Raw genomic sequence first — 72089 nt, 5'->3', positions numbered from 1 at the left:
CATTATCAAATCACCATCAAATCAATTTTCTAATAAAAATGTTCGAAACAGCCCCAAGCATCTAAACAAATAACAAGGTTGTGCCATTCCCGATCGTTTAGTTATATGGATATAGGATATAGTCGGCAGATCCTTATTAATTTTGGAAGAACGGATTATGTTGCCCAAAGTGGAACGTATACCAAGTCCCATATTTATAACTTAAACACACCAAAGTGATGCCAATTCCAATCGTTCTATGACAGTTATAGTATGTCGGCCAATCCTTATGAAATTTTGTAGATAAGATATATTGGCCAAATATAACATGTGTGGAAAGTCCCAGCCCTATAACTTAAAAAACACTAAAGTTATGGCATATCAATCAGTTATAAGGCAGCAATAGGATATAGTCGACCGTTCCGGCTTTGTTTTTAATTCGGGTGGGTTTTTCGGGACTAACCAAAATGGTGCATTATAGGGTGACCGTGGGGTCAATATATAATCATATAACAAACTGAAACATATTTCGTGACATCCAAAGTGGTAGCGTTGCACTCCTACCCACAACCATTTACCAACCAAAGAGCGGCCAAAAAACTCACATAAACAACCATAAAAGCCTTCAATAAAAACAAAATCGAACACTTGACAAGGACTAACAAGCTGAAAGCTTTTACCCTGGCGGACCTCTTTCAAACAATATTTTTAAGCAGGAAGCTAACTTCGGGCTGAGCCAATGTTGATATATCCTTGCAGTTAAGTAGCATTTTATATTATTAGATATGTCGGAGAGGAAGCAGTGCAGTATCTCAATAGGCATGAGACTTTTAGGTGTCCATGGGTTGTGCTGGTAGATACTAGTGCTAGTAGAATCGAACACGCCAAAAGTGTTATTTACATACATCTATAGGATTAGGCGATCTATAGGATTAGTTATTAATCATAAGAAACATAATTCAAAAATATTTAATTAAAATTCAAATCTTAAATTAACAAAACGTAAAGAATATTAACTTAAAAGAATATTAACTTAATGAAAACAGCAAGGGACAATCTTCGTTGCAAGTGTACAAATGCCGTTCTTAAAACGCTAAAACATACTCCAAGAGGGAATTGTTCCTAGTGGATTCAGGCTCAAAATGGAATCAGCCGAACCTATCGTCACGATAGCATGCCGATATGGTTTTATGTAAGCTAGTTTATAAATATGAAAAAAATAAACATTTGTAAGAAAACAAATAACATAAGACAAATTTATAAGAAACTTCGATCCTAAAACACGATCTAAAAATTAATTGCCTGAACTCAAATTATGAGGAATCTTATCAAGATAAAATTTTCAAGAATATAGAATTTTAAGGAATAAAAAGCAGCTTTATTTTTTATCTTAATAATAATTTGGAAGAAGTCTCAAACAAACATGAAAGGAAAGCTACCCCTACAGTTAGGTAGCAGCTTATATTATTATTATATATCGGATCGTATGTATTCTGCCGAACCCTTTGAAATTTGACAGATCGGATTAAATGGCCCAACATGAAATTTGTACCAACTCCTTTGCAGAGGGTATAATAATTTTGATCAAAACTGTGCAATGCAGTGAACTCGGACTCTATAAAGTATATACATATATTCTTGATCAGGATCATCTCTTCTCCTGTAAGGAGAAGACTAAACTTTAAACTGAAAAAAAGTGCAGGAAAAAATAAGGAACATACTTGATGAGAACTTAGCTAGATTAGTTAAGGAAATCTTTAATTCAAACAAGGACTATTTAAACTTTTTCAGTCCAAATAGCTATCAACAGCCTATCCAGGCATCCGTTCCATCTTTCCATGTTATTGTTGTGCCAAATCCCGCGAGGAAATCCCATCCTAGCACCCCGCTGCCTCCCATGCCTGGCAACACTAACATGTTTAAATTTTTTTCCTTGTTGCCAAAGCTTACCGTCGCCTGGAGTACCATTCGAGTTTCCGTGTGGCTCCCATTAGTCAACTTTACCAGTCTCCTTGTTGATGTTCGCTCTCCGGCGATTTCCGGGTTCTCTGTTAACATTTCAGAAATGAAGCTAGCCGTTGCCCCAGTGTCTATCATGGCCTTAATTTCTGCTCCTCCGACCTTGACGACCGCCGACAACTGCTGATCGTCTCCTGAATACCCTCCAACTAGTTTTGAGATGCCTCGCGATCTCTGCCTCTTACGGCTCAGCCTCTCTACGGCTGAGATCGCTGCGCGTTTCCCGCTCGTTGGCAGCACTTTTTGCTCGTTACCCCTATTGCCCCGCACATCCTGCAGAACTAAGTTCTGGGGTTCCTGCACCCACTTGCCCTATGGCCCATGCCTCCGCACCTGTTGCATGCCTGGGCTTGCTGCCCATTGCTGACTCGCCTGCTGTTGGCTTGGGTCTACCTTCCAATGTTGGTTCGGCTGTTGCTGCCTCATTTGGCGTCGATCCTCAGGCTGCCATCGCTGCATCCATCCTTGTCCTGGAGGGGCTCTGGTGGGTTCTGGCGTGGTTCCTTCTTCTGCCACCTCCTGTCTACCGCCGACTGATCCCAGCGTGGTTCTGCGGAGGCTTGCCTATTAAAAGACTCTTCTTCCAAGGCAAACTCCTCAAACTCCTCTGTAAACTCATCACTTATTCGAACAACGCGCTTGCATATGGCCTCATTATCATTTTCATGCGCGACATGCAGTTCTCCACCAGCCTTTCTATCACGTGGATTTCCCTAGTGGCTTCATTAGAGTCTGAAGCTCCACCATATATTCCTTGAAAGGTTCTCCTCGTTGCTGCTTCCGCTGCCGAACCTGGTCCGCCAATTTTTCGAAATACCCTTTGATTTCTTTCCAAGTTGGCCACTCCTCATTGTTAATTATGAACCATCTCTGCGCTCTGCCCTAGAGTAATTCCGGCATCGCCTGCGGGATCGTGTTTATGTCTAAACCGTAAGTTTTAGCGGACCATGCGACTCGGTCCACGAATTCCACGCGTGACCGCCAACACCTTGTCGTCCTTTGTCTCGTCGACCCACTTTGCAACAAGTGCCCTCATGTTTTCTACCGTTCCCTTTGCTGGGAGACCGAGCTCTCTACACACTTCGATCTACCGTCTTGAGAAGCGCGTACATCCAGTTTTTCTCTCCATCTAGAAGCTGCGTTACTTCTAGACTCGAAAGCGATCACGTAGTTTGGGCGCCAGATGTTTTTGCTGGTTGGTGCTCGCAACAAATGCCGTGGCTAGCTCACAGAGTTTATGGATCGTTCCACCGAATTTATAGATTCGACGTGATTGCCCGAGCCCAGAAATAACACGGGGTGCTTCGTTTCACACATATCCCTTATGTTCTTATAATGTTTACAAAGGGTGAATCTCTCCGGCTGCTCGGCTCAGCCGATCTACCGCTCGTCCTCCCGTCGTGCCCCGTCGCCGCTGCTCCTGTCGCCGTTGAACCTCTCCTCGTTGTCGCTGCTTTTCTTCTTGGCTCACTTGGCGCGCCCTTTCGCACTAAGAGCCTACCTACCCCACAGGACACGCCCCCGGTTGCGGTTGTCACTTGCCTCCAAACACCTGCGTGCCTACACTCCGCAGGATCTATGGCTGACCAAAGGTTTAGAGTCGCATCTCCTTTAACTCCAGATGATACGCGGCGTACGCACAGAGCCGGACACCAGAATACCTATCGTGTCCGGGAATAAACCAACCCGACTCGATTTACCCTTGGGCTTCCGCTGCGGATCCTTGACCCCTTTCCCACTTGCTCCTTGACTTATCCTTTTTCGATGACTCGAGTACAGCCGTCGGACTTACCCACAGGGGGTCCTTGAGCCACGGATCACAGATCATTGCGCACTCGCTCTAAATCCCGCACTTGAGACTATCGGACTTACCCACGGGGGGTCCTTCACTCAACTCTTCCAGCTTCTCTAAAAGACTCGGTCTCGATTCGCTCCAGTGCACTGGCTGCCGTTAATCCTTCGTTCCTCTCTTCTCGCCGTTAATCCTTTCTCCAACTCCCGTCGCATTTCCATTGGCGGGATCTCTTTATTGCCCCCATTTGCCCCGCTTGGGCCTCCGATTCATATTGTTATTATGCAGGTCACCGGACTATGTCCAGATACCCCCGAGCTCCCCCTTTAGGCATTCCAAATGCATTTCTGCGTTTCTGCATTTTCTAAACACAGCTGCGCTGTCGTGGGCCGCTTCGTTCCCCGCCGTCCCCGCTCTCTGCTAAGACTTTTAAGCGCGGCCGCGACGGCCCACCCGGGACCGTTAGGTTCCCCGGTGATTCCTCTTTCTCCTTCTTCCGTGGCCGCTGCCGTGCTAGTTCTTCTAAATTTGAAGGAATCCTTCATTATTCCGCTGCATAAAAAGTAATTCATTATTTCGCTTCTTATAAGTAAACTCAGTCTTTTGTATCCCAACTGATCTTCTTATCTGGATTTCGAGCTACTTATCTGGGAGAACCGAACGTGTTTCCTTTAAAGATGTTATCTCGCGTTTAGTCCGCGCCACATCTGGGATGCCCCAAGGAAGCCATCTTGGACCCCTACTTTTTACACTGTTTATTAACGACTTGCCCCTTGCCTTAACTTGTACTTATGTACGCTGATGACGTTAAGCTATGTCTGCAGTATAAATTCACTAGCGCCCAGTCTAGACTTCAATCCGATTTTGATAAACTTCAAAATTGGTGTTTAGCAAACAACCTAAAGCTTTTTACCGATCTAGTCCTCACCAGGCTATGTACTTTCTCTATGGGAACGCCTTAGAACGATTAACTCAGGTTAACGATCTAGGTGTCCTATTAGATTTGAAACTTAAATTTACCGACCATATATCTACCATGGTTAATAAAGCTATGGGTGTGCTTGGTTTTATTAAAAGATGATCAAAACACTTTAATGACCATTACGTAACTAAAACGTTATATACATCACTGGTCCGTCCGACTCTTGCGTATGGATCGTGTGTCTGGAGTCCTCAATATGGAGTACACCAAGATCACATTGAATCTGTACAAAAAAACTTCCTTACTTTTGCGCTTAGGGGACTTAATTGGGATGCAAATCTTTCAGCCATTGTAGTTTGACATATGCCCAACACGATCCATTCAGGGTATTATGTTCGGACAACAATGGTCTCTACCACATCTTGTCACTTAGCTCTACTAACAATCTTAAACTGCTTATATTAACCGCCTTATCTGTGCAACACTCTTCCTCGTGATATCTTTCTCCTACTTTTCGCTTAAGTATCTCAGATATATTCCCACGATTCGAGCCGTACGCCACGTGGCAGCGTCCCCAGCGTCGGTTGAACGGGAGGTGGGCTGTACGTATGCAGTGGGAACCGCGCAAAAAAAAAAAAAAAAACAGATGCGTGGCGCCACCTAGCGGACTGCGACTCAACTGCAAGGGTATATAAACTTCGGCTCCGCCTGAAGTTAGCTTTCCTTTCTTGTTTTAATTTATTATATATAGACTCTCATAAAGATCGGTATCTCATCTGTTTATTTATTTGAACAATTTCAACTAATTTTAAATTTTTATTTGTATTTTGGACAAATTTTTAACTAAAATTTTTAAAGGAACGTTCCAAATTCCAAAACCTTTGTAAATTAAAAAAACTTCAGTACCACTGAAGCTATCGAAACATACTTTACATCTTTCGAAAAGTTTTTAATTATTGCACTTTCTTTAATGCCAAAATCTATGGAGTTAGAGTTTTGGTGATTATCCTTACATATAAAGTGTTGCTAACTGTGTGAATCTCCTATCCAGAGGAGCGTTACTTTAATATTCTATATATTTTGTGTCCCTTTTAAAATAATTTAAGATCTATTGTTGCCGCCGTAATAGATTTTTTGCGTAAATTTGAATTATTAGAATAAGTGTGGCTAAATGTTAGAATAAGCATATATAAACTTATCGATAGCTTTGTGACGGCCGAGAAGCCATTGCTGGGCAGAAAGGAAAACACGGTGAAGCTAACGAGTGGAAGAAACACGAAGTTTTTTAGCATACCACATACCACACACCACACGCAACACACACTCTCAGATATTGAAACGAATAAAGATTATAAAAAAGAAGAATTGGTGTTCGCTAAAGTAACGTGGGAGCCACATTGTCCCGGCAATAACATCTATATATACATACAAAAATACAACTGATATTATATAAAAAAAACCTCTTGACGAGGGAAAATACCGGTGACAAACCTGCCCAAAATATCTGATATCAATTTTGGTGACAAAAAATGTTATATAGGTAAACAAAATTGCACATAAAAAACATTGTTATATGGCACGTGCAAGAATAACGAAAAAAATCACGCACGTGCCGGGTAAGAATATTTTTTTTAATTCGATTCGAACAAAACTTTCGAAGATACAGCCCTAAAAAGGTGGACGCTCGAGGTCAGGTATAGGCAGAGCTCAAACTTTAAGCGCGTTATTCTCAAAACTGAGTTTTCGAAGTCGGTTCTCAAGATTTCTCGGAAACTGCTCAACCGATCTTGATAAAATTTTGCACAGGCCTTCGAGATACGATTATCTAGAACTTGAATGAAGGATTTTATTTTTCGTTGATTACTATTTAAAAAAAAACTATTAAAAAAGAAAATGTTCGACAAATTTCACCAAAATTTGAATTATTTAATGAATTTTACATGGATTCTAACAATTTTGCTACCACTCATATAAAATTATACACAGTTTCAAGCCCTATAAAACGACAGGTCCCTCTGGAACGCCTTTCTAGACATAGAAGGAGCCTTTAACAACGTTCTCTCGAACACCATAACCAGCACCCTGAGGACTTTTGTGGTAGATGACCCTCTGATGGGGCTCATTGATCAGCTGCTAACCTGCAGAACAGTGACGTCCTCTTTAGGCACATCTTTTTTAACAAGGGCCGTCAGAAGAGGCAAGGCGGAGTCCTCTCCCCTTTCCTATGGAACATAGGTGATAACTCGATACTATGCACGATACTAAGGGAGGCTGTAGGATAGGGGCATACGCGGACGACCTCGCAATCCTTTTCACAGTCAAAATCGTGTGAAGAGTAAATGCGCAGAAAACAGAGTTGGTTTTTTCAGCAGGAAATACAAATTCCCTCGCCCCTCGTCCCCAAAAACTAAACAACCAAAGGCTCACTTTCAGCAATAGTGCCCAATGCCTGGGGCCAATATTGGATTGGAAGCTAAACTAGAACTCCAAAATTGCAGAAAGGTCAAAAAAGCGTGCTGTAGCCCTCTTGTAAGATGGATCTGCACCGCCATAGTCGGACCCATATTTTAGCATGGGGTGCTGGTATAGTGGCCAGCCCTCAAAAAGAAGAACGTCCTTAAAAGCTGAAAAAACCCAGCGAGCGGCAGCACTATGCATCAGTGGTGTACTACGATCCACCCCAAACGAAGCCCTACATGCCATTCTCAGCATACCAAATTCAGACCTAGCTGAAATAGAACAAGCGAAAGTAATTTCAATCAGGCTATGGGAAACCACCTCAACAAGGACCACCCCACCATTTTACAAAACGACCTTTCATTGCCAGCAGTACAGACTACTTCACTCCCATGGAGTATCCCCAAACACCTTTCCGGACCCTCATTCCTAATAGAGAGGAATGGGCAACCAAATCCCAGACCCAGAGAATGCACTAATCTACTATTCTGATGGCTTCAAACTAAACAATAAAGTAGGAGTAGGATATTCCGAACAACTAGGCATCAGAGCCTCGTTCAGGGTACCCAACCACTGCAGCGCATTTCAAGCCGATGTGATAGCCATAAGGGAAGCACTAAAATACCTTAACATATACAACTCCACACAAAGAGTAGTCAAAATATACAGTGATAGCCAAACGGCTATAAAATCGATCAGATCGGTCACCAGTAACTCCAAAACAGTCTCAGACTGCAAATCATCTTTCCACGAGTTGGCTAACCAGTATGACATAAGCCTCATCTGGGTCCCAGGTCATTGGCACATCACAGGCAACTGCATAGCAGACGAATTGGCGCGCATGGGCACCACCATACCGCTTCAGGGAGAACTGGACGGTAACGGTGTACCAATAGCCTCATACAAGCTCCAACTTAGGCAACAAGAAAGAAAACCAGCTCAGCTGGGGCACCGTCCCCAACTTCCGGTTGGCCCGCCAACTCCTGCCCAAAATCTCAAAGAAAAGAATATCCCTATTACTTAGGATGGACAGAGCCTGTATCAGCACGGCTATAAGAATCATCACGGGGCACTGGCTTAACACGAGCCCACAAGAAACTGTCGAGCATCTTCTATGGCACTGCCCAGCTCTGCAATCTCTCAGACTTCAGCACACCGAGGAAAAATGTAATAACCTTCTAAACGAACTTAAAATAAATATATATTTCAACAGGATAAAAGAATTTAAATCAAATTCAGTCAGTGTTGAAATAAGCGATTACATTTTAAAATCTGAGCCATCCAATGATAATGATTCTATCACATCTTATCAATATACTACTGAAGATTTGAGTTCAATTAACTCACAAACCTTAGCCATTAAAAGATTTAAAAAAATTTTAATTTTAGCATAAATAATATCCAATCAAAATCGCAAAACCAATTGAAAGAATTAGTACAAAGTAGTCTTATAGAAGAATAACATTCAAAAATAAACATGCAAATTCCTTTTCGATTAGATATCAGAGGGGACATAAATTTAAAACATGATAGACCAATATAGAGTTAACAATACCCGTATGCCCAATCAGTTGCAGAATTTAATAAAAAAATTAAAAGAATGTTAAACGAAAAAATAATTCAACCATGCAGAAGTCCATATAACTCCCCAGTCCTTGTAGTTCCAACAAAATGTTTAACGAAGATGGCAGTCAAAAATTAAGATTCGTCATTGACTTTAAAAAATTAAGGGAAGGGTTTCCTCATTGAGGATGAAAATAAGGCAACATTTATATTTTTGTTGTTTTTGGCGGCAAAATGGCGGCTACAAGATGCACATTTCCGTGGGCCCCTGCGCGTGAAACATGGTGTCCTAACTAAAATTCTGCCGTTTCTTGTAGTGGGCTGAAATCAAAAATCGTTGTTATCACTTAAAGATAATGATTTTTTCTATGAGTGGTATTGTTTAATGAAATTCATTGAAAAATTGGAACTAAAAGTTTAAAATATGCTTGTTTTTTTTTCATTTCAACGACTTTACAAAAATATTAATAAACAATTTTTATACATGATGTTGCTAGAGGGCGTACAAAAAAGCATGCGCTTCTTAGATGAAGAGAATTGGATCAATAGATCACGCCTGAGAGTTTTAGTTTGATCGGAAAACGTGGTTTCAAAATAAACACGCAAGGCAAAATAAACAGGCAAGTCCTACTGGCGGTCCGTTTTATGGGAGCAACACTCAGCGGTGTTTACGTATCGGTCCTACTGGCGGTCCGTTTCACGAGAGCATTGCACGACGTAGGTTAGGTATAAATGCCACGAATTGGTACTGAAATTACGACTTCGTATAGTTCCTACTGGCGGTCCGTTTCACGGGAGCATCACTCTAAGTAGTTTAGTTTTAAGTACCATGAGATGGTACTGTGTATCGAACCGATTTACTCTGTATTCGCAACTGTCTTTATTATGGACCAGGTGATCTTTTACAAAATCAGAGAATTACATATTTTTATACCCTTGCAGAGGGTATTATAATTGTTGGGCCAAGCAGCCACCAAAAAGTGCATTTAAAATAATTATAAAATGCTTAGCTGCAGCTGTTGTTGTCAGCGTGTATTCTTCTCTGTTTTGTCTCCCAGTTTCGCATGCGCTTTATTGGTATTTGTAGCGCATGCACTTTGGGAGCTTTGGTGGAGCTTCTGCGCAAGCTCTCAGGCTTTAGGCACTAGTAATTCGGCATTGTTTTGTTTCGGCCGCGGAGTTTGTTTTGGGGTTAAATTGACCCACAATAAATTGAATTATAACATTGAACCTTGTCTATTGATTCGGCCGCTATCAAAACGCTGATAGCTCAACAATAATTTTGGTCAAAAGTTTGCAACGCAGTGAAGGAGACATCTCCGACCCTATAAAGTATATATATTCTTGATCAGGATCACCTTCTGAGTCGATATAAGCATGTCCGTCTGTCCGTCTGTCTGTCGGTTTCTACGCAAACTAGTCTCTCAGTTTTAAAGCTATCGAGTTGAAACTTTGCACACATCCTTCTTCTCTTTGCAGGTAATAGATAAGTCGGAACGGCTGGGATCGGCCGTCTATATCCTATAGCTGCCATATACCTGATTGATTGGAAATGCCATAACTTGGTTGTTTTTCAAGTTAGAAGGATGGGAATTTCAATGGATTCCTCTTTGGGCAAAATAATTCGATATGCCAAATTTCATAAGGATCGGCCAACTATATACGATCCGCTATTTATCTAATAATATAAGATGTGTGGCGCCACCTAGCGGGCTGCATCTCAACTGCAAGGGTATATTAACTTCGGCTCCGCCCGAAGTTAGCTTACCTTTCTTGTTATTTCCCAGATCTCTTCGGAAGGGCCTAATTGGAAAAAACTTCCGCAGAGTGGCTCAAAAAGGTGGAATGGGCCAAAGGAGTCCGTCAGCAATTTGGCAAGACGCCAAGACCCCCCGTTGCGCCACATTCACATCACAAAAGGGAGCGATCCCAGAATGTGCCGGGAGGACCAATGGCAAAGCGGTTGCGCACACAGCCAAAGCGATCCTTCGCAGAGATTGCAAAAATCCGGGGTTGTCAACAGGGGCAACTCCGATGTCAAAGTCCCAAGGACTTTGAGAGGAGTAGAAGCAGCCCTAGCAGCAAAATGTTTTCAGCTCATGGCCAAGGAACCAGAACTCCCTCCTGTCTAATTATAATTTGTTACGCCCTTGAGTTCCAATTTGAGGTAGTGGCAGCATAACGCTCCACGGACGAACACTAACGGTAACACTCGGAAGCTATTTCAGACTCAAAATGGATATATGAACACCGCTCTTTTTTTCGATGAGCTTGTACAATGTTAGGTGGCGATCAGCTAGAGTTAAGAGAAGTTAAAAGAAGTTAAAAGATTTGATTTTTATGTGATCAAACATATATGGACAACTATTTATCATCCTATTAACTATTTTTTTATCATCGATACATCAAAAGTTGCGTTATCTCAAGGGCTATCTCCACGTGCAATATGAATAGAATCGTTAGAGCCAATTTTGAAAAAAATTTGTTTTGAAAGGGGCGCCTGCCGCATAACGTACGGCTCGAATCGCGGGAATAAATTCGGGTTAGTATAATTAGTATAGTATATAAGTTTAAATAGAAGGATTATAAAGAAAACGAGGAAGAATTAGTATGCTCTTGTAGGTAATTTAAAATGGAGGTTTTCAAATTTGACAGGGAAGAAAGAGAAATAATATTATACAGACCATTCTAGTTCGAACATAAAATCCTAAGGGGATCATGTTGTGCATATGTCGATCTACAATGGCTTAAGAATAAAGGACTAAAGTTTCTGGTCCTTCTATTCGGAACGTTAAACTGTAAGCGTGTTAGTAAATGCTGGCTATCTACATCACCATTAATAAGGTTGTGTAGGAAAACGACACCCAGCATTGTTCTACGATTTTTTAAGGAGGGTAAGTTTATTAGTAGGAGTCTACTATTATACGAAGGTAGGTGAAGATTTGCGTCCCAGTTAAGTCCCCTAACAGCAAATAATAAGAAGTTCTTTTGTACGGATTCTATGCGGTCTTGATGAACACCGTATAGGGGACACCAGACACATGAACCGTACTCCAGTATCGGGCGGACCAAGGATATAAATAAGCTTTTAGTAATATAAGGGTCGTTAAATTCTTTAGCCCATCTTTTAATAAAACCGACAACACCTTTATCCTTATTAACCATTGAAGAAATATGGTCGGAAAATTTAAGTTTTATGTCTAAAAGGACACCAAGATCATTACCCTGAGTTAATTTTTCTAAGGCAATCCCAGAGAGATAGTACGAAGCCTGGTGAGGACTAGTACGATAAAAAGACATAAGTTTGCATTTTGATCCGTTAAGTATTTAGTCATTAGCTAAACACCATTTTTGAAAATTTTTTTGTTTTTTTTTTTTTTAATTAAACTTTGCTTTTATTTATTGGATCTTCTCTTAATTTTGAGACTAACAATAAGTTTTCAAATCTTAACATTAACATTTAACTAACAGTAGACGAAGACTGCATTCTGGTTGCGCGTTCCTCAAGACGGTCGCTGGGTGGGTAGGTCATTGCGACAAGGTCGTGATTGGTTGCTCAACCTTGTTAGACCTCTCGCCAGGTGGTTAGGGTGCGACAATAGCTTGCTAAAGTACTTTTCCTTCTGTTCTGCGATCATATCTTTGACTGGAAGAATGTTTAAGTCGCGATGTATGTTTTCGTTGCGAACGTACCACGGTGCCCCGGTGATTGTTCTCAAGATCTTCGACTGAGCTCGCTGGACTATGTCAATATTGCTATTGCTGGCATTCCCCCATAACTGGGAGCCGTACATCCATATAGGTTTAAGTACCGAGTTATACAGCAGGACTTTATATTCAAGGCAAAGGGGAGACCGAGCGTTGATAAGCCAATGAAGGCTGCTGGCTTTTAGCTTTAGGTGGGTTCTTTTAGCTTCTATGTGCCGACGCCATGTGAGTCTTCTATCGAGGTGTACTCCTAGATATGTTACCTCGTTTGCTTGCGGGAGTAGGGTGTTGTTTAGCGTAAGGGGCGGGCAGTTTTGAATATTCAAGGTGAACGTAACGTGCTTGCATTTTTGTTCGTTTACTTTAATTCGCCAGTCTGATAGCCATTTTTCAACATCCACCAGATGAAGAGCTAGCTGCGCAGTTGCTTGCATCGGGCATTTTGAGCGGCTAAGAATAGCTGTATCATCAGCAAACGTAGATGTTGTTAGTCGTGTGCTTGTCGGGATGTCTGCTGTGTAGAGAACATATAATTTTGGTCCGAGTACACTTCCTTGAGGAACTCCGGCTCCAACAGTGAATTCGTCAGATATGTCTGTGTTGCACCTCACAGAAAATTTTCTGTCGTAAAGGTAAGACTCTAAAAGCTTGTGGGTATTACAAGGGAGCATTGTCTTGATCTTGTACATTAGACCTTCTAGCCAGACTCTATCAAATGCTTGAGAGACATCTAGAAATATTGCGGTACAGTACTCGCGTTTTTCGAATGCATTCCGAATTTCTGCTGTTATCCGGTTGACCTGCTCAAGCACGGAACTTTTCGCGAAACCCAAACTAATGTGACGGGATTCCTTCCTGGATCCTTAGGTATGTGTTTATTCGAGTCAGAATGCATTTCTCAAAGAGTTTAGATAAGCATGAAAGTAGGCTTATAGGTCTATACGACGTGGGAATTGTGTGGTCTTTTCCCGGCTTTGTTATCATTATTATAATTGACTTTTTCCATCTCGCTGGAAAGTGGCCAAGTTTTGCGATGGCATTGAAGAGCTGGGTGATAGTGCAGACGGCGCAATATGGAAGCTCAATGATCATTTTGGGAGTTATGAGGTCGCAGCCTGGTGATTTTTTCGGATTTAGTTGGTTTTTGATGATATTAGCGATTTCGTTTGGGCGAAACTCGATTGGTTCATGTTGAAGCTGAGGCTCATATGGTAAAGTCGGCAAAGTAAAGGCACTAGTGGCCGGATTTGGTTGGAAGATATTTTTAAGGTGATTGGCAAACGTGCTGGCTCTGTCTGCATCGCTGCGCGCCCAGCCGCCTGTGGGATTTCTAATAGGCATCACGGTTTCTTTCGGTGAGCTTAGAGTTGGGTGATCTCTCCATAGTGAGTGTTTTGTACTAGAAATTGACAATTGCTCTATATAGCGGCGGTGGACACAATCTTCTTCTTGCTGTAGGGCTTTAGTAAGTTGACGTGAGACATGTCTAAAGCTTTGCTTAGCAGATGGCGATCTGTGGAATTGCCACTCGCGACGTAAACGCCGCTTTTCGAGGACGAGCTGTTCGATTTGTAGATTTGTCTCTTTATTGCTTTGTGTATTTATAGTTTGCGATGTTGAGGCTCGAGCTGCAGAGACGAGTACAGACTCAAGTGAATTAACAAAGCTGTCTACGTTGGCTTCATCGTGGAGATGAGGACTTAGCTCAATGTGTGAGCTGATATATTTTCTGTACTTAACCCAATTGGTTTTCTGTGAGGTCAATTTTAATGGTTGTTCCAATGTTCCTGGATGTCGCAGTAGAATAAACAGGACAGGCGAGTGATCAGATGAAAGATCCGATAGGCAATTGGCGCTTATCAGATTTTTAGGGATGTTTTTGGTAATCGCAAAGTCTATTAAATCTGGTAGTTTCCTTGGGTCTGCCGGCCAGTATGTTGGTGTGCCAGAAGAAACATAGTCGAGCTTGTTCTTGGCTTTGATAATTGCATTATAGAGCTGCTTCCCTTTTGGAGTCACGAGACGGGATCCCCAGTGTGTGTGCTTGGCATTTTAGTCTCCTGCTGCTATGAAGTGGTCTCCAAGTGTGTTGAAAAACTGCATAAACTCATCTTCAGCTATATTGAAGCGAGGGGGGCAGTATACGGCGGCTAGTGTAAGTTGGTTGCCAGTATTTAGTTGTATATTTATAGATGTGGCCTGTAGGTAGTTTTTAGCAAATTTGTTTTGATAATGGTGCTTTATGCGGCTTCTGATTAGAATTCCAGTCCCACCATGTGCTTTACCATCTGGATGATTTGTTCCGTAGAATGAATATCCTCGTAGTTGAAAATTGTATTTGTTTGTGAGGTGTGTTTCCGAAAGCAGCATTACATCGATGTGATTGTCGAGTAGGAATTGAGCTAACTCAAGTTTATGTTGCGAAACGCCGTTAGCGTTCCACGTAGATATCCGTAGGAAAGCCATTATTTGGATTGTTGTGAAACCAGCATTTGAATCAATAGATTTTGGTTTCGCATTAAATCTTGCATAGTTGTGCGCATAAACGACATAAATTCCGTCAGGCTTTGTTGTAGGCTGCATATCATAGCTTCAAAGTTGCTTTTTGGCTGCTCTGTTGGTTGATGTTGCTGAGCCGTGTTCGGTTCTTGATATGCTGATTGCAGAAATGAGCTTCTTGAGGCAGGTGTCGCCGGTCCTGATTTTAAGGCACTTGCGTATGTCAAGTTTTTGTCAGAGTTAATGGGTCCTAGTGAGGATCTGGCTGCAGTCGAGAAGAAGACTTCAGGGTTTGATCTGGACGCCGTGAACTGTCCATTTTGGGTGCGGGCAGCTATTCCTTTCTGGTGGATGCGACTTTTCAGCTCCTTATAGACTGGGCATCCTCTATAATTAGCAGTGTGGTTGCCACCGCAGTTGCCGCACTTTTTCGAGTTGCTGTCATCTTTGCTCGCTGGGCAGTGTGCGGAGTCATGAAGCTCTCCGCAAACTACACACACCGGGCGCAGTTTACAGTATGACCTTGTGTGGCCATATTCCTGGCAGTTCGCACATTGTACCGGGCCATTGCGTTTGTGCAGTTCCTCAACTGTAATTCTGCGGTGCAGCAGGTACTGAAGATTGTATATTGGGTGCACTTCGTATTTCTTCAGGAGCTTGGTTTCTGGTTCAAGCTCAACCTTAAAGAGTGGCTGAAAATTGTTGAAAATTTTGAAATGTGTCGAGATCCGACTGGAGTCTGTTTTGGGCAGACGGGAACTTACATTGCAGACAAAGCTTAACATCGTCTGCGTACATTAGTACCAGCGCGTTCGTTATGGATGGGGGCAAGTCATTTATAAAAAGAGTGAATAGTAATGGGCCAAGATGGCTTCCTTGAGGGACACCAGATGTGGCACGGACTAAGCGGGAGTATTGATTTTTAAATAAGACTCTCTGTGTTCTTCCATTTAAATAGCTGGAGATCCACGTAATGAGGTCGGTTGAGAATCCCAAAAGATTTAGTTTACTCAACAAGAGTGAGTGATTAACTGAATCAAATGCTTTACTAAAGTCTGTGTAAATCACATCAGTTTGAAGTCCCTTTTGGAAGCCATCTAAAACAAAGGATGTCAACTCCAATAAATTAGTGGTGGTAGAGCGACGCTTAATGAAACCATGCTGACATGGAGAAATTATTGATGAGCATAGGTGTTGCAAATGAGGAGTTATTAATTTTTCGAATAACTTTGGAATCGCTGACAATTTTGAGATGCCTCTGTAGTTGGCAGCATCGGATTTTTTCCCCTTTTTGTGCAGAGGAATTATGAAAGATTCCTTCCATTTAAAGGGGAAAATTGCACAGAGCCCTAGCACAGTATTTTAGCACACAGCCTGGTACTCCGTCGGGGCCTGGCGAATAAACTGGTTTTACCTTTTGAAGATCCAATAATATATTGTTTTCAGAAAGAAATGGAACAAATATACTATTAGTTGGAGGAAGTTTTAGGAGGTAAATAAGTTGTTTGGAAAAATTTTGCGAATAAATCCGCAATGGCCTGATCCGAAGTCGCTGATAAATTTTGATACGTAAGTAGGGAAGGAAAAGATACATGTTTACGCTTCGTGTTTACAAAGTTATAAAACTGCTTTGGATCCTGAGTGAACTGAATCCGACAGCGGCGAATAAAATTTTTATAACATTCGGCGTTATGCACGGTGAAATTTAGCCGAGCTATTAAGTATCTTGAGAAATCTATGCTGCTACAGGTTCTTTTATATTTATTTAAAAGCCTGTCTTTATATATTTTTAATTTTGTTAGGCACCTTGTAAACCAAGGAGGATTATTTGTAGCGGACGGATATTTCCACGGCACACTTAAGTCAAAAAATGAATTTAATGTCAAATAAAATTTATCTAGGATGATATTTATATCAGTGCATGCCAGAATATCGGACCAGTCAAAAGTATCAATTAATAAATTAAGTTTACGAAAATCAGCCTTACGAAAACAACGAATCTTCTTTGATACGCAGGAAGGCTTCTGATTTACACCAGAATTGGTTTCAATTGAAACTTCAAGCGTAGGGTGATATGGATCTTCAGGGGTTGAGAGGGGCAAAGGTCTGGAAAGTGTGGTACTATCTGGATCAGATACAAAACATAAGTCAAGAAGCCGACCTAACGAATTTCTAACATGGTTGATCTGGCCTAGGGACAAGTCAAAGATGCCCGCAATGAAATCATGATAGGTGGAAAGTGATAAGAAAGTTAAATTTTCAGTAATTGACCAATTGAGTTCTGGTAAATTAAAGTCGCCAAGAACTACCAGAAGGTCAATATCTGACATAACAGCCTGTATAGCCGACAAGTGATGCCAGTATATAGGCGGCTCGGAATGTAAAAACATGTAATAAACAAAGATTGAGCATACAATATGACTTTAACGCAAATAAATTCCAAATCACCAAACTCTGGTAACTTTACCTCTTCAGAAACGAAATTGGAGTCAATAGAAATTAAGACTCCTCCTCCTCTTCGCAGAGGTCGGTCACGTCTAAAAGTGGTGTACCTACTTGGAAAAACTTCGGAGCAAAAGATCTCCGTCTTTAACCAAGTTTCAGTAAAGACTATAATATGGGACGCAAAGGAAATACTATCAGAGTAAAGTCGAGTCTACGTAGCAGGCCCCGACAGTTCTGATAGGTAAGATTGATAGAACATGTTAGTTTTTTGAAGAGTCGGATTGGACAGATGTTGGGAGCTTGACTCCAGCAGGCTTCGAATTTTTTTTTTTACCTTACTCGGCTGATGCTCTTGTACAAATATGTCCTCTGGCCAGAAGCCAGGCGAACATATTGTCACAAACATCGGCACTGGCACACGTATCATGAAGGATGACATGCGCCTCGAGTAGGAGTATTTAAATTTCCTAATGTCTTCCACTCTAATAACGTCCTTGGTTTTGGCTTTGATATAAGCCGAGATATCAATCTCCGAGGTATCGGGGGCTAGCCGTGAGACAAATATTTGTCTAACAGGTGGTATTACCTGTAATGGTTTTGGTGCCACGGTCGGTAATACCGCGGCATCAGTCCGTTCCGGGGGTCCGGGCGGCGGGTTACCATTTCTAGTGGAAGCTATGGGGGTTAATTCAAGGGGGGTCTTCCTGGGAATCACTTGGAGTGATGCCATGGAGGACAAAGCAGACAAATTATGCTCTGCTACGGTTAATTCGGGTGCTGACTTTTCATTTACCGTCCCTGCTCTTGGAGTAGCAAGGGAAATGAGCCGCTGCATTATTGCGGGAGGATCCAGCTGTTCCGCGATTACTGGAGCTGCAACTTCCCTAGTAGCAGATTTTTTCCGCTTAGGAGATTCATTCAACAGCTGAAGGCTATTGAATTGAACATCCAGCGCACTGAGTTGATCGTTGATTTTTCGGAAACCAACGATCAAATCTTTAAACCCACTCTTGGTCTGTCGCATGAATGATCTCATTTCATCTTGGACAGCTCGGCACCCACTGCAGCAATAATGGAGGCCAACACGGCGGGATATGGCATCCGAGACAGATGCAGTAAGGCCTGCACTTTTGGCATGTGAGACACTTTCGCACAGCCAACAATAGATGCTGGCCTGGGACGAAGATTTCGGCTTATTGCACGATTTTAATGAGCAGACAACATTGTATTCCATTTTTAAAAAATTGCAAATTAGCAAAAATGAATTTATAATTTTTTAAATTTTCTATTATTATTATTATTTTTTTTTTTATTTTAAGCAAATAAGCCTTCAACCACTGTACATTGTTTGACAGCTACTCATTGTTCTCTGCTCAGTTAATTTTATGTGACAAACCGAAATTGTGTGAGGAGAAGACTCGGCCTGACTTAGGTCGTGGTAGTCAATTAAATGTGCGAAGAGCTACCTCAAGTGCTAACCGCACTGATGACCAGATACAGACAGATCAAGAAAATAGCCTTATTGCTATGTCAGAATGGCGTTCTTTAGTGAGTGACAATGTAGGAGATAGGCTTAGAATGCAACGAGTTCGTGCACATCAAACACATCAACAGCAAGCTAGACATAATTAAATTAAGCGAATCCGCAGACGCAGTGCTCCTGTGATTCTTGAACGAGCTGCTTTCCACTATGATCCGGCAATTGATTATTGTGCCGACAAATCAGTAACAATTGGGGAAATTAAAACAATTTGTAAATATTGTAAGGCATTAAAGTAAACTGGTGAATCTACTGGATTATGCTGCGCTGAAGGGAAAGTAAAATTGCCACAATTGGTCCCACCACCAGATCCTTTACGCTGTTTAGTTTCTGGGATTGGAAATGATTCTAAGCACTTCTTGACCAACATTCACAAATATAACAACTTTTTCCAGATGACATCATTTGGTGCTGACAACATATTATACAAGACAATTTCATGCCCACTTTTAAGGTATTATATAAAAATATTCAAGTTTGTACTAAAATATATATATCGGAAATAATTAAACAAAATATAGTGTATGAGAAAGCTTTAAATTAATTAACAGACTGTATTTTAATAGTGTGTGTCTGTGAATATCAAATTTAAATCTTATAAATAGCCAGTATTTCAGAATAACTCTGTTTTGTATGTAAGCAACATGATGTATCGAAAATAATAATAAAACTTCATGTTTTATTCAATAAATGAAGTTGAATAAAATAAGAGGGTACTCTTTAATTTTTGGGATTAAAAATGATTATTAATTATTTATTGTTATTCAATACAGTTCATATTAAATTATAATCACTCAATGTTGCCAAAGAAATTTAGGTGTGTTTCTAACGACAAAGGGTCAATTTTAAATTTTTACCGCTCCACAAAGTTCAAATCCAATCAAATTATTCTTCGCGTGCGCTTTGGGGGATCTAATGTCGCGTTTCGAAATTAAACAAAAGTGAATCGCGATCTCAAAAAAATTTCAGAGTCACAAATTGTAATAAGTCATTAGTAGTACTGTTTTTTAATACTATTGAGCTATCAGCGTTTTGATAGCGGCCGAATTAATAGACCAGGTTCAATTTTACAAATCAATTTATTATGGGTCAATTTAACCCCAAAACAAATTCCGCGGCCGGTCCAAAACAATGCCGAATTACAAGACATAAAAACCTAAGAGCTTGCGCAGAAGCTCAACCAAAGCTCCCCAAAGCGCATACGCTACAAATAACAATAAAGCGCATGCGAAACTGGGAGACAAAACAGAGACGAAAACATGCTGATAACAACAGCTGCAGCTTAGCATTTTATGATTATTTTAAATGCACCTTTTGGTGGCTGCTTGGCCCAACATCCTCCCCCCATTGAAGGGTGGGCCTTCAATAACACTTTTGGAAGGGGCAGCAGTCACATCATTCCAGTGGGTATTCCTTGGGTTGTCTTTCCTAGCATAGAGCGACGACACATCCCGTGATAGTTCACCGCGTCCAGAAATCACCCAGCCAAATCGCGTATTCTGGGCAATGGGAAGCCCGTGACCTAATTGGATTTGACCAGCCGACAATAGGTCAAAGAATAAGCTGGCTCCAATCAACAGGTCCACTCGCTGCGTTTTGTAGAAGTTAGGGTCAGCTAGATCCAAATTGCCAGGAATCTTCCAGCGCGAAGCATCTATGTCCTGGCTAGGTTGATAGTCCGTTATATGTGAAGCTACAACAGCCTCAATTTCCACTGAGTACGTGCTAAGGCGGGACTTCAAGCACACATTAACGGATGCTCCATCCGTATCAAACCCAGCGCCGCCGAAACCTGCCACCGTAGTGGAGCATTTGGAACGGCCAAGCTGAAGTTCATTCGCCAGCCGCGACGAGATGAGGTGCACTTGTGAGCCGGAATCCAATAAAACTCGGCAAGGCAAGAAGGCTCCAGATCGACCACGAACGAGTACATTGGCTGTTGGCAGGAGCACTAGCTCAGCATTGCGATCCTGGTTCATAACAGGGTTGATTGAGCGGGATGGGTGCGCAACAGTAACGGCACCGAAGGGACGGGAGACTCGTGCGGGTGAAATCTGCCCGCGAGGGTGCAACAAAATATTATGACGGTGATTGCACGTCGAGCAGCGGGAAGCTGAGCATCCACGAGGGAGATGGCCATCCTCCAGACAAACAAAACATCGAGCCAGACGCCGCACTTCGTCGTACCGTTCCTCAATTGTCAAAGCACTAAATTTTGAACAAGAAGGAAGCTCGTGCTCCGAAATACCACACAGGGCGCATAGAGCAGGACGGGCGTTAATAACCATGCACGAAGATCGGTTATTCCAAGATCTACCTCGGCCCACTTGGTTAGCTGGGGGAGACGCCGCCAAAGAAAACTCGACGCATTCAAGAGTCCGGCACCTTTGCTCCAAGAATCGTGCCATGGACTCCCAAGACGGAATGCTGTCGTTGCTTCCGGCGAGAGTGTCTTCCCACTTGGCCTTTGTGGCAGGATCCAACTTCTTCAGGATAATCTGGATAAGCAAGCATCCTTGGATCTCGGCAGCTGATCCGGAACTCAGAAGAGCCCGCATATGCCCATTGAACCGATCCGATAGCTCCCGCAAAGTAGTAACAGATCCTGGCTCGACCACACGAAGCTGCAGGATCTCATTAATGTGAGACTGAAATATTAAACGCCGATTACTAAAACGATTGCGCAATAGGTCAAGGGCCACATCGTAGTTCGCGTCATTAATTTCCAGAGCTCTCACCGTATCCAAGGCTGACTCGCGCAGGCATGAAATGAGCCACCGGAGCTTTTCCATTTTCGTTAGGTCGATCGTGGTCTTAAAAAGGGCGCAGAAATCCGGCCACTCGGCATAGCCGCCGCTAAATGTTGGCATCAGCAACGGTGGCAAGGAGGGGGCTTGCTTGTTTGGCATTGGCGATACACTGGTACCGTCGAGAAGTGTGGAGTGGGCAGCGATTCTAATGGAGCGCTTGGCAACCTCCAACTGAATTTCCACTTCCACATCAGTCGCCAGCTGCGAGAATCTCCAATACAGATCACTCCCGATCTCGCTAAAATTAAGCTCCTCCAACTCTTCTTAAAGCGCGGTGAACCGCTCACGCAAACGCTTCTCCACCGACTCCAGCGCCATAATGGAAGAATCCTCAGTCCGCGCCGCAGCCTTCACCTTATGATGCAGCGCCTCCATTTCTTGGCAGGCCACCTCTGCTCTTCTCCGCAGCATCCTTTCCCGGTTTGCGGCAGCAGTTCCAATAATCTCAGCTCCAGACTCCATTCTTCAATTAAAATGCAACTTGTAGCAACAACAACAAGGGCGTTTTCTTGGCACTTTTAATGCTGATAACAATAATAAACCGGGATGAAATCACGTCGGGGTCACCAATATTGAGCTGTCAGCGTTTTGATAGCGGCCGAATTAATAGACCAGGTTCAATTTTACAAATCAATTTATTATGGGTCAATTTAACCCCAAAACAAATTCCGCGGCCGGTCCAAAACAATGCCGAATTACAAGACATAAAAACCTAAGAGCTTGCGCAGAAGCTCAACCAAAGCTCCCCAAAGCGCATACGCTACAAATAACAATAAAGCGCATGCGAAACTGGGAGACAAAACAGAGACATGCTGATAACAACAGCTGCAGCTTAGCATTTTATGATTATTTTAAATGCACCTTTTGGTGGCTGCTTGGCCCAACAAATACTGTTAATTAATTTATTTGGTCAGCTCCGCGAAACTTAATTTTAGCGATCTTCAGGTCTTACCGTAACAGATAATTTTTTTAAGTTTGAAAAATTTTAAATTTTGTCTCAAAAAAAAAATTTCTGAAATTTCTCTGAATTTCTGAAAAAAACAACAGCTGGCAGTACGAAGTCTGCCGGGTCAGCTAGTTTGTAATAAAAAAATTAGGCAAACGCGGACGGGCCTTTTTTTAGGAGAAAAACTTGACGAACTCCATAATTTGGAAAGTTATTTTAAAATCGATTTTACTGAATAACTTTTGAAAGAAATATCGGATCAAGATGATACCAATCGACGCGTATTTTCGAGCCAAATCTGAGCCAAATTAAAATATTTTTAATCAGCAAGAGTCTGTTAAATATTTTTATTTGTATTCCTCGTTATAGACATATAAGTGTTGTATTTACAAATATAAAAATGGGTATTCAAAAATAAAATTGTATGGATATTATGTATATATAGGATATTACGATTTTGTCCGAAAGAAAGGTTTGTGAAAGAAAGATATTCTGAAAGAGACAATAACGGTCGTGAATTTATGATAGCTACAATCAAATCCAGCTCCTCAAATCCAAGGACTGAGGGTCTAACCGCCCAGAGGATTCGACGGAATCAATCGCGGAAAACTCAAGCAGAGGCCGATAAAGAGAGATGCTTATCGCTTCCGTGGGAGCAGCTCCTATAGATGGTTTTTAGCTTCAACAAACGGCTATGGTGGCAAAACAAATGAAAACGCTCACATAACATTTTACATTGCGAGCTTCTGGCTTATAGTGAAAGGGCCCTCAAAAATTCATCTCAATGACTCCAAAGACCTGGCAGCCGTTGACTCTTTGATCCGGGAGACTATCAATATCCAACGTCGAAATGTGTAAGCTTCCGACCAGTGAGTATTCCAGAGACCATACTTGTCTAAAGCAGAAACCTTGCACGCAACTCCAGAGTCAATCGTTCAGATGGGACCGGGGTTAGTCACTCATAGGGTAGCTTCATCTATAGACCCACCTCCGGAAAGTAGATCATCAATCGCGACGCAGCATTTCACCAGCCTTTGGAAACATAGACTGCTCAACCTCTACCAACTTATGTATTGCTTGAACAGATAAAAACCAGGCCGGCTTTACTGCATAAGTGACAGTATCCAGTTTCATAACCTGTAATCAGGAAAAACTCTGACACATCGAGAAATTTTGCAAAAATCTCCTGCAATGGCCACGTTACGAAATCTTACTTTCGATGGTTAACCGGAACAGACATAAAATTCACGTCAGCTTCACAATTGGCTTGCAGCACGGTCCATTTCCCAAAACGGTCGCAGTAGACAATCTAAACGTTCCTCAAGCGGGTGTGGGGTCTTCGTTACATCCTTAGAAGCAGTGGCCTCGAGTGACCAAAGAGGCTAGCTCCGATAAGCAAATGTGAAAAACTCAGGATCAGCCATGATTAGGTAGACCGGAATATTCTACTGGAAACATCAATACTGAAGCTACGCTGAAGGTCCGAGATATTGACCGAAATGACAGCGTTAATAAGCGCCGAATATTCAGAGCAATGAAAACGTAGGAGAACATCAAAAGAGACTCTGCATGTTGTAAAGCCGATATCGCCAATTTCGTCAAACATTTTCGTCATAGACCTAGTCAAGCCTAGCCGGCAGTCAGGGGCAACCACACTATAATATACAAGCAGAGACAGGTAAATTCATTATAATGAAGGACCATTCTATTGTTATTTCCAACTCTACGTCTTCCCACCTGAGTGTCCACACCCACAGCCTCTAAAGTCCTGCATCGCTGCCCGAAATCCCGTCGTAGACTCCCAAGTAGGAATGAGGTCTAAGTGCCATGCATTTTGGCTGAACAACTTGGCATGGGTAGCTGTGTTCGTTGGGTTATTAACCGCTTCATCTGTCTCCACAATGGTGTCTATTGACTTAAATATAATTTTCTCAGTTTCTATGTTGGATTGGATAACATTATTAAGTTGATAGACATATTTATTCTTGGCGGCAAGTATAACTCGTTCACTAAGCCAATCGTGATTCCTATAATTGATTTGAATGTTAGGATTTATTTTTTCGATTAGTTCCTCTTTCGATGTTACGAAATTACAAAAATTTTCTGATATTGATATTTTTATTGTGGTCTCATTAACTCGCAGCTTTCCGTCCCCAACGTCCAGTAACTGTCATGAGAATACCCCATCGTTCTGCAACTGGACACGCATATTCGTCATTAACTGCAATGTACGTACGTGTCGCCACAATGTTGAATATTTCAGGCAAGCACTTATCTTACGACGAGTAGTTACTGTGTCAAAAATTTCGGGTGTGTGTAAACACACATGATTTTGAGTACTTGCCTTTTCTTTACTCTGTAAAATTTTTGAAAGTCAATCGTAGGCACTGATGAAAAAAAGATGAGTAGAAGGAAAGGCACAAAAAAAATTTCATAAAACAATAATAGGCAAGGGTGGTTTTATTAAAATAACTTAAACATATATATTAATTTATAATAACATATAAAAAATAAAAAACATTGAATTTACATAATAGGGGACTTTATTGAAATTAAAATATTTAAGCTTCGCGTGAATTTTTAAAGATGGAGTGGAGAAAAATTATGTTGTCCACAGACTTTGGTGTAAGCCTATTCCTCTTTTCGGTCATAATATTACCGGCCATAGAAAACACCCTCTCACAGGCGGCACTACTGGCAGGTATAGAAAGGACTTGCAGTGCAAGATGAGAATGTCGGGGGTATGAATTTTTATTTTGATTCCACCAATCAGTTGGTTCAAAGCCCTCGGTTAGAGCCACTCTTTCTCGACAATACCTTTCTAGTTCTTCTAATGGCGTTTCGGATGTATAATTATTAGGGTGGACTAAATTTGAAAAAAAAAAGATTGCTTAGAAGCAACTGAGGGGGGTGTAAGTCTCATTGGGTTATTGTTATTCAAAATGAAGCTTGAATTGAAATCCTGATCGTTTCCGGCGGTATTCATTTCCATTTGGTAAACGCAAAAAGATTTTATCTTAAGTAAATCTTGTTGTTGGATTATAGTAGCTGGTGGATAAAGGAAAAAGGCGACTTTATGCCAAATGCTTAAATTTTCCTTCCAAATAGCGTTTATGTGATTCAAAAGATTTTCTTTTAATTTAGCTATTGATAAAAAGTCTGTCATTTGAGTTTCGCATAGTTCACAGATTTTTGCGATTGAAGGAACTACGAAGCAAATTGAGGGAGATTTACAAATTTGTAGCTCTTTAAAAACCCTCTCAAAGCCCTCTAACAACGCCACTAAAGATTTTAGTTCTGCTAAATTTACATTTAGGACTGGTGCAGTTGGCGTCTCACTTATAATTTTGTTGACCTCCGCCCAGTTGTCAACAATTAATTTTTGCATGGTATAGTGGGAGTTCCATCGTGTGGGGCACGGGTTTTTTAAGGTGGTTTGTAAATGGTGTTGCATATTAGATTTTTTAAAGTATTTTACCACCTTCTTGCACGTGTCCAATGTATCCGCCAAATCCGTTGCTTCACCGAAAGAGCTTTCCAACGCGTTAGACAACAGATGGGTGCTGCAGTTCAGTCGGGTATATTCTTCCAAAGCTTTTTTAATATTTGATCCTCGATCAGTTACAAATTTAACTTTTTCAAGGCTGTCTACGTTGAAGTCGGCGAAGAGGGTCTGCAGTTTTCTCGAAATGTTGTCCGCTGTAGACCTCTGGTACTCCATTGATTTAATTCCCAGGACCAGACTTTGCAGTCTAGCGTCCTTAAAAAAGTGGACGGTTACTCCTAGGAAGTTCCGCTGCACGTAGTTATCCGTCCACATGTCGACTGTGGCTGATACATCTCCGGCATTTACAGCGTTTTTTAAATTTTGCGCCAATTCAACTTTTTTTTCGGTTGCTTCCTTTCCGGTGTTTCGGCTTAGAGTTGTCGGATCGGGAAGTAAATCTTCAATATTTACGTTGCTTCCGTAAGTGGCTCCTATTTTGATAAAAAACTTCACAAGTTCTTTAAATCCGGGTCCCGAGTCGGGACTCCCGACACTGCAGTGAAAGGTCGGCAATCCTGGACGATCCACGAAGTACATTTCTTGATTGCCTCCTTCTTATCCGCAACTGTCACTTTTTTCTCCTCCGGAGGATTTTTTAATTGAACGCAGCACTTATGTCTCGACAAATTGGAGGTTTGCTTTTGGGAATATTTTAAAACTTTTTCACAAGTGCTGCAAAAAATCCACCCATCCACCAGTGATCCATCTTCTCTTTGAATTTCATATAAAATATTCCATATTAGGCTTTTACCTTTTCCTCTAGGTATCGTTTTAAGTTCGCCACTTGCAATTTTTCGGCGAATAGCTTCGGCTTCACTAGTCATGTTGCTTACTCGGATATCCAATAATGAATGATTGAAGTAAGAAAGTATTACAAAATATGCGGATAATATTTTTGACAACCAATTTCGTCACCAAAGTAAAACCATGGCAACAGATCAATCTGAAAACACCTAGGTGTTTCTGAAAAGACTCAAGACTTTCATGTGTGTTTTTACTACTCATATTTTTTTGACACAATCATGATTTTTACTAATCTCTCATTTGTGTGGCAAGTATGATTAATACTTACGAGCGTAAAATACCTGAGTGTCTGAGTGTTAAAAGTCACACATACACAAAGTGAACAAGTGCTAGAAAGGCAATACACTCATTACACTTATTGGAATTTGTGTGTGTCGCATCATGTAATTTTTCTGATGAGTGGAGAGTGCCATCCATATACGAATTTTTATGAGTATGCATAGGGTGCCGAAAAATGCCCCCCGAGCCGTTCTCTGATATAGACTAGCTGTACCCTGCCACGCTTCTCTGTATTGTGGTTAGACGTTCAAGAAATGAAGAACACGACAGACACGCTTTTTTGTGTTCCATGGTACATTCATCCCAAACAATGAGTTTACATGCTCACAGTACTTTTCCCATACCTGAGGCTGAAATAAATTTGAAGAAATTTATGTTTACTGTCTGGGAACGGGAGCAGGGCGCCAGCTTTGTGATAGATTTGCCCTTTGATTTTGAAAGTTGGCATAAATTGACTTGTAGTAGTTAAAAAGAATTATAAAGAATTATATTTCCTAATGATTGATAGGAAATGCTTCGATTCTGCAGTGGTTCCAGCAAACAGAGTTCGCAGTGGCTCTGGTGGTGCATCTGGCCAATGATGACCTGGCGATTGGAGCTATAATCAACAGCTGGATCATATCGAAATGCAAAATGCTCTCGCACCAATTCCTGCTGTTGCTCAGTCCAATTAGAAACCTTCATTTTCATTGATACTGCGTTGCGAGTACGACGACCAAAATTCGATTTTTTGAGAGGCATTATTTCGTTTGTGACTGAAACTTCAGGACAAAAACTGTTAATATTATTTTTAAATATGAAAAGCATACTGCGGTCGGTGCATAGAGGATTGTTATAAAAACCATTTTATTCGCGATCGCGGGCTGTAACGAACGTTAATTACTACAATCATTTATGGGCTGAGGCGGTTCCGCATCCTGCGAGCGACCCCTTCTCTTGGGTACTCCTACCAACTAATCCCGCCTAGCTGCGGCATACTCTCAGTGTTTTGCACATTATAAACATATTTATTATTATTACGACAATATATATAAAAATTGACCATAAAAACTGCGCATATAAAACTTAAGAAAATACAATTTAAATAATAACGTTGATTAATTGAATTGGATATAATAAATAGTACATAATAAAATTGGCATAGGACAAATTAAAATCGATAAAATTTAATAAAAATCATAAATCAATTGAACCGAAAAAAAAACAAAGAAACCAAAAGGGCTCAAAAGAACTTTCGACATATAGAGTCCGGATTTTTCGGCACAAGAAAAAGTTCCTTGTTGCAACCCACGACGAAAGCGCTTTCGATGGGTCGCTGAAACAAAGGTTTACACAATAAAAAGCCTGCTTTCCCCAATGGGGCCGGCACAAACAAATAAAACCATAGAAAAAGTTCACAATTTTTAGAGACGATACATTTTGATTAATGCTGGTGCACCGATGAAAATCATTAGGACATTTACGTTAATTTTTTTCTTAACTTGTTTCGGTGATGATTTTTTTCTCTTTTTTCTTTTTGTTTTTCGTGTATATATCTAACATTTTACTTAAGTGTCTTTCTGATATCAAATTAAGACTTCCGGATTAAGACTTCCGTTTCAGTCCATGGGTTCACTATTGAGCGCGATCCTAGGCAGGAACACCCTCACCCTGGACCTTCTCGAGAGGGGGAATCTCAGCGGTCTTCCTCCCTCTTTGGGTTCTCTTCTGAGCTCCTCCGTTCGCTCGAACCTTATTCTGGTTCGAAGCGAACTTTCTGCGGTACCCTATTCCAAATTGGGATTACGGTGCTCCTCCACCTTGGCGGCACCTTCCGCCCACTGTGGCTCCTAGGGGTCGCTTTACGTAATGGCAAGTGCTACAGGCTATATAATTGCCATTAATAGTTTTTAATAGCAGCCGAATAAATACACACGTTTAAAATAGGGTTTTCAATAATTTTATTTTGGGCTCTATTTAACCCTAATCTATGCGGCTCCAATTAATTCCAAATCACAACAAACGAAAAACCAAGAAGTTGCGCAGAAGCTCTAGCAAAGCTCCCCAAAGCGCATACGCTACAAATAACAATATAGCGCATGCGAAACTGGGAGACAAAACAGAGACGAATACAGCTGCAGCTAAGCATAATATGATTATTTTACATTCATTTTTTGGTCGCTGTTTGGCCCAACAAATGCATTTAAAACAAGAAAGGAAAGCTAACTTCGGGCGGAGCCGAAGTTAATATACCCTTGCAGCTGTGCCATTTCCGATAGATCAGTTATATGGCGGATATTGGATATAGTTGGCTGATCCCTATGAAATTTGGCAAATCAGATTATTTTTCCCAAAATGGAATCTGTACCAAGTCCCATCTTTCTAAACACCAAACTTAAAAAACACCAAAGTTATGCCAATTCCGATCCTTCTATATCAGCTATAGAATATAGTCGGCCGATCCTTATGAAATTTTGTAGATAAGATATTTTGGTCAAATATAACATGTGTGTAAAGTCCCAACCCTCTAACTTAAAAAACACCAAAGTTATGGAATTTCTGTTCAATCTGAGTTATATGACAGCTATAGGATATAGTCGACCGATCCCGGCCGTTCCGACTTATGTACTACCTGCAAGCAAAAGAAGGATGTGTGAAAAGTTTCAACTCGACAGCTCTAAAACTAAGAGACTAGTTTGCGTAGAGCCGACAGACAGACGGACAGACAGACAGACGAACAGACAGACAGACGGACAGACAGACAGACGGACATGCTTATATCGACTCAGGAGGTCATTCTGATCAAGAATATATATACTTTATAGGGTCGGAGATGTCTCCTTCACTGCGTTGCACACTTTTGACCAAAATTATAATACCCTCTGCAAGGGTATAAAAATGGTTCTTTTCAAGCCACTGATGAACTACATATGTATATACTGTATATTTGGTTTATTAAAAAATTTACATTCATAAATTTAAACAGTGCCCAAAACTAAACCTCATATATTCGCGTTAGTTCTATTGTATGTTCATAAAATTGTAAATTTTATTAGCTAAGTCACTGTTGAGCTATCAGCGTTTTGATAGCAGCCGAATTAATAAAACGAGATTCAAATTATATTCCAATTTATTATGGGTCAATTTAACCCCAAAACAAATTCCGCGGCCGATCCAAACAAAGCCGAATATACAAGTGCATAAAACCTAAGAGCTTGCGCAGAAGCTCCACCAAAGCTCCCGAAGTGCATGCGCTACAAAAGAACAACAAAGCGCATGCATGGGAGAAACAAAGAATATGGAACAGCTGATAACGGGCAATTAGTGGACCGCTGCGGCTAGTTACACTGAGAGAATTAAATAGAAATAATTATGATATTTGATGCTGGCACAAGTCCCAACAGACACGTTCAGATTTATATTCAGATTTTTCAATAACGTTCCAATATAAAAAGTGAGCATTATTTTCAGAAAGTGTGAACAGTATATGGTTGTACCTTTCGAGGGTGCATTTGTGTTTTTTTAACACTGTACAGCTTGTATGTCAACTGTGTACAGTGATGTATTTGAGGTACCCGAATTGCTGGATCTGGTTAATCGCTGCAGAAAGCTTGTTAAATATTTAAACAAATCGGGACAACTCGTTGGAATACTATATTTAACCTCTTGAAGCTGGTTAAGTTAAATTGCAGATTTTGGTGGAAAAAAATGAAATATCTAGAACTACGGACATAAATTTAATTATTATTAGCGGAATGGTGAACTTTGCTACTTTTGAAACTGCGCACCAAAACACTGTACAGTGCGTTGACTACTGCACATCAATTATGCTGTACTCATCATTAGAACACTGTCAATCAAAGACGACATTACTACCTAACTCACTCACACCCAACTATACAGTACAGAAAAAAATTCCACCTACTTCTAGAATAAATAAATTAATTAAAATAAATGAATGAATTTCCGTTTTGGATGTATTCATGCAGAAGTCTTGTCCGTATGTGATGAGATGATAGGCGAGAGTGTCAGCCCGTAGATAATAGGCAGGCGAAAGCTCGCTAGCTTCAAATTTTAAAGATAATGCCCGTTGAAGCCGAAAAAGAATCGGCTTGAGACCAACAATGGTGAAAAAGAAAAAGTATATTTAACTGCTATTAAAGTTACAAATTTAACTGCCTCCTGACCCAACAGGTATATAAGATAAAGCTGAAGCTTTATCTTATAAAATGACCGTAACATAGAAGCATCATGGATAGTTATTTATTGAACATTGTATGGAACCACTACACTATAAGCCATCGTAGATATACAAGAGAGTTCTTTGTGAAACTGATGCTCCTGCCCTAGGACCCTAACCGCAAAAACTTTGGCTCCTGCCTTAGGCGATAGATCCTGTACCAGAAATACTATATTTACAAGGTCAGCTATGGTCGTTGTGTAATGACATCGTTATGGCAAAGAAACTCTTAAAGCAAATAATTCAAAACAAAATATTCCATAGTAATATTCAAAACCAAACTTTAGAACTTGCAAATTTGCATTGATTTTTTTTATTTCGATGAAAACACTTGAAAAACATTAATTGACTTAAATTTTGTTCTTTGGTTGACCGTTCTTTCTACATATCTATGATCTATCTATGTACCTATTTTAAAAAAAAACCAATGAAATCATTATTTAAAAAATTATAATATCGACAATTTTTTTCATTTTAAAATAAATTATATTTCTAATACAGAGAGTTGAAGGTTACTCTTCTAAGACCTAAAAAAAATATTTATTCATAGAAAATATTGGTGAGAATTATGGAAGTAGGATATATAAATAGCTTTGTGGTCACACTATTTTAAAACGCGTTGTGTGTCTATTCATGCAAAAACAACACACGGAGTTTCATTCGAGCGAAAGAAATTGGCAAAATTTCAGTACTATCTTAATCAGTTCGATCAAGATTTCGTAATTTTATGTGAATTCTGAAAGGCATGTATAAAATAAAAGTGAGAAATCCAACTAATCGAAGCGTAGTTTTTTAAATCTTAAAACCTTCAAAATTGAATTGGTTAGTTATGCTCTCATGAGACTGCACATGTATTTGCATCATTACAAAAAAGGTGTGTTGTTCGGTTCGCTTTGTGTATCACGCATCGGAAAATTAGAGTTGCCAGGCTGATTAATTTTTACATAATGACGTAGTAATTTTTCTTAGATCGATAAATTAAGAGACGAAGTCGACTTACTTTTGTTAATGAAAGGAATACTTTATAGATTTTTATTTGATAAATTCGTGTATATGTATATCACATACATAAAAACCAATTGCTTTTTGACGAGGTGGCAACATTAAAAATAATATGTATCTGTATGTATGTATGTATGTATTTATTTCAATACATTCTTAATTCGCACAGTCGTTCCTTTCGTTACATGTGAACCGGAACTTTATATTTCCTATATAAAAATTTAAAGCTGTAAGATACCGTTTTAAAGATTTGTATCTAAATAACCAAGGAAAAAAACATTAAATTTATATAAAAAAAATTTAAATAGCAAAAAAAAACTTCAACGCATACATATTTATCTTTTCATTAACATACACACTGAAATTGTCAAAATAGGTTGGCGTTACACATATGTATGTACATATTTATATGGAAGTGGGAGTACTTACGAACTTACATACATGTATACATGTATTTCGGAAGGTACATACTTATACTGAAAATAAAATTTTGAATATATGTACATATAATCGTGGCATTGTGCTTATTTAGTTTATTTGCTTAACAAAACTTTTAAATATAATTTATACAATAAAAAGAATTAGTTTTTTTCTGCCATTTTAAATTTCCATTGTTTGAATTTTTTTTTCAACTTGTTTGGCTGCATGAATTGATGTACATATGTATGTAGGTATGTGAATGTGTTAATACCTTGTAAGTGTTCACGTTAATAGACTGTATTGAACCATTCATGTTTATTTTATGCATACTATACTCTGAAAGATTATATAAAACTTGACGACTTTACATAGAATAGAAAATTATAACTAAAAATTGCATAAAATAGTTTAAAAAGCTAAAATAGGGTGATTGCGTCAATGAAGACTGATTTCTTCTTTTCTTTCATAGGGCTGACAAATAAGATCGACACATTTTATGTGTGCATATGTATATGTAAGTACATACATCTGTATGTGTACAATTTTTTTTTTTCTATTCGCTTACATATGTATAAATATATATAAATTAATATATATATATATATTTATATATATGTAGAAGGTAACTGTTCGGTAGAAATATTTGTATACCCTTGGAGAGGGTATTATAATTTTGGTCAAAAGTGTGTAACGCAGTGAAGGAGACATCTCCGACCCTATAAAGTATATATGTTCTTTATCAGGATCACCTCCTGAGTCGATATGAGCGCATGTCCGTCTGTGCGTAGTATCTGTCTGTCTGTTTTTACGCAAACTAGTCTCTCAGTTTTAAAGCTATCGAGTTAAAACTTTGCACACACCCTTCTTTCTGTTGCAGGCAGTATATAAGTCGGAACGGCCGGAATCGGTCGACTATATCCTATAGCTGCCATATAACTGATTGATCGGAAATGCCATAACATCGTTGTTTTTCAAGTTGGAAGGATGGGAGTTTCAATGGATTCCTCTTTGGGCAAAATAATTTGATATGCCAAATTTCATTAGGATCGGCCAACTATATACGATCCGCTATATATCTAATAATATAAGATGCGTGGCGCCACCTAGCGGACTGCGACTCAACTGCAAGGGTATATAAACTTCGGCTCCGCCCGAAGTTAGCTTTCCTTTCTTGGTTTTACTTGTTTTGTTATTTAGGTTTGAACAATTTACATGCAGATAAGAAATTCAGCCAGCTTACGAAATTATGAACCATTCTTCTAAATTAAAAAACACCAAAGTTATGATATTTCCGATCATCCCGACCGTTCCGACTTATATGTACAGCTGTGTTCATTGAAATAGCAGTGCCTACAACCTGCACGTTCAAGAATGGAAAATACTATTATAAACACAAATTTGACACAAAATTTATCTATAACAGCTTAATGTATTTATTTTTAAGTAAATCAAAATTTTTTCCAAGCTACATACTTAAATATTTAAAAAAATATGGCTAATAACAAAAAAATAAGTATACATTATGATGATCATTGAAATAGCAGTGTTAAATTAAAAATAAAACAAAATTCTCAATAGCTTATAAATAACTTAATTATATTAAAGAAAATATTTATTAGTTCCTAATATTTGGTTGTAAACCCCTTATTAGCTATTACAGCCTCACACCGACGTGGCATTGAGTCCACCAGATCCTGGCACCGTTTAAGGGGAATCTGGCCCCATGCCTCCTGCACAACTTTCCAAAGCTGCGGTTTAGAAGTCGGAGATTTCTTGGACACATACCGCTTGATGTCCCCCCATAAATTTTCTATGGGATTTAAGTCTGGAGATTGTGCTGGCCAAGGCATTACGTCAATCTTTTCTTTATTGAACCACTCCTTGGCCAATTTGCTGGTGTGCTTTGGATCATTATCCTGTTGGAATGTCCATTTTAATGGAATCTCTTCCTCAGCAAACGGCAGCATAACTTTTTTTAGTATATCTACGTATACTCGTTGATCCATGATTCCCTCTATCATGTGTATGGGACCTACGCCACTATAAGAAAAACATGCCCAAACCAAGATTTTTAGGCCCCCGTGCTTCACGGTTTTAAGCGTATGGTTTGGGTGGTATTCAGTGTTTGGGGCTCCACGAACATACTCTCTAGAGCCTTTTCCTCCAAAAAGCACAAGTTTTGACTCGTCTGTCCACAGGATATTACGCCATTTCGATACTGGCCAGTTCAAGTGGCTTTTGGCAAACTCCAACCTTGCTTTTATATGTCTTTTACCAAGCAATGGAACCTTTCTAGGACTTCGTGCACTCAAATTTTGGTCTAAGAGTCGTCGGCGAATAGTCACATCACTGATCTCCAAGCTCAGGTCCGCTTTTATGTCCCTAGAGGATGCGAAAGGATTCGCTTTGCTGAAGCGCACTATACGGCGGTCCTCTATGATTGTTGTTTTGCGTTTCGCACCGCGTTTTTCTGGCTTGGAATCATGATTTATGGCATTCGAAACCATCTTGGCTGAACATTTTAAAATGTTTTGAATTTCCTTGTAAGTTTTACCCTCCTTTCGTAGCCAAACAATCTTTTCCCTTTCTTCCTTAGAGCAGTGAGGTCCCCTACCCACTAAAATTAAAATTTTTTCAAATTTGTAATGTATTGCCATAAAAATTACAATAATGAACTTAATTAAACTCACTTTTTACAAAATTACAAAATATTTTGTAACTTTTCTGGAAACAAAATCAAAAACTGCTATTTCAGTGAACAGCCAAAAAGTTGTGCACATGGCCAAAATTATCGATAAAACACAAAAATGGAGATAATCTGGCGGGATTTTTTGTCTTTTCTTATGTCTATATTCCATTCTACTAAAAGAAAGTTCAAGTCATCAACTATCAAAAGGGAATATGGCAAAAAAGAGCTTTATAGTGCTGCTCCTGTCGCACTGCTATTTCTATGAACACAGCTGTATGTATGTATACTGCGTGCAAAGGAAAGAAGAACGTATGCAAAGAAGTCCAAAGCTTTAAAACTGAGAGACTAGTTTAGAAAGTGTTCGTAGAAACAGACAGACGGACATGTTTATATCGACTTAGGTGGTCGATAATATTATTTTTTTAGTGGAATTTCTGTCTGTTTTCACGCTAAATCGCCTCTCAGTTTCGGAGCTATGGGCTTCAAACTTTGCACACATTCTTCTCTTTTCGCGCAGTATATACATAAGTCGGAACGGCCGGGATCGGTCGACTATATCCTATCTACCATGTAACCGATTAATCGGAAATAGCAAACCTTTAGTGTTTTTAAGCTGGAAGATTGGGACTTTATAAGATAAGATGTATACATATGTATATTATTCTATAGCTGCCATCTAACTTATCTAGATCAATCGAAAATAACACAACTGTGGTGGTATTTTTATAGGCAAAAAAAGGACTTATAATATTTTCTTATAGCTTTCATAGCTAAATTCACATAAAGAAAGGTCTACAATATCCAATATACATCTAATAATATAAAATCATACAAAAAAAAAACATGGCATGCAGTTTCGTCATTGGTATTTTACCTCGTCAAGAGATTTTTATACCCTTGCAGACGGTATTAAAATTTTGGTCAAAAGTGTGTTACGCAGCGAAGGAGACATCTCCGGCCCTATAAAGTATATATATTCTTGATCAGGATCACCTCCTCAGTCGATATAAGCATGTTCTTCTGTCCGTCTGTCTGTTTCTACGCAAACTAGTCTCTCAGTTTTAAAACTATCGAGTTGAGACTTGAAACACACATCCTTGTTTTGTTTGCAGGCAGTATATAAGTCGGAACAGCCGGGATCGGTCGACTATATTTTATACCTGCCATATAACTGATTGAGCGGAAATGCCATAACCTTGGTGTTTTTTAAGTTAGAAAGATGGGACTTGGTACTGATTTTACTTTGTACAAAATAATCTGATTTGCTGAATTTTATAAGGATCGGGCGACTATATCCTACAGCTGACAAATAACTGAACGATTGACGACGATCTTTTAAGCTAGAATGATAGGACTTTCTACGGATTCCATGTTGGACAGTCGAATTAGATCTGCCAAATTTCATAAGGATCGGCCAACTATATCTTATAGCCACCATATAAATGAAAGATCGGAAATGAAACAACCTTAACTGCAAGGGTATATTAACTTCGGCTCCGCCCGAAGTTAGCTTTCCTTGTTTTATTTGATACCCGGTACTCATGTTTTCAAAATTTAATTAACCCATTAAGGCCTTTAAAAAATGTAGAACATTCATATTTTCAAAATTACAAGTTTGTATGATATTAAAAAAGTTGATTCATATAATTAATTAACAGGATAAACTTCATAGAAACATAAAATTATTAAAAAGTCATCCATATAAAATTTGAAATGCATTTGGTGGCTTTTATAGTTTAAGTCAGTGTGTTGCAACTTTTTTTTTTTGTTGTTTGCTGGTTTTTAAAGATTTGCAATCGTGTAAGAACGAGGCTTTTAGCGTGTTAAAAGGGGGATCTTGTATCTTATATATCTTATATTTTATATGTTATATCTTATATATCATATCTTATATCTTATATCTTATATCTTATATCTTATATCTTATACCTTAGATAGATAAATTTATTTAATTTTTTTAAATTCAACAGAACTTATAAATCGCCGCAAGAGGAATAAAACACCAACTTCCACGTAAAAGTATCATTGGAATTAAATAAAATTGCGTTTGATTACAATAATGAAGTTCCAGTGGAATTTGATTCGGGATTAGTCGGGAATGCTACAATTGAAGCAGAGGATTACTTGCAGTATTTAAATACGATGCGTGAAGCTCTTTTTTCCCAGGATGGCTGGGGTTGCCAGCACGTCAACCAGGATACAAACTGGGAGGTCCCTAGCTCTCCAGAGCCAGCTAACAAAGATGCAGCAGGACCACCTTTGTGGAAACCAAACATTAACAATGGCACTGATCTTTGGGAATCTAATTTAAGAAACGGTGGTCAACCTACAGCTCAACAAGTTCCAAAACCGTCTTGGGGTCATACCCCATCCTCTAATCTAGGCGGCACGTGGGGAGAAGATGATGATAATACAGACGCGAGTAGTGTATGGGTTGGCGGATCAGTCAGCAATTCTGGAGCAGCAGTGGGAGTAAACCAAAGCGGAGTAAATGTTGGCCCGGGAGGAGTCGTTGCATCAACAGGACCCCAGTGGTCACAAGGAGTTGTGGGACTTGGATCTTCAGGTAACACCCTTTTTTTTTTAATTAAGTTAAATTGGACAACAACTTATTCATATTGCGGGATCATGCACCTTCAAATGAATTTATTTAAAGGCACTTGGATTAAAATTTTACAAATTCAACAGAACTTTTTTTTTTTTATTTTTTATTGAAGTAACAATTACCTGGTATATATTATATTCAATTTTAAAATTAATTAATTATAATTAAGAATTAGGAAAATTATTCTAAAAGAAAAACAAACAATTTAGATTTTATTACATCAAGGGATAATTCAGGGGAAAATAAATGGGACAATAGATTATAATTTTTACAGATAACACGAAAAGGATCATGGTCCGCAAAATTTGATCTACAAATTGGTAACCAAAGGGGTCGGAAGGACCTGGTTGACCTATTTGGAGCAGAAAATTTTATTTTTTCAAGTAAAAGATTAGAGTCAACTTGACCAAGAATGATTTTATGAAGGAGCATGGCCCCAGCACAAGTACGACGTACCTGCAATGGTGGCAGGTCTAATAACTTCAGCCGACAACGATATGGTGGAAGAAGACCTTCTGAGTCCCAGTTTAAATATTTTAAGGCAAATAAAAGAAACTGCTTTTGCACTGATTCAATACTTCTTTGATGAACCATATACTGCGGACTCCAAACGCATGAACAGTATTCTAGGATCGGTCGAACCAAAGAGATATACAATGTTTTAGTGGTAAAGGGATCATCAAACTCTTTTGACCAACGCTTGATAAAAGCAAGCACTCCTCTGGCTTTATTTACTGTTACAGAAATATGTTCATTAAACGACAGCTTGTGATCGAAAAGAACTCCAAGATCATTCATTAAGGAAACACGATCTAAAAAGTGATTCCCAAGTGAGTACGAGATGACATGAGGCGTGTTACGGTTAAACGTCATAACCTTGCATTTTGAGCAGTTTAGTGAGAGGAGATTATTAGAGCACCATAAGAATACTTCGTCAAGGTCAAACTGTAGATGTCTATAAAGAAAGAGGTCAGAGTAAGAAAAACAGAGCTTCACATCATCAGCATACATAAGTGTAGTAGCATAGCTCACGACACTAGGCAAGTCGTTAACAAAGAGGATAAACAGAAGATGTCCTAAGTGACTGCCTTGCGGAACACCAGATGTTACTTTTATAACTTGAGATGTGATGTTCTTAAACAAAACCCGCTGCGTACGATTAGATAGATATGAAGTCATTCACTTTATGATATTAGGAGGGAAACCCATAAGATAAAGTTTCTGGAGGAGACTCGAAAGCTTTGCTAAAATCGGTGTAAATAACATCGGTTTGCATTCGTTTGAGAAAACCCTTATGGACGATCGAAGTGAATTCTAGCAAATTGGTTGTTGTAGAACGATTTTTGACAAAACCATGCTGGGTGGAGGAAATTATGCTTTTGCAATGATGTTGCAGTTGCAATGTAACCATTTTCTCCAGCAGCTTGGGAATAGCAGAAAGTTTAGCAATACTACGGTAGTTATCAATAAGTATTTTAGAACCTTTCTTATGAAGTGGAATAATAAAAGATTCATTCCATCTCTTGGGAAGGCATGAAAGGTCCAAAGATAAATTGAATAGGGTGGTAAGAGGATAGCATAGGATATCGGAGCAGTACCTATGAATACAGCTCGGGACGTTATCAGGACCAGCAGAAAAAGAGATATCCAAGGTTGAAAGAGCATTAGAAACATCGAGATGATCAAATTTAGACAAGTAAATATTGTTTATGTACGGAATTTTATAAGGGTATGTGGAATTTAAATTATAAGAATCGGACGAATGGGTTGATTGAAAAAAAAGTCAAAAAGATTAGCAATACCTTATTCTGAAAAATCAGAAATATTTTTATAAGTTAGGGAAGGAGGAAAAAGGCCGGATTAACGTTTCAAATTGACAAACGAATAGAAGGAGCTCGGATCATTTCGGAAGTTAGTCTTACAATTTACGATGTAACGCTTATAAAGTTGATTATTAAGAAGAATAAACTGGTTGCGAATGTAAAGAAAGTTTGTCTGATGAAACAAAGATCCAGACTTCAGAAACATTTTGTAAGCTCTAGATTTCCTGTTCTTAAGACGAGAAAGGTGTTTGTTAAACCATGGCGGTTTCGTTGATGAAGACGATGAAAGTAATGGAACAAATTTGTCCAACGCGTTGTGCATAATTTTCAATTTATGCATGACAAATAAAACAGCATCTTATAAGAATATTTCGTTTTTATACCATTGAAAGGCATATTCATTTTGTCCAATTTGTCGGAAATGTTTGCTTCAATGCATTCAATACAAAAATTGTATTGTACAAAATTGTACAAAATTAATATATTCTGCAAAGGTATAAAAATAAACAAGAAAAGACTGCTTTCCTGACTATTTCCTGACTATATAATACGCGGTACTAATATTTTCCACCCAAACTTTAAATTGCTACACATACCAAATGACCTTATTTAGCTGAATTTTGTTTCTTTAGTTATAAATTTGGCATTGAAATGGTTTGGCATTAAAATTTTTTCAAACAACTTTTTTGAATTTTCGTCATTTCGAATTTTTCGCTCTATCTTATGTAGTCTGCCAGATCCACGCGTTTAGAAATACTGAAAGCCAGAACCACAAAATGTCGATAACTCCTAAAAATCGGCCGATGTAGCTGAATTTTATTTCCAGATATAAATAACCATAGAAATCTTTTGGCATCAAAACATTTTCAAAATGTTTTCATGAACCGGGAAATAGTTACAGTAATATGGGTGGCAAAAATTTAAAACTTTAGTCAAAAAACCTATCTTTAGTCACTGAGATTTACACGATTTGACGGACAGACGACCAGACAGACACCCGGACATGGCTATTGATACTGATCAACAATATTCAATTTCGAAAAAATAATAATATTGGGTATTGTTGAACTTTATGATAACTATAACCATAATTTTTTCCATATTGTATAAATATAAAAAAATGAAAAAATTTGTTCAAGAAATTTATATTGACAAATTTTTTTTTTTTGTGAATTTCCGATTAAGGGGGGCAGGATGGTTTCAGAGGCTGAAAAATAGCAGATTTTTGGGATTTTTTTTTTTATGTCTGAGTAAATATATCAATTCAATTTTTTTACACGATTAATGGCTATATTTGGAGAGTATCTAGGAATTTTTATTTTTAAGAAATAATTATAATTTATCCCGTGACGGGCAGTCGGCCGGAGTCGCTTCCAAAAATTGGTCTCTTGCGTTGCGTAAAGTCTGGCCTTACAGTGTTATCGAAAATAAAAAAATTGAATTGATTTACTTAAAATATTAGTTTCTTGTGCGGATGAACGAAACCATTTTGAAAAATATGCGATTTTGAATTTTTGGCGCGGTTGTAAAGTCGGAGGTACCATTTTTATACCCTTGCAGAGGGTATTATAATTTTGGTCAAAAGTGTGCAACGCAGTGAAGGAGACATCTCCGACCCTATAAAGTATATATATTCTTGATCAGGATCACCTCCTGAGTCGATATGAGCATGTCCGTCTGTCCGTTTCTACGTAACCTAGTCTCTCAATTTTAATGCTATCGAGTTGAAACTTTGCACACACCCTTCTTTCCTTTGCAGGCAGTGTATAAGTCGGAACGCTATCCTATAGCTGCCATATAACTGATTGATCAGAAATGCCATAACTTCGTTGTTTTTCAAGTTAGAAGGATGGGAGTTTCAATGGATTCCTCTTTTGGCAAAATAATTCGATTTGTCAAGTTTCATAACGATCGGCCAACTATATACGATCCGCTATATATCTAATAATATAAGATGCGTGGCGCCACCTAGCGGACTGCGACTCAACTGCAAGGGTATATAAACTTCGGCTCCGCCCGAAGTTAGCTTTCCTTTCTTGTTACATAAAAAACCGCCCATTATTGCCCGTAAAAATGGTAAAAAAAATTTAAAAAAAAAAAAAAGCGTTCGTTTATCCGCAAGTATTTATTGTATTAAAGATGTGTGCAAAAGATCCGAGATTTATTTAGATCCGAGCATTAATTTTTGAGTTACGTTACGCACCGTCTTGAAAAAGTTGTTTTGAGAAAAACGCATCTAAAGTTTTAAAAGCAATGGAAAATGTATGGAGTGAAAGAAACTAGAAAATCGGTATCTCAGCAAGTTTTAGTCCGATCGACATGAAACTTTCACAGGATATTCCTAAGATAATGTTCTATTATATAAAAAATTTCAGAAAAAATTTTTTTTTTGCATTTTGCATTTGCATTTTTTTTTTTTTTAAATGCAGTTAAGGTTGTGCCATTTCCGATTGTTCAGTTATATGGCGGCTATAGGATATAGTCGGCCGATCCTCATGAAATATGGCAGTACAGATAAGATAAGACAGAAAATGGAACCCGTAGAAAATCCCATTATTCTAGCTTAAAAATCACGAAAGTTATGCCTACTCCGGTCCGATCCTTATACAATTTATGAATAGCAAATCAGAATCTGTACCAAGTCCCATCTTTCCAACTTAAAAAACACCAAAGTTTTGCCAATTCCGATCGTTCTATGACAGCTATAGGATATAGTCGGCCGATCCTTATGAAATTTTGTAGATAAGATATAACATGTGTGGTAAGTCCCAACCCTCTAACTTAAAAAACACCAAAGTTATGGCATTTCTGATCAATCTGAGTTATATAGCAGCTATAGAATATAGTCGACCGATCCCGGCTGTTCCAACTTATATACTGCCTGCAAACAAAACAAGGATGTGCGCAAAGTTTCAACTCGATAGCTTTAAAACTGAGAGACTAGTTTGGGTAGAAACAGAGAGAGAGAGACAGACAGACGGACATGCTCATATCGATTCAGGAGGTGATCCTGATCAAGAATATATATAATTATTTGCTAATATACGCAAAGGTATAAAATTCTGCCAACATTACAAACGAAAATTCTATTGTCGCGCTGTTTGAAATTCTTGAACAGTACATAAAACGTTCATTTATTGAAAAAAGTTATTTTGTGAAAGGAGGATCATATCACGTGACCATGGGCTTGGACCCCCTCCCTCCACCAGTGTAATAGTTTATGATCATTTTGAGAACACCCCCCACCCCCATGAGTGTCACGTAATACTTGAACGGCCCCTAGGGTCGGAGATGTCTCCTTCCCTGCGTTGCACACTTTTGACCAAAATTATAATACCGTCTGCAATGGTTTAAGTTTTGGCCTTGGTACAGATTCCATTTTGGTCAAAATAATCTTATTTCCAAATTTCATAAGGATCGGCCGACTATATCCTGTAGCTGCCATATAACTGGATGAACGGAAATGGGACAACCTTGCTTTTTTTAAAGATGCTTGGCAGGCCCGATACCTTTCCAACATTTTTATTTTAAAATTGATTTGTTGGTGAAATTCTCATAAGGATCGGCCTTTCCGATCTTATACTATATACGATCCGATATATATATGATCCGATATATATATGACCCGATATATGTATATATAATATAAAAAAACAAGTGAATGAACTTTTGAAGTGACATACAACATAGTAGGAATTGTTTATTGGGTCACCCTCAAACACCCTCAAAATGACAGAATATTTGTAAGTTGTACCGAAAAACTGGCGTCAAAATCCGAAAAGCACGAATAAAAGTCGAAAACTTCAGTTTCAGGTGTAAAAATTTTGTCCTTTTTGTTTAACAAAATCGAAGATATATTTTTTTTTCAAAAGCTACAACATTTAACTATTGAAAAACACCAAAAATTGTAAAATCGGTTGAAAAAAACGCGTTGAGGAATTTTTAAGCGCAAAGAAGTCCCGAAAAACGGTTTTTTGACCATAAATCAAGATTTTGAGGGTGTTACAAATATGGGCGTGTACTTATTATTTTGGCCAGTAATGTAAGTGATCCATAGAAATTGACTATTGAAAAACACCAAAAATTGTGAAATCGGTTGAAAAAAACGCGTTGAGGAATTTTTAAGCGCAAAGAAGTTCCGAAAAACGGTTTTTTGACCATAAATCAAGATTTTGAGGGTGTTACAAATATGGGCGTGTACTTATTATTTTGGCCAGTAATGTAAGTGATCCATAGAAATTGATTTAGCTGAAACAAATTCAGATTCAAATAGGATATAGTCGGCCGATCCTTACGAAAGAGGATCGGATCGAAGTCCCATCATTCAAGCTTAAAATACAAAGTTTTGCCAATTCCGTTCGTTCATGTATTTGACTGCTTTAGAATAAAGTCGGCCGATCCTTATGAAATTTGGCAAATCGGATTACTTTGCCCAAAATCTGTACCAAGTCCCATCTCTCTAACTTAAAAAACACCAAAGTTATGGCATTTCCGATTAATCAATTATAATGTTATATACTCGACCGATCCCATTCTGACTTATCTACCAGCAAGGAAAAGAAGCATGCATTGCAAAAAAAGATGCATTGCAAAAAAAGATGCATTGCACACTTTTGACCAAAATTATAATACCATTTGCAAGGGCTCTTAATGGGTGGTTCAATTTTTATATAAAAATTTAATGTTAGTTTGGTAACATGGTAGTTTTTTTTATTTGATGTTTCTTTTTAAGGTACAAGTGGAGCCAACATTACCGGAGCAACTAGTGTCACTGCTGCTGGTGGAAGCAATACCAATAATACTGGAAATGGGTGGGGTGATCCTCGGGATATTCGCCCTTTGACTGCAGGCGGAGCTAGTTCAATTGACATACGCAATGTTGATCATCGGGGAGGCAATGGCTCTACCGCTAGCGATCCTCGTGACATTCGAATGATCGATCCTCGAGATCCTATTCGCGGCGATCCCCGCGGTATTTCTGGACGTCTAAATGGAACCTCAGAAATGTGGGGCCATCACCCGCAAATGACACACAATCAAATGCAAAATATGAACAAATTAGTTGGTCAAAGTGTAACATCTGCGGGAACCGGTGTTGGAGGTTCAACAGGTCCTGGGATTCCTGGAGGTCCTGGCCCTAATTCCGTTCCCGTTTCTACCAATATCGCAACGCAATGGGGACCTGCTCAAGCGGTAGGGTCTAAAGACATATCTAAACAGATAAGTGGATGGGAGGAGCCATCTCCCCCGCCGCAGCGCCGAAGCATACCAAATTATGATGACGGAACTTCATTATGGGGACAGCAGCCTCGTGTCCCTTCTGCCAGCGGTCATTGGAAGGATATAAATGACTCAATCAATCGCGGCGGCCATTTAATGCGAGGGCAAAACCAGTCGGTTGGCATCGGTATTACAGGGGTTGGCAATAGTAATGTCCCAGTGGGTGCCAATCCCAATAACCCAAACATAAATAGTGTTATTGGGCCCCAAGCACGCTTAGCATCGGTGGGAGGCGTACAACACAAGCCTGATGGCAGTACCATGTGGGTACACTCAAACAATGTTAGTGGTAGAAATCCGGTGACTGGAGTAACATCTTGGGGAGAGGACAGCCACAATGTTAGCGTCGGAGCTCCTACCGCAGGTGCCGTCCCAGTAAGTAATTGGGTTGACGAAAAATCCAACACGTCACTGGTACAGAATTCTTGGACTGACGCTGGCTCGGTTGGAGTAAGTTGGGGTGGTAAGCAAACCAAATCTAATAACACATCGGCAGGATGGAGTACAACGGCAGGTGTGGGTGTAGTTGATAGCGGAGACATAAGCTCTGACTGGAACACACATAGCGGTATTGTTGGAAAATCTCAGCAGCAGCCAAAGCTGGCAGGTATGAATGTGGGAATGGTGCTTAATGCGGATATGATAAAGCAGAGCAAGCAGTATAGAATTCTGATCGAGAATGGTTATAAAAAAGAGGATGTAGAGCGAGCATTACTGAGTGCAAATATGAATATTGAAGAAGCTGCTGATATTTTGCGTACAAATTCCACAATGACAATGGACGGATGGCGTCGGCACGATGAGACTATTGGTTCCTATTCGGATCACTCAAGCTCAACAAGCAGCGGAGTATTTCCAGGCCGATATCCAGTCGGCAGTTCACAACCCTCAATGTCGTTTCCCCCTGTAAGTAAATAATAAATAAAATCGCATAAGGTATTTTTATTTTATTTTTAGAAACAATTTTCATGTTACACTACGACAATTTACACTACTAAAATAAAATTATTGGTTATTGAAAAGACAATAACGGTTCCATTAAGCAAAAATATTTCATTTTGTAGATATGAATTTAACATATGAGTTAAGGTATATCCCACAGAATATCAATCGGCAATCTAGTTTCTCGACTATATCATTTTGAATTTTGTCTGCTATGAATTTTTCCAGTTTTGTTTAGTACTTGTTTATATATAAGTTTTTAAGAGTTATACGGGTGGTTTTATGGTCAAACAATCACTTTTTTTTATAAATTTTTAATAGAAAAATTTTACTTTATATTCAAAATTTGTATAGTTCAAAAACTTTAAATATCAAAAACGGCGACAAGAATGCTAACTTAACTTTAAGGGTATATCAACTTCGATTTGAAATTTTTCCGAAAAAAAAATGTTATTCCACTAAGTTCACTTTTTCAACTAAAACTGATTAATTAGTTAAATAAATTCTGTACAAACTTGAAACACGATTTGTACAGTTTTATTGTTCAAAATGTTGTTATTGTTCTCAATATACATTCAAAATGACACTTCAGAAGAACGCATTAAAGATTTAAAGGTATAACGATACCAGCTCATCTCATAATATTGTCGATTTTGCTCGGATCGATATTCTATTTAAAAAAAAATGCTTGATGTTGAGATATAAATAGTGGCAAAAAAAACGAAAATACTGTACTTAAATGATTTTGTCATAGCCCACACACACTTTTTGTCGAACATATAAATCAGGTTTCAGATTTAAATATTTTTAAATATATACTTTTTTTTTAGAATAACCTTATGAATACCGGAGGCGGAAATAATAATCCAAACATGACTGCTTTGCAAGTACAAAAGTACTTAAATCAAGGTCCACATGGCGTTGCTGTTGGACCCCAACCGGTGGGAAATGCATCCGCTCTATCTGTAGGATTTGGACAAAACGCTTCAAACACAGCAGTTGCAGCAGCCACGTCAGTAAATATTGCCTCTAATTCAAACAATCAACCATCGGGCCAACAAATAAGAATGCTTGGTCAGCAAATTCAGTTGGCTATCCATAGTGGTTTTATATCAAGTCAAATATTAACACAACCTTTAACACAAGCTACTCTTAATCTATTAAATCAACTTCTTAGCAATATAAAGGTAATTTAATATACATAATCCCTAAAAGACATGCTTTTAATATAGATTTTGGTTCCAGCACCTTCAAGCAGCTCAACAGTCCCTTGCTAGAGGGGGAAATGCAAATCCTATGGCAGTAAATGTAGCAATAGCTAAATACAAACAACAAATTCAGAACCTACAAAACCAAATAAATGCACAACAATCTGTATATGTCAAACAACAAAATGTACCACCAACTTCGCAGCAACAGCAAGCACAAGCACAGCAACATCAAACACACCTTAATAACTCTGCCAACGACTATCTAAGAGGTCACGATCCAATTAATAACCTACAAAACAATTTTCCTGAGCTTAATTTAAATAAGGTAATAATAATAAGTTATAAAATTAAAATTATCTATAATATATATTTTATTTACTAAAAAAATATTTAATTATAATAAATTTAAATTACCTAAAAAAATAATTATATTAATAGGTGCACTTTAAAAATTTTCAATTGGAAGCAGTTTTTATCAATACCGATAGTTTAAACTCATTTTTTGTCCTTTTTGTTTACAATGAATAGCCACTGTGACAAAAATATGACTTTAGAAAATCACTGTATACAAGAAACGCTACTGATTTTGTGAGCCAATCAAATATATCGATTATTTTTATCGAAACAGTGCCAGTTTTTTTGGACAACAGTCTATAGACATATACAATAAAACAACGTTTTTTTTTTTCGTTTTTTGGATGGGACTAAAATTTTATTGAAAATACATCAAAACTGGATAAGAAAATTTTAGATGACCTCAAAAAATAGCAATCCTACTTACCAGGATAATTAAAAACAAGAAAGGAAAGCTAAATTCGGGCGGAGCCTGGAGTTGATAAAACCTTGCAGTTAAGTAGCAGCTTATATTATAAGATATATGTCGGATCGTATGTAGTTGGCTGATTCTTATTCATTTCACTATTAAATCAATAAAATTTTGGAAATAGCCCCAAGAATCTCTCAAAATAGCATTATTGTATCACTTCCGTTAGAATAGAATATTTATGGAATATAGAAAAAAATCCAAAGTTAAGCCATTCCCGATCAATCAGTCATATATAGGTATTTATAGGCAGATATAGGATATAATCGATCGATTTCGGTTTTATATACTGCCTGCAAATAAAAGGATAGCTTTAAAACTGAGAGACTAGTTTACGTAGAAACAGACAGGCAGACATGCTTACGTATATACTTTTTTGGGTCGGAGATGTCTCCTGCACTGTGTTGTAGACTTTTGCCCAAAATTATAATAACCTCTGCAGCGGAATAAAAGTTTTGGTTGTGCGCAAGTCATGGGGAAAACTTTTGCTGAGAACCTTGGTAAGATTCGTTGGTTGGATAAAATCAAAAAATATCTATCAATTAAATAAATTTAAATTTATTTTGTATGAATGTATAAGGAATTATAAAGTTAGTAAAGTAAGCAAATATATTCTATCCGCAGATTGCCAAAATCTTATCAAAGAATGAGGTTTGAATAAAATTGTATGGTGGTTTCTTTATTTGGCGTAGGTCCAGTTTTTTCAGAGTATTTATATACAAGTAAATATACAAGTAGGAGTATACATATACAAAATATGAATATCTTGTCTTAAGTTATTTTATTCAATATGAATATAAGTTATAGCTTACACCCTTGCAGAGGGTACTTTAATTTTGGTCAAAAGTGTGCACATAACTGCAATGGTATATCAACTTCGGCTCCGCCCAAAGCTATATTTTCTTTCTTATTTTTTATAACAAATGGTGCCCCCCAAATTTCGACCTTATTTTGTGTTGAATACAATATTTAAAATTGATTTTTTATTAATTTATTCTATCATGTGTATACATAAATTTCAGCAGGGAGGATTTCAAGGGACGTCCAATCAGCAATCTCGGTTAAATCAGTGGAAGCTTCCAGTATTAGACAAGGATATAAATGCTGAAAGTTCGGAATTTTCACGAGCTCCAGGGGCTACTAAACAAAATATTACTAGCAATGCCGGCAATATAGGTTCCTTGGGCCTTCAAAACGATGGGTACGTACATTCAATACCATACTTATCAACTTTTATCAAAGCGAAGCCAAATGGTTTTATTTAGGGGGGTTCATCCCGTATGGCGGATTATTATTATTGTTATTTTTTATACCCTTGCAGAGGGTATTAAAATTTTGGTCAAAAGTTTGCAACGCAGTGAAGGAGACATCTCCGACCCTTTAAAGTATATATATTTTTGATCAGGATCACCTCCTGAGTCGATATGAGCATGTCCGTCTGTCCGTTTCTACGTAAACTAGTCTCTCAATTTTAATGCTATCGAGTTGAAACTTTGCACACACCCTTCTTTCCTTTGCAGGCAGTGTATAAGTCGGAACGCTATCCTATAGCTGCCATATAACTGATTGATCAGAAATGCCATAACTTCGTTGTTTTTCAAGTTAGAAGGATGGGAGTTTCAATGGGTTCCACTTTGTGCAAAATAATTCGATATGCCAAATTTCATAAGGATCGGCCGACTATATACGATCCGCTACATACATATCTTATAATATAAGATGCGTAGCGCCACCTAGCGGACTGCGATTCAACTGCAAGGGTATATAAACTTCGGCTCCGCCCGAAGTTAGCTTTCCTTTCTTGTTTTAAAAAAAAATTTTTTTTTTTTGTAAAGCTTTTAATATTTAATTCACAATTAATTTTTATTCACATACAAAAATATGACAAAAAATATTTTCTGAAATTTTTTTTGCACGATCATTAGATTTCACCAGTAATAATTACATTTAAAATTGAATGCTTTGAGGACTTTTTGTTTTCAAACGATTGGAAGTAAACAATGCATCGCGAACGGTACAAAAAATAGAAGTCTTTTTTTAGCTTCAGCATGAAAATTTCGAAAAACTAACAAATGTGGCGAGTAATTTGAAGAAAAATCATCTAATGTCACAATAAAATTTTTCAGTTTCCGGTATATTTAATCATTTTCAATTATAAATATATAATTTTTTTATATTTTACAAGCATATTTCTGATTTGTACTGATTTGTTTTGAACAGGGTCCATTCCAGGGGAAAAAGGGGCTGCCAATTTCTTGGGATATTCCGATTTTCCAAATTTCATAAGGATCGGCCGACTACATGCTATAGCCGCCATATAACTGAACGATCGGAAAGGGAACAACCTTGCTATAAGATTCTTGGGGCTGTTTCTAACAATTTTATTAGAAAATTGATATAATGGTGAACTTTTCATAAGGATCGGCCAACTATATACGATCCGATATAAGTAATAATATAAGCCACTACCTAACTGAAAGGTTCTTGAACCACCTACATTACATTCCGAAAAAATAATCCACCTGAATTTTGACCTAATAATCCTGATAAAGACGGTTTGCATGGTTTTGTCATATACAAGTTTTGGCTGTATATTTAATTGGGTTGAATATTATTATACAAATAAACGCAAATAATTAGAATTGAAGTCCTAACATTCTATCAAAGAAATCATAAATTTGCCTTTTTTTGCGGTAATACCTAATTGTACTAATTCCACAGATAGTTAAACAATATTTTCGACAATTAAATTGGAGTTTTTAATCTCATATTTTTAAAGTCATGACTATCTAAAACTGTTTCTATGTTCAAAACGTATCTATTGCAGGTTCAGATGGTTTGGTAAAGCTTTACAGAAAAAGTAAATAACCATGACTTTTTGAAAATATGAGATTAAAAACTTCAATTTAATTGACGAAAATTTAGTTTAACCACCTACAATAAATTCAATAAAATTATTTCGAGTTTTCCCTTAAATCCAAAATTAAAACATGTTATGATCTACTGATTTCAAAAAGAAAATAGAAATCTTCCATAGGAAATTGTTTGGGGAAAAATCATAGAAGACCAAAAATTAATGTAGAAAATCTGAGATTTCAACTTTGGATGAGTATTCCAAAGATATGGTAACTGCTAGATACCATTTTTTAATTTTAGTTGTTACACATACATTTCAAAAATGATATGTACTAGAAACAATGATGGTCATCTTCATTACACGGCCTACATAATTCAATATATGGCAAAATTTGATCAATTTCTTCTCTTAAGTGTACCGCGGACACTGTGGGTGATAGAACCTATGTTTGTTCTGTACTTTGGTTCAGGGGAGCCTAAAGGTTAAGGAGCAGGTAAAATTATGCATGGAGGAAAAAAAAGTTGGAAATTGTCGGCCTTTGTTCTTTATATATTTAATTATAATAAAAGTTTTGTTGTACTCAGATGATTTCTCACATGTCTACTGTAAAATATTTAAATTTAAAATTTAAATAAATTGTTGATAATATTGAATAATATTGTCTAGCAGTGTAGCTAGAGATTCCTCACTTGTATTGGTCCAAGTGCCATCTTCTTTTTTGAGCTACACTTGTGGCTGAGTGGGATAGAATTTTCCTAAGCCTCGCAGGTTGAGCTGTGTTTTCGATGTCCAAGCAGAGGGAGTTCCATGAGGAGCGTTTCGCTTTTCAGATAGCCTTATTTTAAGTGGCCAGGGAGGCCTCTGGACAGACGTCCAGAGGATCTCCTCGTTTTCGGCTTTCGCCCCATTAAACAGGACTCTGATTGTCGTCTTGAGGGTTGTTAGTTCTGTAGCTTTTTTGGTTTATGTCTTTGGCATGTATTATTGAGGGCATTATTGTGGTGCAAGAATTAGTGAATTCTCGCGCCAAAGTGTTTGAGGATAATGTGGTTGCTGTGGTGCGATGGTGTTCGAGAGGATTTGATAGTATTTGGCACAGCGGATCTTTGTGGAGTTGGGGATATGTTGTGGAGTAAAAATATGCTTGGGTGTTTCTTAGATTAAATACCGGCTCTAATTTTACCTTGTGTATAAGATACTAGCCGCTTGTTATCCCTGGTCGCTAGTCCAGAAACCCTTCGACCTGCTAGCCATGGTTCCTGGGCTGGGACTATATCGGGTCCATCTTCAGCCAGATGGAGCAGTAGCGCAGCTTATGCTGCTTTACAACGGTGGAGTTTTATCTGCAGAATCCGTAGGGCCATCTGACAGTTTCCCCTCCACCATTGCACAGTGGACGGTCGTATATGGAGAACGAGGCCAAAATTAATTCCAGTAGAGGTGTCGATTTGAAATTCTTTTTGTAGTTAGATAGCGACATATTAATGTTATATTAATAATATTATATAATATTAAAATGTATTTATACAATTGTTTTCAAAAAAGTATGAGTGCCCATTACGAATGTGAAAATCGGTGAAAAAAACTATGTCAATACGAATAACATTTTTAAAATGTATTTTTTATACCCTTACAGAGGGTATTATAATTTTTTTTAACAAATATGACTTGTATTAAAGAAGTTAAAACTAAAAAAAAATTACTTCATTAAAGACATATTTAAAAAAAAAATAAAACAAGAAAGGAAAGCTAACTTCGGGCGGAGCCGAAGTTGATATACCCTTGCAGTTCAGTCGCAATCTGATAGGTGGCGCCACGCATCTTATATTATTAGATATATGTATAGCGGATCGTATATAGTCGGCCGATCCTTATGAAAATTGGCAGATCAGATTGTTTTTCCCAAAATAGAATCTGTACCAAATCCCATCTTTCTAACTTAAAAAACACCAAAGTTATGCCAATTTCGACATTTCCGATCAATCAGTTATATGGCAGCTATAGGATATAGTCGACCGATCCCGGCCGTTCCGACTTATATACTGCCTGCAAAGGAAAGAAGGATGTGTGCAAAGTTTCAACTCGATAGCATTAAAATTGAGAGACTAGTTTGCGTAGAAACGGACGTCTGTCCGTCTGGACATGCTCATATCGACTCAGAAGGTGATCCTGATCAAGAATATATATACTTTATAGGGTCGGAGATGTCTCCTTCACTGCGTTGCACACTTTTGACCAAAATTAAAATACCCTCTGCAAGGGTGTAAAAAACTATAATTAATACTTCGTGGCACCACCTTTATTGGCTATCACTGCCGCACAGCGCCTTGGCATGGAATCTCCCAATTTCTGGCATCTTTCGGGACGAATCCAGGTCCAAAAGACCTTTACAATTTCCCAAAGCTCTGAAGCATTAGGTGGGAGCTTTTGTGCGACCGCCTTTTTAACATCTGTCCACAAATTTTCGATCGGATTCAGATCGGGAGACTGGGCGGGCCATTCTAGTACTTGAATCTTATTTTCTGCAAACCACTTCTTAGCCACTTTACTTGTGTGCTTTGGGTCATTATCTTGTTAGAAGACCCAACGCAATGGCATTTCTTCGCTAGCATAAGGCAGCATTGTTTCCTGCATTATTTTAGACATATCCAGGACCATCCACAATATTTTTAATCCAATATATTGGACCTACGCGATAATAAGAGAAACATGCCCATATCATTATATTATATAATGCAAAAGCACTCCTATTGTTTTGAAAACAGCTGTATAAATATCGTAAATATTTTAAATTTCTGTGCAAGTATAAAAAATTAAATCAACACCTAAAGCGGACACCTAAAATAATGCAAAACTTTTTGAAGTTATTGCCCAGATGAATTTTTGAAATGCTTAATTTGAATTAAACAATTAACAAAGTACATTTAAAACAAAAAGACAAATTCAATAGTTTAAAGTATGGTAATTCGAACTCGAAACCATTACTCAAGCAAATCATAAACTGATGCGTCCAAAATCGATTTTTTGTTTTTAAATTTTTTTTGTCCGGATATGTAAATAAATCTGTAAAAATACGCGAAATCTGGCTTGTAAATCTTTTGATGTCTTTATTTTTTGACTCATCCGCTTCTTTCGAAACTTCGCCAATAAAGCATTCTAAATTATGTCAGGCCCGTGAGGATCCCTTTCCTCCAAATTTTGGTTTGTCTACAATGAGTCCCATTTTATTTTTACGAAATTCTTTCTGAATAAGAAAGGAACGCACGAAACAAAGACGCAACAACATTGGCATCTTGGATAAGACGGATATATTCTACTATTACATTAAGTAAAATAAATAGTAGCTGCTGATTTTCATAACTTAAAATTACTAAATATTGATTAACTTTATGAAAAAAGTTTTATTGGAGGACGGTAATGGCAAAACAACTTTTACCTTTTCTGAAAATTTATATTTTTTTTATGTTAGAAACCAAAAATTAAGGAAAATTATTGTTAAAGCACACAAAAACAATGCAATTCCAATAAAAATTACAAAAAAAAAAACAATGTGATTACCTTCAATTTTTTTCCCCCATTTGAGTTTGATCACCTAATATAATCTATCTGTTTTCGTGTTAATACTGAACGGCTTAAATTTGTGATGCGCAAGCCTAATGTTTATCGCTTGGTCGCTTGGAAAAGTCAAACAAAACAAATAATCGAAATAAAAACGTTATTTTATGTTCAAACGCCCCCTAAAAGTGGGGCGCCCACTGTGCATTGTGATTTCGTTGTACCGTATTTCGGGAGTACACTTTTCGCCAATTCCACTTTTTTCAGCCACTTCTCAGTCAAGACTTGGCCCATTTTCGGCCCTTCGGTGGCTACCCAGAATGTGAACCGCTGTTCTCTTCTCTGCGAACATATTTTTCTAAGTTTACTAGCCGCCTTAGGTTTTCTGCCCTTAACCGCACCTGAAGGTGGCATCATGGCACTTAGGCCGAAACCACCCCCAGTTTGGGGCGGGATCCTTCCATACCGTAATTGCCAGTTTGGTGTTTGGTGTTTTTTTTTTTTTTTTTTTTTTTTTTTTTGTTTGTTTAAGGAGATTCCGACCCCTGTTTGTTGCGTTAGTGTCAGTTTTAAAGTTATCCATAGGAGGTCCCACGAGTTGCGGGTCGAGTGACACCTTGGTCCGGCCCGGTATGAGATGGTGTAGTGTAGTGTAGGATTTATTTGCGGGGAGGGCCCCCGAGGACTCCATGGGGTCCTTCGCTTTATTCACAGATTGCTTGTAGCTCTAAGCTAGGCATCCTAGGAATCATCTCACAAATATACAACTAAATTTTCAAACATTTTTTTCTTATTATTATTTAAATTTATTACAGTACATGGTCAACCGGTCGAAGCATTGGAGATGGTTGGCCGGATGCCTCATCTGATAATGAGAATAAAGACTGGTCAGTTGCCCCACAGAGTACAGCATCAAGTGTTTACACTGACTTGGTGCAAGAGTTTGAGCCAGGCAAACCATGGAAGGTAAAACTGTACAATTTCATAAAGCCTAAACACATCCAAGCAGAAGTTTCTTTTAAGGGTTCTCAGATTAAAAGCATAGAAGACGATCCCAGCATTACTCCTGGAAGTGTTGCTAGATCCCCCTTGTCCATTAATTCGGCGCCTAAGGAAGCTGACATATTTAATAGTACTGGAAAAAATTCGCCGACTGATCTACCGCCTTTAAGTTTATCTTCATCTACTTGGAGTTTTAATCCTAACCAAAATTTTCCGAGGTATCTAAAAAATTTCAATAAAAAAAAAAATATTATAAAAGCTTATCAAATATTTGTACGTGAGTAGTTGGTCTGATACAAATTCGCAATCTGGCAGTACTTCTGAGTTGTGGACAAGCCCTTTAAACAAGTCGTCATCTCGTGGACCTCCACCAGGCCTAACTGCCTCTTCAAATAAATCGGGAAATGGTGGTAGTACTACTTCAACATCGACAGCAATATCTGGCGGTGCTAATGGATGGTTACAAACACGAGGTGGGAGTGTTCAAGCCACAAGTACAACTTGGAGTGGAGGTAATGCACCATGGAGCTCTAGTTGGTTACTTTTAAAAAATCTTACTGCCCAGGTATGTTTTTTTTTGTAAAACTTAAAGATGTAAACTTAAACATGTGATAATGATTTAAATTCTTATTTAAAAAAAAGCTGAATTCGGCCTCAGCCGAAGTTATAAACTTGTTTGTTTGCTTTCTCCAACCCCTTTGTACTGAAATGTTCTAAGCGGTAAATCATGCGCCCTCATTCCAGTCCGCGGTATATTTAAGATAAGAAAGAAATTTATCAAATTTGAGCATATATTAAATTATGATATAAAAAAACCTCTTGACGACGTAAAATACCGGTGACGAACCTGCATGCGAAACCCAAAATATCTGATATCAATTTTGTGACGAAAATATGCTATATACATAGGTGTTCAAAATTTTTGTTTATTTTTCTTGCACGTGCCGAACAAGAATATATTTTATAATCTATACCATTTCAAAAATATTTTAGATCTATACCATGCCCAGTCCCATTGTTTGTTTTTCTCCTTTGTTGTTCGATTGATCTGTCATATGGGTAGAGCAAAGTCCCAGCATAGGCAAGGCAAACTACAATAACAATTTTGAATACTTAAACAACACTTAACTTAGTTTCAACACTTTTCGGCCTAGGGCAAAGGAATTTTGTTGTTGTACACATATGTTGTCGCACATATGAATTTGTCGTAAGTAGTGTTGATATATACTGATATATACAAAATATAATTAGGCGTGGCTACTTAAATTTTGTCACAGAAAAACCTGGGGTACTAGAATAACCCAACGCACTGTCGTCGGGATTGTATGAAGCGAGTGGTCAAAAATTCTTCTAACTTAGAAGTTCTAAGTATATATATATATATATATATATATATATATATATATATATATATATATACTTGTTTCAAGTTTCTAATCGTTACGCATTTACCGTTCTGCACTTCTTTCTTTCTTTTTATACCCTTACAGAGAGTATTATAAAGTTGGTCAAAAGTGTGCAACGAAGTGGAGGAGTCATCTCCGACCCTATAAAGTGTATATTCTTGATCAGGATCACCTTCTGAGTCGATATGAGCATGTCCGTCTGTCTGTCTGTTTCTACTCAAACTAGTCTCTCAGTTTTAAAGCTATCGATTTGAAACTTTGCACACATACTCATTTTGTTCGGTCTTGGGATCGGTCGATTATATCCTATAGCTGCCAAACTGATTGATCGGAAATTCCATAACTTAACTTAATTCCATAACTTGGTGTTTTTTTTTAAGTTAGAGGGTTGGGAAACATGTTATACTTGGCCAAAATATATTATCTACAAAATTTCATAAGGATCGTCCGAACCACCTACATACTGGCATCACTTGTCTGCTATTCCGTCAGTTTTTAAATTTTATGTCCGATAGTCCGATAGCTCACTAGAAGAAGAATCACAATTCTTGGCGACCACCAGAAAGTCACTATCACTTTCAACATAGCACGATGTCACTGGCCGATGTCACATTCTTCAGGTCGGCTTCTAGACTTATGTTTTATATCCACTCTTTTTCAAGCTATGCCCATTTCCACCCAAGTACTTCCAATTGAAACGATTTCTGGTTCTGGTTGTCTGAACCCGAAAACTGGGTTGGCAAATGTTATCCTGACTGCTCCATCTAAAACACAAATTTTGAGATAGTTTGCCGCTATTAAGCGTTGTTAGGTGAGCACAATTGATTCTGAACGCAGTGGACGCCCAAATGAATTTTATACTCCAAAAAATGTAAAAAAAAATCTACAAAATTATTGTGACTGACCTCACAGTGACAGTACAGTACACAGTACACAGTACAGTGTCAGTACAGTACAGTGACAATGGATGAAAGATAGTACCATCACTACACAACAGAGTCAAATCGGCAGTCATCTGAGTGGACTGAGCGTGAAGAACCAGCTCCAAAGCGTGGAAAAAGGCAACAGTCGGCTAGCAAGTGGAATACACGTGGAATAATTTGTAAAATTATAAAAAAAATTTACAAAAATATCTCGTCACTACCCCACAGTGACTATTTTCTGTTTTCAGACCTTAAAAAATGTTCTCTGGCCGAACTGTTATATATACTTTATGTTATATACTATTATGTTATACTTACTCGAATATAATATAAACTTATAATCTACGAGAACGGGATATAAACAGGCTTTTATATAAATGTAAAAAACTTGCAGTAGGATTGATTTTCAATACTTTTAGTTTCTCGGTCAAATTTCACCGTGCAAAAATGTTATACAAAATATAAATACCGCTGGCGGTTTCAGGTTACTCAAGATCCGAAGCAGTTTTATATTTTTGTAATCACGTATCCTGTCCTATTCTTCTTACGTTTAAAAATTCATCTGCGACCTCTAATCTGGATATTGCCGATTTATTCGCAAAATTTTTTCACACAACTTATTCACCTACTAAACTATCATACGCATATAACATTCAATCAGTGAATTTTTTTTTTTCAGTCCACCACTTTCAGAGAGTAGTGTATTGTTATACGTATTGTATTCAAAGAGCTAAACCCGGTTATTCGCCAGGCCCCGCAAAATACTGCGCCAGAGCTCTTTTCCAGTCTCTACATAAAGATTTCGAGTTCTCTGGAAACTTCGATTTGTCCCCTTACGGGGGTCAAAACGGTTTGACTTCTACAGTTTACATTTTTATGTGTATTTTAAGTAACTTTCATACAACTTATAAAATAACAAATAAATCAAAATGTTGGAAAATGGCAGAGTAATCCATGGTGCAGACACGATAGCGTCCGTAATTTTTATTTCAAACAGAAATTATTTACGTTTTCCTAATTTGTACACTTTTTCACAGAAACAAAAAAAAAATTGTTAAACCGAAAATAGATAATTTTTTGCAGTGTTTGAATTTGATATTCAACAATATGTAATGGTGTACACGAATTAAAAAATATTGGTTTCAAGAAAACACTCTTCAAAAATTTAAAAGAGTGAATATTTCCAGAATTAATTTGAATTCAAAGCTGAAATTTTGTTTTTGGATATACAGTGTCGAACACATGTGGATACACAGTACCACTTCAACCTCTGAAGATACAAATTTTATTACAAAGTGAACACCTGCGTGGCTGCGTAAAGCTTATCAGCAAAAATCGAACAAACAAATATTGACCACAAAGAAAAATTAAAGACACAAACAAAAAACGTACCTTGCTCAACCCGGGTCCAAGGCCCTTCATGAGCACGAACCATCCGATTTAGGACGATACACCTCAAAAACATACCAACATAAAGATCCGAAATTCATAGTAGTAAAAAGAAAGGACAATGAATCATTTAGGACAGTTTCCCCCTTTCATTATCCACAAATCCATAGACTATGCCTGCGGAGGAGAAGTTGATTCCATAAAAAAAACAAGAGACGGAACCCTCCTAATAAAAACAAAAACACACCTTCAACAACAAAACTGCTCAAACTAAACAAAATCGCATACATGGAAATTATAGTTACGGAACATAAAACACTAAACTCCTCGAAAGGTGATCTACAGCAACGATCTCAGATATATTGATAAAGAGACCATCCTTCAAGAGCTCAAACCCCAAAAAGTCATGATGTAAAAAAAATAATGAAGAAACAAGAAAGAAAAGCTAACTTCGGGCGAAGCCGAAGTTTATATACTCTTGCAGTTGAGTCGCAGTCCGCTAGGTGGCGCCACGCATCTTTTATTATTAGATATATAGCGGATCGCATATAGTCGACCGATCCTTATGAAATTTGGCAAATCGAATTATTTTGCCCAAAAAGGAACCCTGACCAACAACACAACACAGGACCAAACAAAACCCCAATCTTCAAATGCCACCAGAACAACAGAAAAAACTACACACAAAAATCACACGCAAAACACCATAACCAAATCAACATCCCACGGAACCTCAACTAAAGCATCAAAAGAACACCTCCAAAATCACACTCAACAGAAAGAGCAAGACGACACCAAGATCATGGATACCGACATTACAGACACCACACCAAATTCACCTTACTTATCATAAATTACTAAGAACTTAACATTAAAAATATTCTCCAAAGATAAGTCAAACTTTCTTTCCACAAACTTCAAACCGTCCAAATCAAAAACTAAACCCTCAACCAAAAACAAACACACCAATAACAGTGACAGCGAATCCATCTAAAATCCACCAACCTTATCCTAACTTAACCCGATCTTCACCCCAAAAATGTCCCTCAATATAATCCAATGGAATATAAAAGGGTACTCTAATAACTATAACCAATTCCTTATATTGATAAAGAACCACTCCCCACACATCATTCCTCTCCAAGAATCACACATCAATACACCAATAACATACCCACCCCTGTAAACTACATTCTACCAACTTATATAGCCACGAACAGATTTCAAAGAAGCACACATCACTCATCTCTCTTGACTTCTCAAGAGCCTTCGATCGGGTAGGGGTGCACACCATAACACCCCAGCTCCAAGAGTGGAAAATAGGCCAAAAAATAACAAATTACATAAAAAACTTTATGCTCAATAGAAAAATTATTGTCCGTGTAGGACCACACATATCTAACTCTCATCCCCTATATAACGGTATCCCCCAAGGAACACCAATATCAGAAATATTATTCTTAATTGCCTACAATAAACTTGCAAATATCACAGCTTTACATAAAGTCATTAAATTAGACGCATACGCCGGCGACTTTTTCCTCATAATAAATTTCCAAGAAAACAGAAAGAAAAACCTCAACTTAGACTACATCTTAAATAATACCAATAAATTAACACAATACAATAAATACAAATGGAACACACACTCACTCATACCCTCATAAATTTAATTGCAATAGGCACACATTCATTCACGTTGCTAAAGCAACGGTCATCGCTAAACTGCAATACGGTTTGTTCCTTTACGAACACTAACCCAAAAGCACCTTAAACAAATTAAAGACCCCGTTCAATGCTGCACTTCGACTAGCTTTTAGAGCCTACCGAACCACCCCCATATCTAATTTAATCAACGATTCCAATATTCTCACAATAGAGCTAAAACGAGACCTACAAACAGCCAAATTTAGCAAGAACTTAATTTATTCCAGAGACCCACCCATACACAAATTTGTTAAGCACCGACAAATCTGAAAAAACCTAACCACTATAGACCGAACAATACAACTCTGGCAATCACTAAACTTATCATACCAACCACAAAAACTACAAAAATTCAATCCACCCTGGATGATTCCCAATCTCATAGATACAATATTCAGAATCCAGACCAGATTACAAATATTCAGAAAATATGGTATGCTCCCCCTATACTCATCAGTACTCTCCGGCGAAATAATAGCCATCCAAAAAGTAATTGATGAAGTAAAAAATTTGCTAGCCGATCAAACCGCTAAATCAGCAGCGAAAATCCCTCTTATTTTCACCCAAAACATAAATTTAACAGACATAAACAAACTTTAAGGTCAGAATTCTTGACAAGACAGGGAAAAAACTTTGAACAATGCAGCCAATGGTATAAATCCATAAACAAAGACAACACGAATATCGACAAATACATCGCCTTTTTTAACCCAAAATCGAGCAGGCTCGAACAAATAAAAATTCCTCAGACTAGGCCACACAAAACTTACCCACAAACACTACTTCAACCAGAACCAAACATCCCCATGCCCCTTTTGCCAAGGAGACAACACCATATCCCACTAACTCATTTCATCACTCCATCCTATAAAACACTATCATTAAAAACACAAACCCACTTATACTACTCAACTATATAAAGACAGATAACCTTCAAAAAATAATATCTTTTCTAAAAGAATCCACAAAATATGAAGTCAATCCCCACACCAATTAGAAAGTTTTAACTAAAATGTTATTATGTAAATAGGTAACCCACGAACCTCCGCTTATAGACCTAAGCTTTTCATAACTTAAGACTTAAAACAAGACTTAAAAAATTTATTAATCTCAAAAATTTATTTGTATACCTTTGCAGAGGGTATTATAATTTTGGTCAAAAGTGTGCAACGCAGTGAAGGAGACATCTCCGACCCTATAAAGTATATATATTCTTGATCAGGATCACCTCCTGAGTCGATATGAGCATGTCCGTCTGTCTGTCGGATTCTACGCAAACTAGTCTCTCAGTTTTAGAGCTATCGAGTTGAAACTTTTCACTCATCCTTCTTTTTCTTGTAGGTAGTACATAAGTCGGGGCGGCCGGGATCGGTCGACTATATCCTATAGCTGCCATATAACTGATTGATCGGAAATGCCATAACTTCGTTGTTTTTTAAGATAGAGGGTTGGGACTTTCCACACATGTTATATTTGACCAACATATCTTATGTACAATTTCATAAGGATCGGTCGACTATATCCTATAGCTGTCATACAACGATCGGAATTGGCATAACTTTGGTGTTTTTTAAGTTAGAAAGATGGGACTTGGTACAGATTCTATTTTGGACAAAATAATAAATTGCCAATTTTCATAAGGATCGGCCGACTATATACGATCCGCTATATACATATCTAATAATATAAGATGCGTGGCGCCACCTAGCGGACTGCGACTCAACTGCAAGGGTATATCAACTTCGGCTCCGCCCGAAGTTAGCTTTCCTTTCTTGTTTTATTTAAAAAAAGTCAATTTATTCACTTTTGCACGTTTGTGTTTTTTCGTTATATTTCCCAAATATAATATTAGTACTTTGTCCAAAGACAAAGTCTTAGGCATACTTTTAACCAAATTCTGCAGCATTTCGTTTCATGAAAAAGGATTTACAATGAAAAAGGAGTATTATGCTAATATTTTGGAGACTAATCTCCCAGACTTTGAGGACAAATGTGCTTACTTATCCCATTGAAGAACACATTTTAACCAGATGCAGACTTTAAGCACACGGCTAAAATCGAAGAAAATTGGCTAACAAATCGAAGATTCAGCTTATGCAGTGACCAGCTCAGAAAATCTTTGGGATCTGCTAAAAAAACGACTGGCAAAGTACGATATTGCACCGAAGGGCTCAGGGAAACTGTGGGTCAGGATACTTGGAAACAGGATGGAAAAATATTTCAAAGGAAATGCTGCAGAATTTGGTTGAAAGTATGCTTAGGGCATTAAAAGCGATTAATAAATTTGTACCACTTTTATAACATTTTGAACTCAGAAGTGACAAACATCCACATCTGCTCGCCACTGTATTCCCAATATAATTGGCGAAACAAATTTTTTTTTCATTCCAAATAAGTTTACTCCCTTAACTGGAAGGAATCTTTCACAATCCTTTTGCATAAAAATAGAAAATTAGATGTGCGGACAACGAAATTTTTGAATTTTACAATGCAAAGTCAGATCTTGATCATTTTCCTAGATTGTGTTTAACAAATGATTTATTACTTGCAAACTATAATGTAAACTTACGTCTTTCTATAGTGTCAAAATATAAAATTCAGAAATTTAATAATCTAATCCTTAACCATTATAATTCGACTTGTGTATGCTCATCATGATCCTCTTAGGGTTTTATGTTAGAACAACAATGGACTATATCGTGTCATCTCGCTTTCCTCTCCATTTAATCTAAAAACATATATTCTTTCAAAGGCACAGAAATTATATTAAAAGATTTAATGACCCATATATAGTACCACGAGATAATACTGAGTAACGAATCAATTCACTCTGTATTCGCAACTGTCTTGTTTATGAACCAGGTGATCTTTTATAAGATCAGAGAATTAAATATATCGGATAAGTCAAGCCTTCTCCTCGCGGGGTCTCGGGAATTCTTTGTTCGTTCCCCTGGTGGTGTTCCATGTCATGTTCTGACTGATGCAGCGAGTCCTCGTTGCCTTTGTTGCTCATCTTTTGTCAAATAATGTTAGCAGTAAAGTCCACACGTCTAGCTCAATACGAAGCAGAGATGAAAAAAAAAAGAAGGACCAGATCTAGCAACACAACGAAGCCACACACGGCCTTAGTTCGCAAACTAAGTCCTCATCATACCAGGACTGATATATTCCTACTCGACCAATGGTCACACCTTAAAGTCTAATGTCTAACGAGAGACTGAATTACCTCCTCTCCGACACGGTCATCCTGACATATACACGTCCTCGTGTCTATAATCAACATCTGAATTTCATTCCACTTTATAATTTTATTAAATGCTTTCAAAGAACTTAATCACATAATCTTAACTTCATATAATGTTCATTAACATAACTGAATTTCTATTTTTAACATATCTCTTATGTTCTCTAATAAACCATTTCCATACAAAGAATCAATAAATCATTTTCAAATTATACATTAATCAGTTAAAATAGTTACTTCGTAATCCAAAATACATAACTAAACTTTTACAAGCCGACTTTTACAACTTTTACAAAACAACTTTTACAAAAAAGGGTCCTCTGAACTTAGGATCTAATTTAGTTTGCTGTCTCTCGCTGTTTTTAAGCAGCACAAAGTCCCCCACACAGAACCTTATTACTTTAGCCTTATTTTTATCAAATTTTATCTTCTCATATCTAGCAGCGTCCTCCATGTTCTTAGTGGCCAAATCCCTTTATTTAATCTTGTCAATTTCATCTTCCGTATCACTAATAGGTATCAACTCTAGTGGTCGCCCAACTTTACCAATTAAAAGTTCTAAAGGACTACACTTAGTGCTACGATTAACTGTACAGTTAAGAGCTAACTGTACATCCCCTAGTGCGTCCTGCCACGATCTAGAGCTTGTCTCAACAGCCGTCAAAAGATTCTTCAGTGTACTCATGACCCTTTGACCGTTGGCTCGACTTGCGCCCGTTCCAATTAGATGTAGTTTTATTTTTTGGCTAGAACAAAATTGCGCAAACTTTGTGCCCGTGAAACTGCGCCCCTGATCGGCAATTAAACGTGTTGGTACGCCAAAAATGGCAATCGAAGATTTCATTGCGTTTATACAAGTATTAGCATCCAAGGAAAAGTAATGATATAGATAAACGTATTTTGTAAAAGCGTCGATTTGTACAATAATATATTCCTTACGATCGCTTTTTCCGCTCAATTTTCCCGATATATCTATGTGAACAGTGTGCCAAGGAATGCTTATTTTTGGAATTGGGTGTAATTCCATTTGAGGTTTTCCTGACGTACCCTTAGACACTCTGCATGTAATGCAGTTTTCCACGAATCTTCAAACATATTTTGCCATACCTGAAAACCAGTAATGATCATACACTTTATCAAGTGTTTTCTCCCAACCTAAATGCATGATAGACTCATGCACCTGATTTATAACTGACCAGCGAAAAGTACGCGGAACTACATGTAAACAACGAGTTCTTGAATTCCTTTGAATCTTTCTATGCAAAACATTTGATCTAATTTCATAAGTGGCAACTAATGCTAATGGTAAATCGTCATTCTTCAACTTAGTTAAGATTTCTGATATTTCTGGATCCTTTTGTTGTTCCACCAGTATCCAGTTCTCCGATATTTCTATTAAGTCAATTCGTTTTTCTTCTACTTTATGTGAACAGAAGAAAAACTATATTGACTTATTTTTTTGACACACCGGGTTCCTAGATAAAAAGTCAACGTGTGCCATACGTTTACCTTCCCTGTATTCAATTTCGAATTCAAATGTTTGTAGGAACTCCCACCATCGATAAATCCTAGGTGACAACTCGACTTTATTTTGAGAAGATTTGATTGAGTTGTAGTCAGTAAAAATTACGAATTTTCTCCCATGTAGGTAGTGACGAAAATGTTTCACTGCATTCACAACGGCCAACGTTTCCAATTCATATGATGTATATCTGGACTCGCTGGGGCTAGTTGCTCTCCTAAAGTATTCAACCACATGGGGCTTAGAGTTTATGCGGTCCAAAAGGATGGCACCATACCCGATAGAGCTGGCGTCGGTATGCAGTTCTATGGGAAATTGAGGATCAAAAATAATCAAAACAGGCTTATTTGTTAACACACTTATGATTTTACTGCGAATTTGTTCATGTTGTATTTGCCAATCAAATTTAATCTTTTCAGACGTGAGAAAATATAAAGGCTTCATCAGTTGAGAAAACCCTGGAATGAATTGACGAAAATAAGACGCTAACCCAATGAACTGTCTTAAAGAAGCAACTGACTTTGGTGGAGGCAACGCCACTAGTGATTATATTTTGTTAGAATTTGGACGTATCTCCCCCGCTTGTATCTCATAGCCCAGATAACGCACTAAAGTTCTCAAGAAAAAGCACTTTGAAATGTTAAAAGTGAATCCTGCCTTCACTAAAACGTCTAATACAAGTTTCAAACGTTCATACGCTTCTTCCTTCGTTTCTGAAACAATTAATATGTCATCCATATAAACAATTACAAACGAATGAGCAAGACTACCGAGTGCCTTTAATACAGCTCTCTGAAACACTGAAGGTGCGTTTTTTAACCCAAAAGACATCGCAAGAAATTCGTACAGCCCATCAGGGGTAACAAAACTGTATATTCTATTGATTCAGGGTGCATTGAAATCTGATAATACCCGCTAGCCTTGTCAAGAGAAGTGAAATATTTAGCTCCCCTAAGTCTAGCTATTTGATCTGATATTAACGGTAATGGAAACTTATCAGCTACGGTATTCTTATTTAATTCTCTATAATCAACGCAAAGTCTTGCTGAACCGTTTTTCTTCTTTACTAATAATGCAAGACTCGCAAATGGTGAGTTACTAGGCCTGATAATTTTATATTCGATCAATTCTTTAATTTTATCACGTACTAACTCCCGTTCGCTTGGACTAAACCTATATGGTCGCCTTTGCACAGTCTTAGTCGAATCAATCAAACGAATATGCATTTCCCCAGTATTCACACGTGTTTGTGGCCTTCGACAAAAGATAGGGAATGTTGTTTAGCAATGATATTAAAATTTCTTTTTCATTTTCAACCATTTCCGTATCAATATTATCAAAATTAGTAGGTTGAACGGTTTCACAAATGTTTACTTTAGATTGAACAATTTTAAAATTATCATAGAAGACTTCTACTGTAAACCCTTGAGCTAATATTTCTCTGCCGATTACAATATTATTTTTCATACATTCGTCTGGTACTAAATGAAACAAAACAACCAAAGAGTTGCCATCGATCATGATGTTTGATTCAACTTGTGAGGTACTATAGGTATTGGCATTACCTATCCCCTTTAAAGAAATAACGCTATGAATTCTCTTACTAGCTAACTTATTAGAAACGCTTTCCTTAATTAATGAGCACTCAGCTCCCGAATCAAATGTTATTGGAAATCTCTCACCATTGACCAGCATACTCGATTGAGGCTCCACTATAGCGCATAGCTCCACTCTTTTTTCTGTTCTGACTCCCAATCCAGCGTTCTGCACTTTTTTTTTGACAATTAGTGGCTATGTGTCCCGGCTCCTGACATCTGCAGCACGTTACGTTAGTCCTTCCATGACGTGGCTGCGCTGACCGCCACTCCTTTCCAGTTGTCGAAACCTGGGATCCGGATCTACAGTCTTGCTTTTTGTGGCCTAGTTTTCCACACTGGTAACATTTGATTTCCGCAGTTTTAGCTCGCTTCGTCTCTGGTTCCCAGTTCGTTGCATTAGGGCGCTCTCTTAGCGCTGAGAATACTTGCAACTCCGCTTGCAGTTCTCGTCGATTGCTAACATGCGTTGTGTGTATCATTCGCTGCAAACGCCGGTCGAAATTAGCCATGTGCCTAAGAACCAACGCGATGGAAATTTGTTCTGAACTCAAATTGCGAAGTTTTGTGCACAGTGGCGTCACACAGCGACTTGCAAAAACAGGCAGGCTTTCGCCATTGCTTGGACGGCTATTAAGAAGATTTAAAATGACGGCGGCCGGCGTCTCTGAAGTCTCGTATCGCTGCTCAAACAATTGCCGAAACTGTTGCCAAGTTATTCCCGGGTAACATATTTGAGATAACCATTGCGCCGCTGTGCCTTCCAAAGCTTTACTTAACGCTAATATAAGAGCGCTGTCACTTAATGGTTTTTCTCGTAAGATGATGTCGACCGTAGCGCACCACTGCGTGGCATCCACACCAGCAACGTCCGGATTATATTTCGGCAGGCAAATCTCACTAGTCGGTTGCAACTCACTCGCCGGCATCTGTAGCCTCTTAACCAGTTCCAGAAAGTTCCGGTTTTGTTGTTCTAACAGCGCGAATACGTCTCTAGAAGTACTTTGGTTAGGGCCGTGGGATCACTTCTGATATCGGATAAGTCAAGCCTTCTCCTCGCGGGGTCTCGGGAATTCTTTGTTCGTTCCCCTGGTGGTGTTCCATGTCATGTTATGACTGATGCAGCGAGTCCTCGTTGCCTTTGTTGCTCATCTTTTGTCAAATAATGTTAGCAGTAAAGTCCACACGTCTAGCTCAATACGAAGCAGAGATGAAAAAAAAGAAGGACCAGATCTAGCAACACAACGAAGCCACACACGGCCTTAGTTCGCAAACTAAGTCCTCATCATACCAGGACTCATATATTCCTACTCGACCAATGGTCACACCTTAAAGTCTAATGTCTAACGAGAGACTGAATTACCTCCTCTCCGACAAATATATTGTGGCTTAATTATGGTTAGCTGGTCAATGTTTATGAAAGTATGCACAATAAGGTTAATGTCAAAGAATGTACGTCCTTGTAGTTCTAAGTCTGCTGACTCAGATCGCTTCGTATTGGGTTTCTGCTGAGCTCGCTGGTTTTGATCGCTCCGGTCAGTCGGTCATTCTTTCCGCTGATATTGCTAAATTTCGTTCCTGGTCTTATTAGGTGCCAACAGATCTTGTATCTGGAGTCGTCAAATTTGTACATATTTTCCTGCCAAAGTCATTTTCAAAAATTATTTTACCTTCACTTACAAACCTTAGAACGTTGATGGGTGTCGTTTTCTTACATCATATTAATGGTGATATAGAATTTATCTATATTTTAGATAGCTAGCTAGCATGTACGAACATACATGTGGAGTAGACTTTACAGACTTTGTAGATACCCATGACTTTTTGAAATTATGAGATTAAAAACTCCTATTCATTGTACCGCGGTGTACCGCGGAAACTGGGTGATTATACCTATGATGGAACTGGGTGATAAAACCTCTGTTGTTCTGGACTTTGGTTCAGGGGAGCATAAAAGTTATGGAGCAGCTGAAATTTTGCATGGAGCAGAAAAAAAATTGGAAAATGTCGGCCTGTGTTATTAATACTGCAAAACTGATTGCCGGTATAACTGTTAACTAAATGTTTTTTTTTATTGATGTGTTACATTTCAGTTTAGTTTTTTGGGTTTGGATTCTAATTAGATAAAAATAGATCTAATAAGATAGGTCTTAAGAGATACACGGCAGTGTATGTGGACCAGTTGACATGCGGACTAATTTAACACCCACGCAGATCATATTTGTTTCAAAATTATGAGATAAAATTTACTTGGCTCTATATTTTTTTCGAAATACATTTACTTAAAATATATTTATTTGAGGTAAAATTTATTTATATAAAACTGAATCAATAATATTCTAATGTATATTCTGTTTTTTTCTCATTGAAATTTTAGATTGACGGTTCTACATTACGTACATTGTGTATGCAACATGGTCCTCTTGTGAGCTTTCATCTATACTTAAGCCAAGGGATTGCCTTATGTAAATATGCCACTCGAGAGGAGGCAAACAAAGCGCAAATGGCATTAAATAACTGTGTTCTTGCCAATACTACAATATTCGCTGAATCTCCTAATGAAAATGAAGTACAGAACATTATGCAACATTTGCCGCAACAGCCACCCTTAGCCACCACCAGCACAAGTACCACTGGTACTGTCGTAACGTCATCCAACAGTTCAAGCAGTTCCGTACCCAGCAGCTTATCTGGAAACAGTAGCAATGGAAATAGCAACGGAAACAGCGGGGGCTGCATTGGCAATAGCAGTGTTAGTGGAAGTAGTGTGGGTATTAGCAATTCCAATGCTAATGTAGTAAGCTCAAATCTTGTAAATGCCAGTGGTTGCTCTGTTTCAAATCCTACCGGTGGACCTTCTACTTCTGTAACCGTTGTCTCGGTTTGCGCCAGTACCATGAGCAATGCCTCAAATGGAACGGGTTCCACCAGCAGTGGTGGTCCCAAGAATAGTGCAAACAATGTTTCTTTATCTGCTAGTCAGGCTAGTGGTTCCAACAGTGGTTCAAACAGCTCAACATGGCGTCAAACAAGCCAAAACCAACCACTTCAAAGTCAGAGCAGGCCAACGGGTAGAGAAGCTGATTATGATTATATATCTCAATTTGTTTGTTCCATTGTTGATGATTAATGAATAGCGACCAATTCCATTGGTGATTGACCATCGACTACCGCATTCTGTGACTCAAGACACTCACCCAAAACCTTCAAATAATTGATACTAAGTATATGTATGGAAAGCAAGACCATGTGAAAAATATAAAAGTGGATCGACTGATAGACGAATGGACTTAGATTTTTGTATGCCCGTAGATTTATTTTTCTTCGTCGTTCATAGAGCTAAACTTGTATCAGTAAGTTAAAATTTAATCATGAAAAACAAAAATATGCTTATGTATATGTTGTCAAAATAATAGAACTTTTGAATTGTTTGCTGGCTAAAAAAAATATGTTGTCCTATTTGAGAAAAAGAGTATTGACTTTAAAGTCCATTACTTATTTTTGGGGAATAAATCGTAATTGCATACATTCAAAACGTGTGAGACTTAATAAATAAAATAAATATAACTAAATGAACGCAAATGTACATTATATTAGTCCTTATCGTCAAAGTTTGACATAAGGATAAATAAAGTATGTTAGATTTGCATATATGTATTTTAATTATGTACATATGTATAGATTCGTCCTATTTTTCCGCTTATGCATGGGACAATTCGTAAGTGTTTTTTGTGTTTCCAATAAGGATAATTACCTGTGTTATATTCATTATAGGAAGTTCTAATCTTATTACGGTTTTGCTTTCGTTAAAGCATTCCCACCGAAAAGTTCGGTTATACATTAAATCAAAATAAAAAATATCAACAAAGTTATTGTCTTTGAATATTAAAATCTTTTTTTTGTGTGGGAATCAATACAAATATATATATTTAATTTCTTTTTGAATTTAAAGTGCACTTTATTTAAAAGTAAGGGTTTTTATGTATTTAAAGTAAATAAACTGAACTTCTTTTTCGGATAATGAGAATTCATATTAAAATCGTAACTAATTAAAAAAATATCCAATGTTAGCTTACATAAAAAATTCCTGTAGGAAATTATGATAAAGCTTAGCGAACCCTTTTCCGTTCAAAAAATATAAGGAAAAAATGTATATATGGAATGGATTATGTATGAATGTAAGGAAGTTAAAATAAATATCTGTCAAAAGTTTGAGATAACGAATAATAAAAGCTTATTTTCGTATTTAGGTCGTATTTAGATTTAGATTATTTCCAGGAAAAAAGTTTCGCGTTAAAGAGAAGATATCCACTATTTTCCGTTCCATTCCGTTCCCAAGCTCATTCAAATAGTTTACATCTTTACCAATTGCATCACATTGCAAGTTACAAAAAAATAGACCACACAACTATACTTTTTTCTTTACCATAACATTGGTGTTTTTTAAGTTAGAAAGATCGGACTTGGTATAGTTGGCTCCCAGACTTCGGAGACAAATTTGCTTACCCCATTAAAGAAATAATTTTTCAACGCGATGGAGACCCCCAGCTATAATCGAAGAAAAT

The 72089-nt window shown here is 38.0% G+C and overlaps 1 protein-coding gene across 5 annotated transcripts; it reads left to right on the top strand.

Moving 5' to 3' along the window:
- Positions 1-32105: 32105 nt before the first annotated feature.
- Positions 32106-71173, top strand: LOC6501803 (protein Gawky). 5 transcript variants are annotated; one of them, XM_014903702.3, is made up of 10 exons: positions 32106-32403; positions 37611-38206; positions 44801-46254; positions 47121-47477; positions 47536-47826; positions 49347-49525; positions 55552-55702; positions 55769-55956; positions 56024-56303; positions 69902-71173. In XM_014903702.3, exons 2-10 carry the CDS (start codon positions 37783-37785, stop codon positions 70652-70654), a joined length of 4077 nt encoding a protein of 1358 aa, XP_014759188.1. In that variant the 5' UTR covers positions 32106-32403; positions 37611-37782; the 3' UTR covers positions 70655-71173. The 5 variants fall into 5 exon arrangements, with proteins under 5 accessions (XP_014759188.1, XP_044573605.1, XP_014759187.1 ...); XM_044717670.1 differs by having other exon boundaries at positions 32107-32289; positions 55760-55956; XM_014903701.3 differs by having other exon boundaries at positions 32107-32403; positions 55760-55956.
- The last annotated feature ends 916 nt before the right edge of the window (positions 71174-72089 follow it).

The sequence above is a fragment of the Drosophila ananassae genome (assembly GCF_017639315.1).
Source record: "Drosophila ananassae strain 14024-0371.13 chromosome 4 unlocalized genomic scaffold, ASM1763931v2 tig00000054, whole genome shotgun sequence".
NCBI classification, from domain to species: domain Eukaryota; kingdom Metazoa; phylum Arthropoda; class Insecta; order Diptera; family Drosophilidae; genus Drosophila; species Drosophila ananassae.
Note: the sequence above shows the minus strand (reverse complement) of the source record. Positions and strands in the feature narration are given on the sequence as shown.

Coding starts and splice junctions, on each gene's coding strand:
- LOC6501803 (XM_044717670.1), top strand. CDS start 37,783: ATGCGTGAAGCTCTTTTTTCCCAGGATGGCTGGGGTTGCCAGCACGTC. Junction 38,207..44,800: donor TGTGGGACTTGGATCTTCAG/GTAACACCCTTT, acceptor TTTCTTTTTAAG/GTACAAGTGGAGCCAACATT. Junction 47,478..47,535: donor AACTTCTTAGCAATATAAAG/GTAATTTAATAT, acceptor TTTTGGTTCCAG/CACCTTCAAGCAGCTCAACA.